The 72,089-nt window shown below is 35.8% G+C and overlaps 5 protein-coding genes and 1 pseudogene across 7 annotated transcripts; 4 read left to right on the top strand and 2 right to left on the bottom strand.

The window, feature by feature from the left end:
* Positions 1 to 39,186: 39,186 nt before the first annotated feature.
* Positions 39,187 to 41,768, bottom strand: LOC113293381 (mitochondrial intermembrane space import and assembly protein 40 homolog). Of its 2 annotated transcripts, XR_003332264.1 has the most exons (5): positions 41,537 to 41,768; positions 40,245 to 40,276; positions 40,010 to 40,135; positions 39,470 to 39,731; positions 39,187 to 39,438 (listed from the first exon to the last, which is right to left on the bottom strand). XR_003332264.1 is itself a non-coding variant. In XM_026542037.1 (4 exons), the coding sequence occupies exons 1-4, from the start codon at positions 41,637 to 41,639 to the stop codon at positions 39,555 to 39,557; spliced, it is 438 nt and encodes a 145-aa protein (XP_026397822.1). In that variant the 5' UTR covers positions 41,640 to 41,768; the 3' UTR covers positions 39,187 to 39,554. The 2 variants fall into 2 exon arrangements, 1 of the variants encoding a protein (XP_026397822.1); XM_026542037.1 differs by having other exon boundaries at positions 39,187 to 39,731.
* An 86-nt stretch (positions 41,769 to 41,854) lies between these two features.
* LOC113293380 (UPF0426 protein At1g28150, chloroplastic-like) lies at positions 41,855 to 44,074 on the top strand. Of its 2 annotated transcripts, none has more exons than XM_026542036.1 (3): positions 41,855 to 41,992; positions 42,097 to 42,238; positions 43,708 to 44,074. In XM_026542036.1, the coding sequence occupies exons 1-3, from the start codon at positions 41,948 to 41,950 to the stop codon at positions 43,887 to 43,889; spliced, it is 369 nt and encodes a 122-aa protein (XP_026397821.1). In that variant the 5' UTR covers positions 41,855 to 41,947; the 3' UTR covers positions 43,890 to 44,074. The 2 variants fall into 2 exon arrangements, with proteins under 2 accessions (XP_026397821.1, XP_026397820.1); XM_026542035.1 differs by having other exon boundaries at positions 42,097 to 42,243; positions 43,710 to 44,074.
* An 835-nt stretch (positions 44,075 to 44,909) lies between these two features.
* On the top strand, positions 44,910 to 49,442 carry LOC113299639 (phytochrome-associated serine/threonine-protein phosphatase-like). The gene is made up of 10 exons (XM_026548701.1): positions 44,910 to 45,203; positions 45,803 to 45,949; positions 46,036 to 46,103; positions 46,218 to 46,275; positions 47,223 to 47,333; positions 47,423 to 47,473; positions 47,646 to 47,789; positions 47,924 to 48,019; positions 48,150 to 48,221; positions 49,012 to 49,442. The coding sequence occupies exons 1-10, from the start codon at positions 45,123 to 45,125 to the stop codon at positions 49,093 to 49,095; spliced, it is 912 nt and encodes a 303-aa protein (XP_026404486.1). The 5' UTR covers positions 44,910 to 45,122; the 3' UTR covers positions 49,096 to 49,442.
* A 1,444-nt stretch (positions 49,443 to 50,886) lies between these two features.
* LOC113295994 (putative F-box protein At2g02030) lies at positions 50,887 to 52,112 on the bottom strand. Its single transcript, XM_026544317.1, has 2 exons — positions 51,461 to 52,112; positions 50,887 to 51,407 (listed from the first exon to the last, which is right to left on the bottom strand). Exons 1-2 carry the CDS (start codon positions 52,110 to 52,112, stop codon positions 50,887 to 50,889), a joined length of 1,173 nt encoding a protein of 390 aa, XP_026400102.1.
* Positions 52,113 to 53,062: 950 nt separating this feature from the next.
* LOC113293379 lies at positions 53,063 to 54,936 on the top strand (annotated as a pseudogene).
* Positions 54,889 to 55,493, top strand: LOC113299638 (subtilisin-like protease SBT4.3). The gene is made up of 2 exons (XM_026548700.1): positions 54,889 to 55,020; positions 55,094 to 55,493. Exons 1-2 carry the CDS (start codon positions 54,957 to 54,959, stop codon positions 55,393 to 55,395), a joined length of 366 nt encoding a protein of 121 aa, XP_026404485.1. The 5' UTR covers positions 54,889 to 54,956; the 3' UTR covers positions 55,396 to 55,493.
* Positions 55,494 to 72,089: the final 16,596 nt, after the last annotated feature.

The raw sequence follows: 72,089 nt of genomic DNA, 5'->3' as shown, positions 1-72,089 counted from the left end.
ATAAGACTTAAGAATATCTACAACTTATAGAAGGAACCAAAGGATAATTTAGACTATAAGAGTCCATAACATCAAACTAAGAATACATAATACTAAGCCCAAGTCCACTAGACTCGGCCCATTACACAAGTGCTGACCCAACTGGGTCAACTAACGGTCAATGATGGTCAAATGGTTCAACAAACAGTCAACGTCCATAGTCAAGTCAAGGTCCTGGTTAAATGGTCAAAGGAACCAACTCAGTCAAGGTTTACTGAGTCAGTACTGGGTCAAACCTATTCAGTAGAATAACTGGTCAACTCAGTCAAATTGACTAAGTCATCTAACAAAGTGAGTCAGATAAACTGACTGGGATGACTAATAAGCTTAATGCTAAAGAACTGAAGTTTATACAATTACTAAACACTTCATTCATTCAAATATAATTCACAATTTAATCACAAACACAACTAAATCCTACCTGCAGTTCAGCAGTTCCAAGGTTTTACTGAAGAGATTCAACTCAACATATTCATCTAACCTTCATTCTGAAACTCAATCATCTAAACCTTAACTACAACTTCTATTTTAGTTACACTTCTCTCCCAATTGTAATATAACCACACCCATTACTTATAATTACCACTCCATCATATATTCACCAGTACTAATGCTTCATCTCTAAACTCATCTGCATTTCAGCCACAACCACAACCACCAAATTGATTCATTCATACACAACTTCAACCGTCAACAGTTTATAACATCATAAACACAATGACCCCTACAGATGCAGCTGCATCTCACCATTATCTCCACTCTTAAGAACTGCATCATCAACATAACCACAGCTTCCAAACATCACATGTTTCCTCAGTTAACCACCAGATACAGTTGCAACTCCAATTTCATTTCAATCCTTTTACACTAGTTCAGGCATCTTATCTTAATCACTTCAAACTTAATCTATACAACCAACAACATCAGTTCACCTCCAAATCTACACCCACATCAACCTCAGTTCAAATCTTAGATACACCACTATAAAATGTAAACAATTCAACACAACTTTAAACTACAACCCATCTGTATTCAAATCATCGACTCAGACATCCACCAGCAACAACCATTCAACCCCACCACAAAACACATTCAAGCCTCCTGCAACTCAATCCAACATTTCACTGAAACCTAAATTGAACTTCATACAAATCTAACTAAACCCATCTTGGATTCATCATCTCTTATCCAATTTACATAAAACAGATTCAAAATAAAGAACCCTAAATTTAATTGTCAAATTACCTTTTCTGCAGGTTCTGTATCAGCCGCTTGAATCAACACCACCACTTCCAATTAAAACTAGCTTTACTCTTCTTCTGTCTTGATCTGAGTCTCATAATCATCAACCCTCAGAAACTCTAGTTCATAAATTGGGGAAGAACAAGGCCAGTCCTAATTCTCAATTTCACCTCCAAACAGCTTCAGAGCTTTAATTAAATCTCAACCCAATCGTTCTTCATCTAACAACAACTCAAATCATCTCTCAATTCTACACAAACCCTAACCAGAAATCCTAACTTCGATTTACAGTAGCAATTATATCATCATCTCGTGTTCAATCAACCGCAACATCATCACAAACAATCAGATCTTGACATTTTCCCCTAATTTCCGTTCTCAAAATCACTCAGTCTTCTCACAAATTGACGAGCATGAAGAACAGAGGAAAGAGAGGAAGAAAAGAAGAATGAAGAAGAAAGAAGAAGAAGAAGAAGAAAAATAAATAATAGAAACTGATTTCTCTTCGACACGGTGATAAGGCCAGCTACCAATGATAAAGGCACCTTCCCAAACTATAAGGGCAGCTAGGCGATTGAAAGCAAAAAGATTAATTTTACCCTTCATATTCAACCGATGATATCTTCTTCGTCCGTGTCCAAATGACACGTTCGAGTAGTCTATTTCGCATAACTTTTCGAGATCTATTCAACGGTACTAGTTTCGTATCTAAATCGTTATTAGATTAATTTCTATTAATTAACGTTCGTGTTAAACTAATCGAGTAATTAATGGATAAGACATCTCCTGACTAGTCTAATAGCGTTGACGAGCTTGAGGGTCTTTACATTCTCCCCACCTTATTCATTTTCGTCCTCGAAAATCAAACCATCCTTCTGGTCTTCAAAAACTCCCAACCTTATAGAATAGTCTCGTCTCTTGTCTACGCGCAAACAACATAAAACAAAGCACAAACATAAATGGCTCTACAACTAAAATCTAAAAATTTGTAGCTCTAGGTTCACTATGTTGATTTTAAGTTCTTTCTATCAAATTGGAAAATCTAAGTTTCTTACACTAATTTCTATTTTATAAAATACATGTCTCTAATTACAAGGGAGATTCCTACGAATCTTTCTAATTGAGTTTATAATTATCGGTTTTCTAAAAAATTAAAATCATACTAAACGTCTATGATCGGTCACCTCTGAATGCAGTTTCCCTGTCAAGGTTGGCCAAGCCCAACAATGCCTTCCTACGAATAGAGAAAACACGACCTTCACTATTCCCCAGTGCTGGATTAACAAAATCTTAACTTAGTAAGATCAACGAATCACTAAACTTCTATCATAACAGGTGTCACCTAAAAATTTTACTTCAAAAAATATACACAAACAAGCAAAAAAATTTAATACACCAAACAAATCTTTTAGTTATTGACGGTTTTTAGTGATTAAGATTTATCTCACAAACTCAACCCAGTTTTAAACTAATCTATCTCGCTAACTTGCACTGGCTAATTCTATTGTTTGCCATATAAGATCTAATAGTGAGCTCTGATACCAACATTGTCGCGCCCCCAAAGCTGACAGCTGACTAATCCAAGGGATTAACTAAACAAAGAGGCACTAAGAATCTAGATCATTTATTTAAAAAACCAATTAAGAAATCTGCTATAAAACTTATCCCAAAGCTAACCCCTCTCAGAAATATATATATACAAGAACTTCTCTCAAATGGTACATATACAATAGTTATTATGTTTGCGAATAGAATAAACAAACATAATAGACATAGCAGAAGTTAACAAATTAACGGAGTCAACTCCTCGAGTTTTCACTGGGCAACTCTGATCTGTCTCTGAAACTGAAAGTGAGAATGGGTGAGCACATCATCCCTTAAAGAGGTGCCCAGCAGGAATAACATTTAACTTTAAAGAAATCATGAGCAAGATTTGGAAAACAATTCATGTTTTCCCAAACATCAAAGTAACCAAGTCACTGGAAATGAACAAACAATGTATATGGACAAACTCCTTCTTCAAACAATATATATTAGTGATGCCGGGTTTTTTCCACATCTACATAGCAATATTGATACGGGGTTGTTCCACACCTAATAAGCATAAAAGCTGAATTCATGTAGATATAAATGAAGGAGCGTATCCTATATACCACACATGGAAATTCTCATTTCCCATAACAATTCATATTGACAACAAAACATTACAAGTCCTTTCCAATTAATGGAAAGATTCAAAGAATCAACAGAACAATCATAATACAAACTAAACAATGCATGAAATGCACAACTGACAATGCATGAGTTTGTTAAACATAAACTTTTGTAAAAGAAACAACAATGGTTTCAAAAGAGTTAAAAATATTCCCGCCTCTTTTGATGACAAGCCACGCCTACCTCGAGATCCACGATCCACTGGTTCGTCCTTTGAATCGATCGTTGTTAATAACTAACTGTTAATCATACAAGAAGTCTAAGAATCTAGACAAAAGGCTCACACAAGGCTCATAACATAATCTCATACAATTCTCTAGTTATAGGCTAAGTGAACTACTTTAATTGTTCTAAGCCCATTTAAGGTTATACACATCTTCATTACCCATCTCTTTCATATTTAATGGCTTACTAATTCAATTAGACTAGGTCTATAGTCTAGTAGATAAGACTTAAGAATATCTACAACTTATAGAAGGAACCAAAGGCTAATTTAGACTATAAGAGTCCATAACATCAAACTAAGAATACATAATACTAAGCCCAAGTCCACTAGACTCGGCCCATTACACAAGTGCTGACCCAACTGGGTCAACTAACGGTCAATGATGGTAAAATGGTTCAACTAACAGTCAACGTCCATAGTCAAGTCAAGGTCCTGGTTAAATGGTCAAAGGAACCAACTCAGTCAAGGTTTACTGAGTCAGTACTGGGTCAAACCTATTCAGTAGAATAACTGGTCAACTCAGTCAAATTGACTAAGTCAACTAAAAAGTGAGTCAGATAAACTGACTGGGATGACTAATAGGCTTAATGCTAAAGAACTGAAGTTTATACAATTACTAAACACTTCATTCATTCAAATATAATTCACAATTTAATCACAAACACAACTAAAGCCTACCTGCAGTTCAGCAGTTCCAAGCTTTTACTGAAGAGATTCAACTCAACATATTCATCTAACCTTCATTCTGTCGGATCGTTTAATTAAGATCCGGTTCTTTGTTTTTCATGTAAAATGGTATTCACCCAGTGATCTCGTTGTATTTAGGTCGACTTATCGCAGTTTTCTCCACTGGTTTTTTAACTATTGGTGTTCTGTCAGACTAATTTTCGTCTGGTTTCTTTGTTTATTACTCGTAGAATAGTTAGCTCCAGTGGTTACCTCTCTTATCTTGGCCAGCATCTCTTAACATTCGACCTTTACTTTATTTTCCTAAATTTTTCCTCTTTTGCATCTGGCTCATGGAGTGACCCCTAAGGTTCTGTTTTGTTTAGTAGTTCTCATTTTTAAATCTTTCCTTTCTTTGGTCCATTTCAGTTGACATTTCAAGCTTTCTCAACAACAATTTTAGGACCCTGTTTCATTTTTTTTGCCACTCTTTATTGCAGCCTTCGACATTCTTCGCTTAAATAATTAGGTGACTGTTCTCCCCTAAGGATCTTGGTTACAAAAATGTTGATGGTTTTGACCTTAAATCGATTGGTCTCTATTGGTTTTAGCATTTTGTAATAATTTTGTGCTCTCCCGAGATCCCATCAGCTGCTCCCTCCCTACACCTTTTAGCCAGTAATACTCTTTCCTATCGCCATCTCCTTAACAGATACTACACAGATTTAATGGTTTCCTTAATGTGGTGACTCGGTCGGTAAGTTATTCCTTTAATCTGTTATTTTAAGGATCATCTTTTTTCTTTCTTTTTATTATATCGTATTTTGTTCCTTTACCAGTTTCCCCTGGTAGTGTTATTAATACCTAGTCTTGTCTAGTGTGTTTTTGTAATCTATTTTAATACCTTCTTTGTTTTTCTGGTTTACTTCATCCGACTGTGTCCAACTACCAGGACACCCTGTAGATTTCCAGTGAATTCAATCTTGTTTTTGTGTTTTTCTCCAGCAAGTTTTATAGTCAGTTTTGTTGTATTTGTTTTGGTCCTTCTTTTCAACCTCTTTCAGTGACCTGGTTTTTCTTCTACTGTTTTCAGTTATGAAGCTTCTATCTTGGAATGTCCAAAGATTTGGGACTCCAATAACTCAGGACCATTTCAATCATCTTAATTCTTACTACAAGCCAGATATTGTTTTTCTAGCTGAAACTAAAACCCCATTGACTAGAATGGAGTCTTTTTTCTTAAAAATCTCATTTCTCTGATTGGTTTATTGTCCCATCCGTGGGAATTGAAAAAGGGTTAGCAGTAGCTTGGCATAATAATGTAGAGATGAATTTGATTTCATCAAACTTAAATGTATGTCATTTTGATACAAAAATTGAAGAGAAGGAGGTGATATTAACATGTGTTTATGGTGCATTAGAATCGGAAGACAAAATAGAACAATGGTCTTATATAGCTAACATTGCACGGTAGATCAACAAGCCTTGGTTATTTATTGGAGACTTAAATGTGATTCTGGACCCTGACGAAAAACAAGGCGGAAAAAAAACTAGTTCCAGCAGCAAGTCTTTCATAATTCAGACAATAGACTCGATGGGGCTTCAGGATGCAGGCTATGAGGGAGCTCCTTTTACATGGTCAAATAAAAGACAAGGCGATGCCAATATATGTGAAAGAATTGACAGAGCCCTAACATCGTTTCAATGGTCACAAAATTTCCCCAATACCAAGGTAAGTCATCTTCCTAGAGTTGGTTCAGATCATACTCCGCTCTTGCTAGACTCTCACCCAGAAAAACAAATATTACAAAAACCGTTTAGATGCATTAGATCCTGGCTCTCTCATCCATCTTTTTCTTCCATGATTGCTAATTCTTGGACTCTCCATTCTAGTAGTGCTCAGAATTATAACATCCATTCCAAACTTCAACTTCTTTCAACAGAGCTATCACAATGGAATTCTGAAGTTTCCGGAAATATTCACAAAAATATAAAATTCCTAAATATTAGAATTGATTCTCTTCATAAATCCAGCAATTTTTTCTGCCAATCTAGAAAAAATTAGAAAACTACAAGTAGAATTAGGAGAGTGGTACAAAATTAAAAATGATTATTACCACCAAATTTTTAGGGATAAATTCTTCAAGGAATACGACCAAAACACAGAATATTTCCACACCGCTACTTCTAATAGAAAAAGAATAAATGTCATCATTTCTCTTAGAGAACCTTCAGGCCTTTGGATTTCTGAAAGAGATCAAATCAATTCGCTTCTAATAAACCGTCTCTCAGATAAGCACCTCTCAGATCCCAAATTACTTGGAAAACCTATCTAATATAATAGATCCTTGTATCTCTGAAGAGGAAAATCTTTCTCTAACCATCATCCCTTCAAAACAAGAGATTTGGAACACTATTTCTAATATGAATCAGTGGGGAGCTCCACGTCCGGATGGTTTTCAGCCGGGTTTCTTTAAAGCCAATTGGGATATTTTGGGACCAGATTTAATTCATTCTGTTCAAGATTTCTTTAAAACCGGATCTTTAGACCCTAATTTAAACTACTCTTACATTACTCTTATCCCAAAAATTTCCACCCCTCAAACCCTAGCTGACTTTAGACCATTAGCCTGAGTAATACTATATACAAAATCATATCCAAAATTCTTTCCAACCTTCTTAAACCAATTCTTAATAAGATAATATCTCCGAACCAATCAGCCTTTCTACCCGGTAGACAAATCACGGATAACATTATCATTGCCCATGAGCTTATCCACACAATGAAAATTTCCAAAGCTGGAAAAGGCCATTTTGCTCTAAAATTGGATCTTTCCAAAGCTTTTGACAAAGTGGAATGGAATTTTATTAATTCTGCTCTTACAGCGCTAGGTTTTAGCAATTCCTGGGTTAGTCTCATAATGCAATGTATTTATACAACCTCTTTCTCCATCCTTCTAAACGGTTCTCCGGGTCCTTCTTTCAAAACTTCTAGAGGGATAAGACAAGGAGACCCACTATCTCCTTACCTCTTCCTAATATGCATGGAGATTCTTTCTAGGCTTCTAGAAAATGCGGTCTCGGAGGGAAAATTTTCTGGTCTAAAGATAAACAAAAATGCTCCCAACATATCCCACCTTTTCTTCGCAGATGATTGCTTTCTATTCACAAAAGCCGACTTAGGTGAAGCAAAAAACCTTCTAGACATTTTATCCAGGTTTGGAGAAATTACAGGTCAAATGATAAACCTTCAAAAATCCGGTATTTACTTCAGCCATAGAATTCATCCGAAACATGGGAAAATTATAGCTAAAATTCTAAAAGTCCCTTTGATGACAAAAATTGATAAATTCTTAGGAACGCCACTCTTTTTTGATAAAAAAAGAAAGGAAAATTTCGAACCCCTTCTACAAAAGTACTATGCTACTCTGCAAGGTTGGAAATCAAAATTACTCTCTCAAGATGGAAGAACGGTGCTGATAAAATCTGTTCTACAAGGTTACCATACTTACCAGATGCAGATCCTTGATCTTCCTAAGGAAACTCTAGACAAAATGGATAAAATCCAAAGAGACTTTTGGTGAAAGAAAGATAAGAACAAAAAAAGAGGAGGTTATTTTAAAGCTTGGGCCAGCATTTGCAAACCAATTTCACAAGGAGGTCTTGGAATTAAAAACCCACATCAATTCAACATTGCCCTCCTAACGAAGCTGGCTAGCAGACTTATCTCAGAAAGCGATCAACTTTGGGCTAGATTATTGAAAGCCAAATATTTTCCTAATAACCACCCTTTAGAAGATTCTAGAACATCAAACTTATCTTGGATTTGGACAAGCATACAAAAAGGGCTAAGCCTGATCAAAGGAAACTTCGTCTGGCAAGTCAAAAATGGAGCATCGGTTAAAATTTGGGAAGATAAATGGGTCCTACTGAAAATACTCTTCAAAAACCAGTGGATTCTACAAAGCCTATACCACAAAGGGTAAGTGAGCTGATTGCACAAGAAGAAAGTTGGGATCAAGATAAACTAGATAATCTCTTCACTCCTGATATAAAAGAAATTTTTTTAGCCATTTCACCAAATAGTCAAGAACAAGATAAGGTTAGATGGCAACACCACTCCTCAGGAATTTTCTCAGCGAAAAATGTCTACAATTTCCTTATAAACCAAGACCAAGAAAACAACAACTCAGGTGAAGTTCCTTGGCAAAAGATATGGAAAATTAAGGTGATTCCGAGGATCAAATTATTTATTTGGAAATTATCTCAGAAAGCTCTCCCAACAAATGCAAGACTAGGAGCACACAACAAAGAATTCAATACGGATTGCCCAATGTGTAATGCCCAGGTCCAAGAAACAGAGCAACACCTAATAAGATATTTCCCTTTTGCTAGAGATGTTTGGTTTGGACTCTCTTTAGAAGTAGTCAACTCAAGAATTATTACAGATTCAATCACAACATGGATTAAAGAGTGGATTACGGGACCAGATTTCTCTAACTTCTCAGATAAGATTGCAACAATCTCCTGGTTTATATGGAAGTAGAGATGTTCAGTAGTTTTTGATAAAGTCAAACCAAACCCAAATTCTCTTGTAGAGCAAATCGAAAAATTCATACAACAATATCCTCAAGAGAATATTCAGAAGAGCAAAAGGGTTCAGCAAGATACGATCTTTAAAGAAAAATGGTCAAGCTTAACATCGGACTGGATACTATTCATAGCTGCAGCTTTTAAAAAGGAGAATTCTACCATGTGATATGCTTTCATACTATACCCAGCAGATGTAGGATCCAAATATCGCACAACAGTAAGAGTTTGCGAAATTATAGAGAGAGTTTGCGAGAATGTAGCGGAGCCTGTGAAATTGTAATTAGAGCCTGAGAGAACGTAGCACGGGATCCGAAAATGGGGGAATATGAGCTGTACTCCACTACACATGAGATGTCATCCACTATGTAATATCCTATATAAAGAGAAATGCAAGAGAGAGAAAGAGGAATAATCAGAAAAGGATACACATTTTAGGATGAGAGAGGGAGACACAATTAGAGGGAGAGAAAACATAATTTTTATTATTATCTTCTTCTTCCTTATTCAACCAAGAGCTCCAAATACTCATTAATGGAGTCTCAATTGTAATTCATATGTAATTATAAACAATAATAGTGAAGATCCCTAACCCCGTGGATGTAGATCACATTGATCGAACCACGTAAACCTTGTGTCTCTTTACAATTTCAGCATTCTTATCATCATTTTTATGTTTAGATCTACAAATTATTACAAGGGGTGTGTTGCAGGATTTCCTGCAACTACAGCAGATAACGAAACTTTTATGCACATTGCAGCTGGATCAGATAGGGCTTCTTCGACATTCCATGCAGAATCAAAAGCTTTATTAAAAGCTTCCTCTTGGCTGAGTGAAAATATTTTATCTAGTGTTAACTTAGTTACAGATTACAAAATGCTAGTTGAAACCATCAAAAAGGAACGTAAGATCCCAAATTGGAGCGCAGAAAACACCATAAAGGAGACTCAAACTATTCTGCGAAAACTCCCTCAAGCTCAGGTGCAGTATATTAACAGAAGATACAACTCAGCTGTGGACAGCATAGCTAAGGAAGCTCGTGTAAAGCATCTTCGGAACTTCTCAACCCAAATTCAGCTAAGGATATCTCAATTTAGTGTGATGTCCAATATATTTGAAAAAGAAGATATTGTAAATCTTATGTACTTTATTGCTTGATTAATATATTACTTTTTCCATCAATTTTTTTTTTTGTAAAATCTAAGTTTCTTACACTAATTTCTATTTTATAAAATACATGTCTCTAATTACAAGGAAGATTCCTACGAATCTTTGTAATTGAGTTTATAATTATTGGTTTTCTAAAAAATTAAAATCATACTCAACGTCTATGATCGGTCACCTCTGAATGCAGTTGCCCTGTCAAGGTTGGCCAAGCCCAACAATGCCTTCCTACGAACAGAGAAAACACGACCTTCACTATTCCCCAGTGCTGGATTAGCAAAATCTTAACTTACTAAGATCAACGAATCACTAAACTTCTATCATAACTGGTGTCGCCTAAAGAATTTACTTCAAAAAAATATATACAAACAAGCAAACAAATTTAATACACCAAACAAATCTTTTAGTTATTGATGGTTTTTAGTGATTAAGATTTATCTCACAAACTCAACCCAGTTCTAAACTAATCTATTTCTCTAACTGGCACTGGCTAATTCTATTGTTTCCCATATAAGATCTAATAGAGAGCTATGATACCAACATTGTCGCGCCCCCAAAGCTGACAGCTGACTAATCCAAGAGATTAACTAAACAAAGAGGCACTAAGAATCTAGATCATTTATTTAAACAATCAATTAAGAAATCTGCTATAAAACTTATCCCAAAGCTAACCCCGCTCAGAAATATATATATACAAGAACTTCTCTCAAATGATAAACTGACTCAAAAAAAAGAGGAAATCTTGATCGTGGATCCAGGCCGCCACTAGTCGATCACACTGCGCATCCATTTGAGACATATACAATATTTATTTTGTTTGCGAATAGAATAAATAGACATATCAGAAGTTAACAAATTAACGGAGTCAACTCCTCGAGCTTTCGCTGCGCAACTCTGATCTGTCTCTGAAACTGAAAGTGGGAATGGGTGAGCACATCATCCCTAAAAGGGGCCCCCAGCAGGAATAACATTTAACTTTAAGGAAATCATGAGCAAGATTTGGAAAACAATTCATGTGTTCCCAAACATCAAAGTGACCAAGTCACTGGAAATGAACAAACAATGTATATGGACAAACTCCTTCTTCAAACAATATATATTAGTGATGCCGGGTTTTTTCCACACCTACATAGATATATTGATGTCGGGTTGTTCGACACCTAATAAGCATAAAAGCTAAATTCATGTAGATATAAATGAAGGAGCGTATCCTATATACCACACGTGGAAATTCTTATTTCCCATAAAAATTCATATTGACAACAAAACATTACAGGTCCTTTCCAATTCATGGAAAGATTCAAAGAATCAACAGAACAATCATAATACAAACTAAACAATGCATGAAATGCACAACTGAAAATGCATGAGTTTGTTAAACATAAACTTTTGTAAAAGAAACAACAATGGTTTCAAAAGAGTTAAAAGTATTCCCACCTCTTTTGATGACAAGCCACGCCTACCTCGAGATCCACGATCCACTGGTTCGTCCTTTGAATCGATCGTTGTTAATAACTAATTGTTAATCATAAAAGAAGTCTAAGAATCTAGCCAAAAGGCTCGCACAAGGCTCATAACATAATCTCATACAATTCTCTAGTTATAGGCTAAGTGAACTAGTTTAATTGTTCTAAGCCCATTTAAGGTTCTACACATCTTCATTACCCATCTTTTGCATATTTAATGGATTACTAATACTATTAGATTAGGTTTATAGTCTAGTAGATAAGAAGAATATCTACAACTTATAGAAGGAACCAAAGGCTAATTTAGACTATAAGAGTCCATAACATCAAACTAAAAATACATAATACTAAGCCCAAGTCCACTAGACACGGCCCATTACACAAGTGCTGACCTAACTGGGTCAACTAACGGTCAATGATGGTCAAATGGTTCAACTAACAGTCAATGTCCATAGTCAAGTCAAGGTCCTGGTCAAATGGTCAAAGGAACCAACTCAGTCAAGGTTTACTGAATCAGTACTGGGTCAAACCTATTCAGTAGAATAACTGGTCAACTCAGTCAGATTGACTAAGTCGGCTAACAAAGTGAGTCAGATAAACTGATTGGGATGACTAATAGGCTTAATGCTAAAGAACTGAAGTTTATACAATTACTAAACACTTCATTCATTCAAATATAATTCACAATTTTCACAACTAAAGCCTACCCGCAGTTCAGCAGTTCCAAGCTTTTACTGAAAAGATTCAACTCAACATATTCATCTAACCTTCATTCTGAAACTCAATTGAAAAAGCGGGGGTCTAACAACACCACCCAATATTTTGATTGGCAATCTGTATGGACTAACTCCGAAACACTTACTAGAGAATCAACTAGACAGTCAGACTCAATCTAGATAAAAGTATCTCAAGGAGTTAATATCTCTCTCTTGTATTGATTCACTCAAGCTATTAGAAATCAGCGAGTCTATAATCAAACACACGGAATAACTTGGACGGTACCAAAGACCAATGTCCAAGGATCAATCAATATCAATCAACAACCAAAGGTCGGATTTCCATTCGATTGATTCAAACGCACAACCTGTATTATTTCAATTATATAAACAAATATAATACGAAAATAGAAATGACACAGACACAAGAATTTTGTTAAAGAGGAAACCGCAAATGCAGAAAAACCTCGGAGCCTAGTCCAGATTGAATACACACTGTATTAAGCCGCTACAGACACTAGCCTACTCCAAGCTAACTTCGGACTGGACTATAGTTGAACCCCAATCAGTCTCCCACTGATCCAAGGTACAGTTATACTCCCTACACCTCTGATCCCAGCAGGATACTGCGCACTTGATTCCCTTAGCTGATCTCACCTACAACTAAGAGTTGTTACGACCCAAAATCGCTGGCTTTAACAATAAACAAATCTGTCTGACACTGACAAGTCTATCAAAGGATCAATCTGTCTCCCACAGAAAAACCCTAAAAGTTTTTGTTCCTTATTTTGATAATAATCAAGGAGAACAGGAACCAATTGATAATCTGTCCTTATATTCCCGAAGAACAGCCTTGATTAATCAATCACCTCACAACAATCTTAATCTGTATGGTAGGGAAACAAGATGTCGTGGAATCACAAACGATGAGACGAAGGTGTTTGTGATTACTTTTTATATCTTGCCTATCGGAGAACTCTCACGATCTCAAGCCAATCAATATGATTGTACTCGTATGATAGAAGATGCAAGATCAGATCACACAACTACGATAAAAGTAGTATCGGTCTGGCTTCACAATCCCAATGAAGTCTTTAAGTCGTTAACCTGGTTTTAGAAGAAGAAAACCAAAGGTTAAAGGAGAAACGACTCTAGCACGCAAACTAGTATCACACGTAAGGTGTGGGGATTAGTTTTGCACAATACTATATGTCTCCTTTATATAGCCTTTCAAATCAGAGTTTTGCCTTAGTTACAAAGCAATCAATAACCACCGTTAGATGAAAACCTGATTTAGATTCAAGATAATATTTCTCAACCGTTAGATCGAAAACTTAGCTTGTAATACACAAATGACTTTATGCTTCTAGGTTTGTTAACCGCACCCAAACATGTACATTTTTTGGTTCAACAATAGTCTACCCAAAGAGGTTAACCATATGAGCGTTTCATACCAACCATGTTCTTCTTCACCATAACTAGTTCAATTGACTCAAATGGACTAGTTAAGAGAGTTGTTCAATTGCAAGGAAATCTTATGTAACTACACAAGACACAATTGAAGCAAAGATGATTTGATTCACTCGAATCGGTTCATGAACTTTAATAGCCACGGTTTGCAAATGCATTCCTTAGTCTTTTAAGATTAAGTTCAGAAATCATCTTTAATAGCCATACTTCCGGTTCTCTTGATCAACAAAGTTCGAAAACTTCGGTTCAAGGAATCCATTGGTTATGTAATCTAAACTCTCATTCCAATCATTGAAAAATTCTTAGAGAATGTTATATAGTTGTTACACTATTTTTCGTCAAAGCAATTTTCAAAGTGATTGAAACATTCATGACTTTCGTCACTAGGTAAAGATAAACTTGGTCGAAGCGAAAAGCTTGCCAACACATATTTCGAGATATAGATAGGCGAGGTATACTCGGCTCGAAATACCAAATGTGTATGATCTAGTCTATATATATAGCATATGACTTTTGTCTCAAAGAGTAGGAGATAGAATAGATAAACTTTTGATTGATAGATGTTCAAGTCTTCACATAGATTTTTGTCGAGAAGTTCCACCGGTTCCTTGAGTAGATCTTCTACTTGTATGATGAATCGCCATGAAGTCCTTGAGCTCAACTGCACTTACTATCCTAGTCCGAGACTTTTCTATAAGAGACTAAAAATCAAGTCTTATAGGTTTGATCACTAACATTGACAAACATGCTTGAGATAGCAACGCATGCGAGTTTGACCGAGCAGTGCTCTAACAATCTCCCCCTTTGTCAATTTTAGTGACAAAACTATCAATATATATGGAATACAAAAAAGATAATGAAATTTTAGTACCTCTTATTCCACATATCTAATCTTCAACATTCCTCGAAATCTTCGTCACTTCCAAGTACTCGAATGATCCCAAAGGTTGTAAGTTTAGCATCACCGTTGTTGAAGATCCGTAGCTATAACAATGAGAAAGCATCAGTCTCGATCATTGTTATACAATGTCATAGTATTATTACATAGTGTCAAAGTCCAATTGTATCACAACTTCAACAATAATACTATGGTGATATGTATCACTCCCCCTTAGTTAATACTCCATCTCACATGAAAACCACTCCCCCTTACACAATGATCCGAAGACCATATGTATTTTTAGTGTGAACTACATATTAATTCTCCCCCTTTTTGTCAATAAAATTGGGAAAGGTACAAGAACGGGATCATAATGAAATTTCCGTAAGAGACATTTCATGACTGAGAGAAAGAAACACACATCATCTTATTTAGATGTAATCATATAGCCGAAGCTAACAACATTCATCAAGGAGTTCAAATACACAAGATAACCCCTCTAAAATTCCACAGCCACACACCCCTCAAGATATGACCATTAAGCACAAGTCCAAAAGAACTCTCCCCCATCAGATGTCATTCCCAAGGGAACAACAACGAGCGACCTTAATTTCAAGAGAAACGAAGGATTTTTATTGGACACCAAAACCATGAGAATGATTTTTATATCCAAAACCCAATTAAATTATTCATAAGTAAACCCATGAATAATCTAATCGGAATACATAATCAAATTAACCACAAAAGTGATCAATTTAATTCATTGTGCTCAACATAAGTAAACTTACAGAGCAACGACTAAGATAACCATACAAGAGAGTGATTGGCTTAATCGTTCATGTACTCAACACAAGAGAACTTGTGGAGTAATAATTAAATAACCAAGAAGATGATTAATTTAGTTCTAAATGCTCAACATAACGTACCTCACGGAACAACCAACAAAGCTAATCAAGAATAATCAACTTAGTTGTATCGTGCTCAACATAAGACACATCACGGAGCCTCACGGTAATACAAAAAGATGGATCAATGAAGATCTATATCGTGGAATACTCAAGGATTCATTCTTTTGCACAAGCATATACAATATCAATAATCCTTGGATATATCTTCCGTCAAGGGTTAACAATATATGCTTAACTTTTGTATATGTCAAAAGTCTAGTCATTTTTAAACCAATACGTGAATATCGATCATGAACGACTTTACTTTTGACAAAAATATGGGACAACAAAGTTCACGGACGTAAACACAAATATCCCATAACAAGTAGCAATATAAAAAAATCAAAAATATTGCAAAACATCATCCTCTAAATAGTTTTAGAATTTTAAACCAAAAAACCTAAAAACAAGAAGATGAAAATAATAGCTATGTGTAGTCACAATTATCGCTATTCAAAGCACTAGTTATTCTTCCAACTAAGCCAAAAAGAAGACTTCCTAGGCAAAAATGATAAACTCCTATGATGCATTTCACTTACTTTGAAGGTTCTTCTCGTATTCCGTATATTCGTCAAGCTCATCTTCGATTAGATCAATCCTAGATTCAAGATTATCCAACTTTGTTTCAAGTCTTTTGGAGGAAGCTTCGAGTTCACTTTTCAGGCCACGTACTTGCTCCAAAACGAGATTCATGGTTAAAGAGAGCTTATCAAATTGTGAGACAGAAGGAATTTCATCAGAGGATGAGATACTCTTGTCACAACACATTTCGTTATCAGAAGAATCAAACCGAATCTTCTTAGAAGGAAATAGAACAATCCATACCTCACTTTCTTTGCTAGAAAGGCTAGAGCAGGACATGATAGAGAAGATAAATGAAATGATCCTTCAGAAAGGAGAAACTTCATTTTAAAGGAGTGAAGATGGAAAAATTCCAAAAACGACCTTTAACCAAACCCTAACAGAATTTGGTTATCTTCAGAAAAGGTCTTTTAAAGAGTCAAAAACCGTACATAAACAATCACCGGTACTAGGGAAGAATAAACTAGAGAATAACAAACACATTACATTACAACCCTCTTGAAAATCATGATTCTTGCTTAAGAGGAACAGACGATAGAATCATGAGAAACAAGGTTACAGATCATTCCAATCCAATAGGACTGGGATATTTCTCATGAAGAAGGGAATTTTTTGTTAAATCAAGTTTATGCTTACTCTTTAAAGAAGATTTATGCAATCATTCTTTTCCCTTTTAATCAAAGTTTTGAAGAAATTGAATGTTGAATTGCGCAAGTCCTGCACTGTTCTAGATATCAATTTTTGAGAGAAACAGGATTTCATAGAAGGTTTCTTCTTCCCTTTTTGCACACAGCGTTTAGCAGAGGAGGACTGCATTTGACTATTTGTGCTAATATGATCCTAATATTTACACACGGAACCCGAAGAATTTGGTAGCAACTTGTGTCTTTCTGTATCACTCTTGTTGTCAAGATGACTGGAGAGTGATACAAAGCCAGGTGACATTTGCTGACACATCTTATGAGACATGGACGGAATAATTAGGCTTGTCGTATAAGGATCACGATTGTGATTTTTAGCAAAGAGATTAAAAGAACATTCATGGTTTCCATCCTCAGGATCATAATTAAGAGTATTCATCCATGCTTTAGTTATCTTATTCTCCTTAAAATCTGGATCATTGAGAGTATGAATACTTTTACAGCACAAGAGACTAGTTTCGCTAGTGCAGTTTTTCTGAACTCTCTTATCCCTCTTTTTGATTAATTGAACCTCTTTTTGAGACTTTCTTTTACTTCGTCTAAGAATTTTCTTAAGTTGTTGTATAAGCAGAGACAACGTAGAAATAAAGCAATTCTCATTTTTTTTTTATCAATCAGATGAGGGCGGTGAGATTTTCCATCAGTAGTAGTAATATGATTACTAGACCCGTGATGTTTATCTTCAAGTTCGCGATCGAAAATTTTAAGCTTCCCAACAAGCGTATTTCGCGAAAGAGTATCAAGGTTATTTCCCTCAACGATGGCATGTTTTTTAGATTCGTATTTAGATGGCAGCAATATGAGAATCTTCATCATAATTTCCCTTTCAGGAATAGTCCTACCCAATGCACAGGATGCATTAACAATTTCAGACATTTTGTGATAAAATTCATCAAATGAATCTTCTTCTGCCATACGAAGGTTCTCCCATTCAGAATTAAGGTTTTGAAGCCTAGCTTCCTTTTCGCTGGTGTTACCTTCAAATACAGTTTTTAAAGTATCCTGAGCATCTTTAGACGTGGAGCAAGAAGCCACATGGTGTCGAAGATCTGGGGTAATGGCATGCATGATGGTATTCAAACCGTCGGAGTTTTGCTTTGCAGCAAAAGACTCAGCAGCAGTATATATACCAATGTTTTTAGGCATGATAGCATCCTCAACTATAACGACGGGAACCTCATAGCCATTGACAACATAAACTCATGATTGGAAATCACGCGATTGAAAAAAAGTACGCATAGAAATTTTTCACCATAGGTAGTTTGAGCCATCGAAGACTGGTGGTACGTTAACTGAGATAACGCAGCTGTCCATAGAGTCAGATCGCTACAATCACAGACTTGTAAGGTATTAAACGTGTTTTCCTGCTCTGATACCAATTAAAAAGCGGGGGTCTAACAACACCACCCAATATTTTGATTGGCAGTCTGTATGGACTAACTCCGAAACACTTACTAGAGAATCAACTAGACAGTCAGACTCAATCTAGATAAAAGTATCTCAAGGAGTTAATCTCTCTCTCTTGTTTTGATTCACTCAAGCTAATAGAAATCAACGAGTCTATAGTCAAACAAAAGGAATAACTTGGACGGTACCAAAGACCAATGTCCAAGGATCAATCAATATCAATCAACAACCAAAGGTCGGATTTCCAATCGATTGATTCAAACGCACAACCTGTATTATTTCAATTATATAAACAAATATAATGCGGAAATAGAAATAACACAGACACCAGAATTTTGTTAACGAGGAAACCGCAAATGCAGAAAAACCTCGGGACCTAGTCCAGATTGAATACACACTGTATTAAGCCGCTACAAACACTAGCCTACTCCAAGCTAACTTCGGACTGGACTATAGTTGAACCCCAATCAGTCTCCAACTGATCCAAGGTACAGTTGTACTCCCTACGCCTATGATCCCAGCAGGATACTGCGTACTTGATTCCCTTAGCTGATCTCACCCACAACTAAGAGTTGCTACGACCCAAAATCGTTGGCTTTAACAATAAACAAATCTGTCTCACACATGCAAGTCTATCAAAGGATCAATCTGTCACCCACAGAAAAACCCTAAAAAGTTTTTGTTCCGTCTTTTGATAATAATCAAGGTGAACACGAACCAATTGATAATCTGGTCTTATATTCCCGAAGAACAGCCTAGATTAATCAATCACCTCACAACTATCTTAATCTGTATGGTAGCGAAACAAGATGTCGTGGAATCACAAACGATGAGACGAAGGTGTTTGTGATTACTTTTTATATCTTGCCTATCGAAGAACTCTCACGATCTCAAGCCAATCAATATGATTGTACTCGTATGATAGAAGATGCAAGATCAGATCACACAACTACGATAAAAGCAGTATCGGTCAGGCTTCACAATCCCAATGAAGTCTTTAAGTCGTTAACCTAGTTTTAGAAGAAGAAAACCAAAGGTTAAAGGAGAAACGACTCTAGCACGCAAACTAGTATCACACGTAAGGTGTGGGGATTAGTTTTGCACAATACTAGATGTCTCCTTTATATAGCCTTTCAAATCAGGGTTTTGCCTTAGTTACAAAGCAATCAATATCCACCGTTAGATGAAAACCTGATTTAGATTCAAGCTAATATTTCTCATCCGTTAGATCGAAAACTTAGCTTGTCATACACAAATGACTGTACGCTTCTAGGTTTGTTAACCGCACCCAAACGTGGACATTGTTGGTTCAACAATAGTCTACCCAAAGAGGTTAACCATATGAGCGTTTCATACCAACCATGTTCTTCTTCACCATAACTAGTTAAGAGAGTTGTTCAATTGCAAGGAAATCTTATGTAACTACACAAGACACAATTGAGGCAAAGATGATTTGATTCACTCGAATCGGTTCATGAACTTTAATAGCCACGGTTTGCAAATGCATTCCTTAGTCTTTTAAGATTAAGTTCAGAAATCATATTTTGATATATAACCTTCTCAAGTTCGCAGACTAGGTTCGCGGACTCAAGACACCAGTTAGAGTTTACAAACTCCAGCAGAAATTCTCGGGTTCGAGAACTACGCCGGTTCGCGGACTGGGTTCACGGACTTGGCTCACGCAAGTAGTTTGTCAACTCCAACAGAAATTCTCGGGTTTGAGAACTTCGGCAGTTCGCTGACTGAGTTCGCGGACTTGGCACTTGCCATACTTCCGGTTCTCTTGATCAACAAAGTTCGAAAACTTCGGTTCAAAAAATCCATTGGTTATGTAATGTAAACTCTCATTCCAATCATTGAAACATTCTTAGAGAACGTTATATAGTTGTTACACTATTTTTCGTCAAAGCAATTTCCAAGTGATTGAAACATTCATGAATTTCGTCACTAGGTAAAGATAAACTTGGTCGAAGCGAAAAGCTTACCAACACATATTTCGATATATAGATAGGCGAGGTATACTCGGATCGAAATACCAAATGTGTATGATCTAGTCTACATATATAGCATACAACTTTTGTCTCAAAGAGTAGGAAATAGAATAGATAGACTTTTGAGTGACAGATAAGTTCAAGTCTCCACATACCTTTTGGTCGAGAAGTTCCACCGGTTCCTTGAGTAAATCTTCTACTTGTATGATGAATCTCCATGAAGTCCTTGAGCTCAACTGCACTTACTATCCTAGTCCGAGACTTGGCTATAAGATACTAGAAATCAAGACTTATAGTTTTGATCACTAACATTGACAAACATGCTTGAGATACCAACGCATGCGAGTTTGACCGAGCAGTGCTCTAACAATTCATCTAAACCTTAACTACGACTTCTATTTTAGTTACACTTCTCTCCCAATTGTAATTCAACCACACCCATTACTTATAATTACCACTCCATCATATATTCACCAGTACTAATGCTTCATCTCTAAACTCATCTGCATTTCAGCCACAACCACAACCACCAAATCTATTCACTCATACACAACTTCAACCATCAACAGTTTATAACATCATAAACACAATGACCCCTACAGCTGCATCTCAACCATTATCTCCACTCTTAAGAACTGCATCATCAACATAACCACATCTTCCACACATCACAGATACAGTTGCAACTCCAATTCCATTTCAATCCTTTTACACTAGTTCAGGCATCTTAGCTTAATCACTTCAAACTTAATCTATACAACCAACAACATCAGTTCACCTCCAAATCCACATCCACATCAACCTCAGTTCAAATCTTAGATACACCACTATAAAATGTAAACAATTCAACAAAAATTTAAAGTACAACCCATCTGTATTCAAATCATAAACTCAGACATCCAACAGCAACAACCATTCAACCCCAACAGAAAACACATTCAAGCCTCCTGCAACTCAATCCAACATTTCACTGAAATCTATTGAACTTCATACAATCAATTTTAGCTTAAATCTAACTAAACCCATCTTAGATTCATCATCTCTTATCCAATTTACATAAAACAGATTCAAAATAAAGAACCCTAATTTTAATTCTCAAATTACCTTTTCTGCAGGTTCTGTATCAGCCGCTTGAATCAACACCACCACTTCAAACTAAAACTAGCTTTACTCTTCTTCTGTCTCGATCTGAGTCTCATAATCATCAACCCTCAAAAACTCTAATTCATAAATTGGGGAAGAACATGACCAACCCTAATTCTCAATTTCACCTCCAAACAGCTTCAGAGCTTTAATTAAATCTCAACCCAATCGTTCTTCATCTAACAACAACCCAAATCATCTCTCAATTCTACACAAACCCTAACCAGAAATCCTAACTTCGATTTACAGTAGCAATTCTATTATCATCTCGTGTTCAATCAACCGCAACATCATCACAAATAATCATCTCTTGATATTTTCCCCTAATTTCCGTTATCAAAATCACTTAGTCTTCTCACAAGTTGACGAGCATGAAGAACAGAGGAAAGAGAGGAAGAAAAGTAGAATGAAGAAGAAAGAAGAAGAAGAAGATAAAGAAAAAAAAAAAAAAAAAAAAACTGATTTCTCTTCGACATGTATCTGGTTAATTTATTCGAGTTTACTGGATACAAATTCATGTTTCATGTGATTTGTTAATGTCCAAAGAAACCATTCTTTTCTCGTTAAAGTAAGGTCGCTCTTTTTATTCTTTCAGGAATGACATTTAATAGGGGAGAGTTCTTAATTAAACTTGTGCTTATTTGCCAAATCTTTGTGGGGAGTGCGGCTGTCGAATAATGTAGGAGTTATCTTGTATATTTATAAACTCCTTGATGAATACACTAAGTTTCGACTATGTGAAATCATCGAAACAAAGTTGACATATTCTCTTTTAGTCATGAATAATCTCTTTGAGAATTTCATTTGTGATCCCGCTAGTTTTCGTACCTTTTCCAATTTATATTGACAAAAAGGAGGAGAATTATTTTATAGTTCACACTACACACATATAGTTTACGGATCATTATGTAAGGGGGAGTGGTTTTCATTGTGAGATGAAGTATCGACTAAGGGGGAGTGATACATACCACCGTAGTATTATTGTCAAAGTTGTGATACAATTGAACTTTGATGTTGTGTGATAATACTATGACACTGTATAACAATAATTGAGAATAATTGTTTTCTTATTGTTATGGATACGGATCTTCAACAACAATGATGCTGAGTTGAACACTTTCAGAATCACCGGAGTACTTGGAGTGGCGAAGAATTCAATGAATGTTGAAGAACCAAGGAAATCAAGCATGTTGGATGTGAAGCTACAAAGTTTATTTTTTTGTAATCCATATGTATTGGTAGGTTTATCACTATAATTGACAAAGGAGGAGATTGTTAGACCACTGCTCGGTCGAACTCGCAAGCGTTATTATCTCAAGCTTGTTTGTCAAGTTTAGGTGATCAAAACTATAAGTCTTGATTTCTAGTCTACTTATAGCTATGTCTCAGATTAGGATAAAATATGTAGTTGAGCTTTAGACTTCACGACGTTCATCGATTGAAGACGAAGACCTACTGAGGAGAGCTTGGAGGAACTTCATCAACAAAAGGTATGTGGATACGAAAACTTATCTATCACTTAGAAGTCCATTCTATTATATCACCTATTGAGAAAAAGTCGTATAGATATATAGACTTTTACATTATACACATTTGATATTTCGAGCTGAGATTAACTCGCTTATATCTTTCTCGAAATATGTGCTGGAAAGCTTTTTACTTTATCTACGTTCATCATTATTCTTGACGAGTTTTGTTGGAAACAATTATTTGTTGGAAACTAAATAATAAGTCAAAAGATGATCATATGAAAATTTCTTTGAAACATCTTACATGATTTGTGTGAGACAGTCATTTGATGTAGACTCAGAATGTTTCGTATTGATCATTCGATCACTTGAAAATTACTTATAACCTAATAGTTTGTGTGAGACAGCTATTGTCATCTTCTAAGGCTGTTCCAATGATTGAAATGGGAGTTCAGAACAAATAACCATTGTCTGGATATAACACAGTACGCATACCAGTATGCAAACTGTTGTAGTATGATTCAGGTCCGGGAACCAAGTTCGCATACAAGTATGCGAACGGTTTTAACTGAAAAAGTTCGGGAACCCAGTTCGCGTACCAGTATGCGAACGGTTTTAACTGTAAAAGTTCGGGAACCCAGTTTGCATACCAGTGTGCGAACGGTTTCACCTGAGTTAGGTCTGGAACGACAGTATGCATACCGGTTTGCGAACTGTCGGACATGACCAAAGTCCGGAACTTAAGTTTGCGTACCCGTTTGCAAACGGAGTTGGTTTAAGTTCTAAAATCGGTTAAGTATGATTTCATACTCATGAACAAATACATAAATTTATATATTAAGGAATGCAATTTTTCCAAACCATGGCTAAATGTTCATGAATTGATTCTCTTAAATCAAATCCGATTTTATTTCAATTGTGTCTTGTATACTTCTATGAAAATATAAACAATTGAACAGCTCTATGAGTAACACAATTAGGTTTATTTGATTATAATTTGATCTAGAAGTGTTAGATGAATGTGGTTAATACAAAAGTGTTCATATGGCTAATTTCGGTTGACTGTTATTGAGCCAACTTAATATACACGTTTGGGTACGGTTACCCATATCTAAATGAAGGTATATTTCATTTGTGTGTAACAAGATAAGACCGTCTAACGGTGGAGAGATATTGCTTTGGTTTTAAGAAAACCTAGCTTGAATCTTAAATCAGGTTTTTCATCTAACGGTGAATATTGATTGCTTTGTTTCAAAGCTATCAAACCCTAATTTGAAGACTATATAAGGGAGAACTCTAACAACTGGAAAACCTAATCCCCACACCTCCTGTGTGATACTAGTTGCGACTAGAGTCGATTCTCCTTTAACCTAGGTTTTTCCTAAAACCATTATATGCTAACGACTTAAAGACTTCATTGGTATTCTGAAGCCAAACCCAACTATTTTCTCTGTAGTTGTGTGTTCTGATCTTACTTGTTTTATCGTACTGAGTACTATCTTCTCTAAGATTTGCTCAAGATTTATCTCCGATATGTAACATATAAAAAGTAATTACAAACCTATTCGTCTCATTCTTTGTGATTCTACAATAACTTGTTCTACTACCATATAGTTAAGTTATTGTGAGGTGATTGATATTTCTAAGTTGTTCTTCGGGTATACAAGACCGGATTATCAATTGGTTCATGTTCACCTTGAATTTATCAAAATACGGAACAAAAACTTCGTAGGTATTTCTGTGGGAGAAAGATTTATCTATCAGAACAAACTTTTTTGTGGGAGATAGATTTGTTTATAAAGTCTTCGACTTTGGGCGTGGAAACTCTTAGTTGTGGGTGAGATCATCTAAGGGAATCAAGTGCGTCAAGTCCTGTTGGGATTCAGAGGCGTAAGGAACGCGACTGTACCTTAATCGGTGTCAGACTTGGTTAGGGCTCAACTATATTCCAGTCCGAAGTTAACTTGTAGTACACTAGCGTTTGTAGCGGCTTACTACAGTGTGGTGTTCAAATATGGACTAGATCCCGGGTTTTTTTTGCATTTGCGGTTTCCTCGTTAACAAAACTTCTGGTGTCTGTGTAATTTCTTTTCCGCATTATATTTGTTTATGTAATTGAAATATCACAGGTTGTGCATAATTTAATCAATTGGTAAATTCATCCTTTGGTTGTTGATTGACGCTTGAACATTGGTCTTTGGTGTCGTTCAAGTTATTTCTCATATCAAGCAAGCTCACAGATCTCTATCTGTTCGATTGCACATTGTATTGAGAAATTGAGACATAACTCTTGGATATATTTTCTTGATTGAGTCTGAATGCCTGGTTTATTCTCTTGGAATTATATTGGAGTTAGTCCATACAGATTGCCGAACGAAATATTGAGTGTGGTTGTTAGACCCCCGCTTTTTCAAAACCAAAGTAATATCTCTCCACCGTTAGATGGTCTTAGCTTTTACACACCAATGAAATATACCTTCATTTTGATATGGGTAACCGTACCTAAACCTGCATATTGAGTTGGCTCAACAATAGTTAACTGAAGTTAGCCATATGAACACTTTTATATTAACCACATTCATCTAACACTTCTAGATCAAATATGATGATCAATCAAACATGAAAGATAATCAAATGACTATAATTTGTGTTACTCATAGAGTTGTTCAATTGTTTATATTCTCATAGAGGTATACAAGACACGACTGAAGCAAAATCAGATTTGATTTATGATTGTACAAAATACTTATTCAAGAATCAATTCATGAACATTAAGCCACCGTTTGCAAAGATTGCTTTCCTTAATTTATAGATGTATTTGTTCATGAGTATGAAATCATACTAAACCGATTTTAGTACTTTAACCACTTAGTTTGCGAACGGGTACACAAACTTAAGTTCCGGACTTTGGTCTTTCCGACAGTTCGCAAACCGGTATTCATACCATCGTCCCAAACCTAACTCAGGTAGAACCGTTCGCATACTGGTATGCATACTTGGTTCCCGGACTTTAACAGTTAAATTCGTTCGCATACTGGTATGCAAACTTGGTTTCCGGACCTGAATCATACTACAACAGTTTGCATACTGGTATGCATACTGTGCTATATCTAGACAAAGGTTATTTGTTCTAAACTCTCATTTCAATCATTGAAACATCCTTAGAAGACGACAATAGCTGTCTTACACTAACTATTAGCTTATAAGGAATTTTCAAGTGATCGAATGATCAATACGAAAAATTATGAGTCAACATCAAATGATTGTCTCACACAAATCATGTAAGATGTTTCAAGGCAATTTTCACATGATCGTCTTTTGACTCATTATTGAGTTTCCAACAAAAAAATATCAACCATCACATGATAACAAAAAAAGATTAACCATCTAATAGTAATTTAATTTTGGAAAATGTAACGAATTGTGTAAAAGGAAACAAACAAAAGTGTGATATTTTATTGAAATATGTGAAAAGGTTCTAAGAGCCAGGAAAACTTCATTTCTTGTTGTTTCTGGTGGAGCCGTCTAATCATAGAGGAATGTATCCTAATTAGGTAAAATCTCTTACGACCGCTCTTTTAAAGACTTCTGTGGAATCAAGAAGCTCTACGAGTACCGTTGGTGGGAAACAAGAACAGGGCCAATTATGTTTGGTACCACAATAAAAGTTAATGAAACACAAAAATACCACAACTTAACATAATAGGATTCCATTTTTTAGTTGACTAATTCGCCCCCAACAAAACATAGACTTTAGGTCGCACGTACATAACGATATGGGATCTAGTTTTCAGGCACGATTGATTTGGGTTATTGGAGAACAAAGTTTTCCAATTTTCAGGCATCACTTCATTCAGCTCAATCAATAGCTAGGACATGGATGGTTGATCTTTTTTTGATCGATAAAATAGATGGTTGTTGTAATGAAAGAGTATTGATTTGGTCGGTAAGTTTGTGAGAAATGGTTTCCAGTAAAAGAGTTTTAATTAGGCTCGTGATGTAAAACTCCTGATGGTCCTTTAAGGTTCTGATCAGAATTTACATCGTTTCTGTGGGGCTCGTTTGTTGAATGACTACTTAGGATTTCCATTCACGTTGGTTAAGCAAAAGTAAGTTTGTGTTGCAGCCGATTAATTGTATGGTATAAGAAAGTTTAAAATTAATTAGTTATGATGATTCATGTCAATCTAAAAAACAGTATCTTGTGTAACTGATTTGAAATCTCAATTCGTGAGACTTCAATAGGATGTTGTTTCAATTAGTTTTACTTCTTCTTTAAACAGTAGAATCTCTAATGCAAACCAGAAACAGTATCCATTAGTTATTAATTTTCCTTAATCTAGCCATTAAAAATAGTCGCAGATATGCCATACACCTATCACTCGGGTAGCGCAAATATGTTGTTATTAAGTTAAGAGCCTGCCGGCTTTTACTCAGCTTAAACGGCTTTGGGCCCCACGTAGTTCATGTGTCGCAAATCCATCAAATAAGAAACGCAAAAATTGTGCTATTAAGTTAAGAGACGTTAGGCTCGGGGTCGCACATTATTTTGAGTGTCGTTAATCAATCTCACTGGAGTCGCGCATTCAGTGCTACTTTTTGCTAGGAATATTATTGACATTTCGCAAATGAGTCTCACATGTGACGCGTATTCAGTGGTAATTTGTAAGATAAAAGAATAAATATGTGGGTGGACAAAACCCTCGATTTTGGTTGGTTGGCCCATCCAAACGCGACATCAGTGCGATAATTTTTGGGATACATTCGGAATTTGCTAATTAGATAGTATCTGGCTCGGGTATATTGGAAAGCTCGTGGTATGTCTGTGTAACTATTTGCAAGCCATGGTATTGAACATAAATATACCTCCGGATGTGCCTTCCAAACATAATTTAACCAACAATATAATTGCAGTGTTATTAGTTTTCGATTGATTTGATTGACTAAGGGTTGTTGAAATTTTCATTGCACCTTGTTTGTTTATTCTTGAGAATCTTCTCTTCTGATATAAGATTCACTCAAACTAGATCGAAGAATCGACGAGATCTTTAGAACTGTTGTTAGATCTAAATACATATTGTGATAATCCATTGTTAACAGACTCCGTTCTGTGTGTGATTGATCACAAGAGATTCAGGTGGTGTTGTGCAGGTTATTATTGAAGATTAAAGAAGATTTGAAGACGAAGAATATTTCTTATTAGTTCTCATATCTTTGTGCGTACACAAACTTTGATCGTCTGGAATCCAACTAGAATCGATTTATCTTTGATATATTTGATTGATTAGTTGTGTGAGATCGGCATTCTCTTCTTTGAAATCTATATTGATTGAGTGTGAATTTAGACTTGACTATTTCGGAAGTTATTGTATAGATTGACCTAACTAGACAAAGGAGTTTATTAGATTAAATATAAGAGCCTTTGTTAACAACTCATCATAGTCCTATAGCAAGATTCATTAGAGTGGTTACCAAACAAATTCTTTCTTTGTTGTTTGGAATACGATCCAAAGGACTTGCTATTCACGTGTGTGACTCTAGAAGTCGAAGGCGCAAGGGAACTAAGTATCTAGGGGTAGTCTGCTTGGTCTCAAATATACGAAGTTGGTATTAAATTTTGTATAGCAGCTAAATTCTGAGAGTATTTAAAACTGGACTAGGTACCGGGGTTTTTCCGCATTTGCGGTTTCCTCGTTAACAAAATCTTGTTGTGTCTTTTACTTTACTTCCACGTTAGAATTGTTTTATATTATAATAAAGTAAATATACTTGTGCGTTAATAATCACTTGATATTGATCATATAGTAAATCGGTTTCGGACCGTAACTATTATCAAGTGAATATCAAGTTGTCTTATTGTCTCGACGTTGTCCATAAACGATCGCACTTGGTATCAGACTTATAGGTTGAAATAAAAAGATTGTGGTGTATTTGGGTACCCTCGTCTTTTCACTTTATTTAGTCAATAATAGCAAACATAAGGAATATTATTACCTGGATTTGTGTGTGCTGGCTTTGGAGGTTGATATACTTTGCTCTTCCGAACTTTAACTGTCGGAGTAGGTATTTCACTTTTGCCATCAGTGGAAACCTTTGGTTGAGAAGAATTGCTAGCCTTGACAAATTTACCTCGTTGCTCATACTTGGAGCATTTATTCCCTTATAACCCAATCCTCGTGTATCACGCTGATTTTTACTTGCTCTAGCATAGTGGTTAATTTGTTTGAACTAGTATTGAAATTTTTCAAGTCCTCTTCCAACATCTTGATTTTATGAAGAGCAGCAGCTGAATTATCCTCAAGACATTTTTCTTTGTCTTCAAAACTAATTTGTTGAGAGTTAATCCTTGCTTCATATTCTGCAAGTTTCTCTTGCAACAAGAAGTATTTTTGATAAAGATTATCACATTCAAGTGATTTATTACATAGGTCATCCTCAGAATCTTTGAGGATCAATTCGTTAGAGCGATTCAAAACAAAAGACATGCATAAGTTCTTCTCAATTTCTTGTTTGCTCGACAGAGATGGGTCAGAAAAGGAGTCACACAAGGAGTCGTCAACTTTTCAACCGATTCCAACAACTTAACATACTCTGAGTTTTCCTTATCAACGTCTCTATCAATATCTGAGCCACCTTCATCTGAAAGTTCATCCAACTGTTCTTGTATGCGTGTTTCCCAGCTATCCAACTGTTCTTGTGCCAGTTTCCTCAGGTGTTGGATCCAAACTTTGATCAATATCAACTGGTTGATTCTGAACTGGTGATACGTTTTTCGAGATTTCATTCATGTTCATATAGTCAGACCGCTTCAAACAAAGACTTGTTAGGTCATAACGTGTTTGCCTTCTCTGATACCAATTGAAAACACCGGGGTTACCAAAATACACCACCAACTTTTTCGTAGGAAATCTGTATGGACAAATTCAACACAACTCCGAGAGTAAAAACTCAGTCAAGGAAAGTGTCTAGAGTTATATCTCTATCTCTCTTGTGATTAGAACGTTTACAAAATTGAATCCCTGAACCTAATCTCAAAGAGAGTTCTTGGACGGTACCAAAGCCCAATATCCAAGGATCAATCAAGTATTATCCAATAGATAAGGTCAGACCTATATACTGTGATTGATCAATGCACAACCTGTATTTCAATTATAAAGATAAACAGTATAATGCGGAAAAACAAATAACACAGACACCGGAAATTTTGTTAACGAGGAAACCACAAATGCAGAAAAAACCAGGGACCTAGTCTAGATTGAACACCAAACTGCATTAAGATGCTACATACACTAGCCTACTACCAATTAACTTCGGTCTGGAATGTAGTTGAGCCCGAACTCAGTCTCCAAATGATTTAGGTACAATCGTGCTCCTTATGCCTCTTGAATCCCAGCAGGACTCCACACAATTGATTCCCTTAGATGACGTCACACCAACTAATAGTTGCTTCAACTCAATTGAAGACTTTAAACCAAATCTGCCTCCCACAGATTAAGCCTATATAATTGATTTCGTGATTTACGATCGAAACAGATGATCAGATCAAATGTAAGATCCAAGATATGGAAATTAATAACAACTAGACAAAATTATGGCTATCCTCAAAATTCGGACTTATGCAACCCGAAATGCAGCCTAGATTATTATTCACCTCACAAGTATAAAACTTGTGGAATCACAAAGTTGAGACGAAGAGAACTTTGTGATTTCTATCTATCTTGTTCATGTGATAAATCAACAATCGAACAAGATCAGGATACTCAAGTTATCAAGATAAAAGATAAATGGACCCTGGCTTCACGAATCCCAATGAAGTCTTTGATAGTCGCTAAACCCTAAAAGGGTTTCTGGAGAGGAAGATTCTAGATAGAACTAGGACACACCAAAAAGTAGTATTAGGATTCAAATATCCCAGTTGCCAATAGTTCCCCTTATATAGACTTCAAAGCATATGTTGTTTTAGGTTTAAGCTAAGATAACCTTGGAACAAAGCAAACAATATCCACCTTTAGATGAAAGATTTGAATCTTATTCACATAAACAAGATATACACTCTGGTTAGGTAAACGTAACCGAACTGTGTATAAAGACTATGTCCAACATGGTTAGCTGAAACTAGCCGGTTTGAACTTAAAACCTTAACACTCATTTCCATGAACACAAAGACATTGATCTTGAGTCACAATCATGTGATCAAATAAGTCTATTGTATTATAGAGAATTTATCAAATGAAAATTATCTTGGAGAAATAATTTAATCGTAATTGAATCATAAATCGACGTAGTTTTTAAATGCACAAAGTACAAATACTTGAGTAGTTCGTGAATCGGCGGAGTCAAGGTACGCATACCGATTTACAAACTTATAAGCAAAACCAAGTTCCAGAGTTAACAAAACTTTTTCAGTTCACGTACCGGTTGCAAACTTAGGTGCAACCAAGGTAGTCAGTATCGGTCGTATAGGCCGATATTACAGGTTTTTATCAGATATCGGAAAATACTTGTACGATATCGAAAATATCGGCGATACAAAGACGGAATGATATTATCGGTTGTACAGGGCGGTACAGACCGATATATATGTTTTACTTGTACACCGATATTATCGGTTTCGTGAATAATTTTTTCATCGACGTGCATCTAGTCCTTACATACAAGTACACTGTCAATTGGAGAAGGTAAAAAGCCCTAATATATTTATAATATAAAGTCAATGACTATATGGTGGTATATAAAATGGAAACCATATTTCGATTGCAAGGCAGAGAAATATAAAAGATAAGTATGAAGGATAATAAAAAATATTTACCGGCATAATGGGACAACAATCACAACGTTGGCTAATAAACCACCTTGTATTTGGAAATTTGAGATATGTGTATGATTCTTATTATTTTTTATTATGGTTTTCTAATTATTTGACATTCTATATTAAATGGTGTATCATCGATAAAAACCGATATTATCTTTTGTATAGGTGTATCGGACTCGACCGATACGATACCGATATGCGATATTAACTACCTTGGGTGCAACACTAAGTTCCGGAGTTGACAGAACTATTTCAGTTCACGTACCGGTTTGCAAACTTAAGACCTTCACCGGTTCCGGAGTTCACATAACCTTTTCAGTGTACGTACCGGTTTGAGTACTAAACTGGTTCTAGAACATAGAATTGTATTGGTTCGCATACCGGTTTGAGTACTTTAACCCGGTTCCCTTACCACATTTCCAAAATGGTTTGTATACGAAAATACATACCTATCCGGATCATGAAACAAACATATTTTCCCATGATGTGCATACGAATATGCGTATCACACAAGTCTAAAAGTTGATATGTTGCTACTCCGCTACGTGTACGAGTACATGTAATACGACTTCAGAAATATAACATTTTTCTCAGTTTATAAGACTGATAACACTGTCTTGTATTCCGAATATAATAGTTTTATATTTCTGTAAATGAATTTGAAACATTCCCGAATAACATCAATGACGCATATCACTGTTCCAGGATATTTTCGAATGATAAACTTGAATCGTGATTTGGTTCCGAACAATAATTTGTTCTCCGCCGAAATTGATCAAGTATGATCAAATGTTCAATAAGCTTAGTCAATATATTTCGAGAAATTCGTAAACTAAATAATTAGTTCTCGACTCGAAATTCTTTTCTATGCAAGCTAGTCTAATTAGTTATGCGACAATTGTCTTAAGGATAGAAAGGTAAATATAACTTGAGAAATAGGTGGTTAAGTCTTCACTTACCTTTTGTTGATGAAGTTCTCTAAAATCTTCGGCTGATCTTCGTCTTCAAATGGTAGAACGGAAATGATGACTTGTTCGTTTCTCAACTACCTTTATCCTAGACCGAGACTTAACTAATTGTAGAGTAGAAATCAAGATATAGTTTTGACAACTAAATTTGACAACAAGCTTGATATAGCAACAGTTGTAAGTTCAACCGAGCAATGCTCTAACAATTCCACTTATGATCGATCACGCACATAACAGAGTATGGTAACAATGGATGATTACACATTCTCTTCAGATCTAAAAATAGTTCTGAAGATCCCGTCGGTACTTTGATCTAGTTTGAGTGACCTTATGTCAGAAGAGAAGGATCTCAAGAATAATCAAACTAGGTGCAATCAAAGTTTCAACAACGTTAGTCAATCAAATCTATAATCGAAAATTATAATAACAATGTAATTATCTAGTTTCCCAACAATGATACTTTCTAGAGCTTCTTGATCCCACAGAAGCCTTCAAACAAGCGGATGTAAGAGATTTCACCTAATTAGGGTACTTTCCTCTCTGGTATAGTATTACAAGTAATACTAGTAGGCGGCTCCACCAGAAACAACAAAAAGATAAAGTTTGCCTGGCTAAGGATAGTTTGCAAGAATAAAAAACTTCACTATTTATAGACCAAGGTTGTTTGGACAATAAGGAAATTCCAAAACCGAAGGATTCTTAAGATATGTAATAAAGTACCTAATTTCGGTTTTCATATTTTCAACTAATATCCAACCTGTAAATCTGAAATATCTATTTAGAAAATATATAATACTAGTGTAGCAGTTAACTAATATAGTTTTTCTAGAGATATGTTTTGATTGCTGGAAAATCAAAAACATATAATTCAAAAATCTTAATTAAAAGATTATCTGATATTTCTGTTTGGGATCACCTTGAGTATCAAGGGATATCTTGAACAATCAATGATAAGAATTATGTCGACGTCTAGAACTTTCCTATCTAGCAAACCCTAATTCCAAACTCACACAAAACCCTAAAGTAATATGTGAATATTGAAAATCGGTTTTGGTCTTGGGACCAGTTCTACCGTGACTCCCAATATAGGTAGGGATCGATTTTACCATGACTCCCAATATAGGTAGGGATCGATTCTACCATGACTCCCAATAAAAGTTAAGAACGATCTACCAAGTATCCCAAGATAAGTAGGGATCGATTCTACCTTGACTCTCAACATAGGTTAAGGTCGGTTCTACCTGAATTCCCTCTTTATGTTCGAATTGGTCATTCAATAGATCTTCATAGAAAAACGGACCAAAACACCTATTGATTTCCTTTCGATTATGAAACAAGTTCGTATATATACTTTCTTAAACCAATATAATAAAACATAATTTCCTAGGATGAAATCACACCTATATCCAATATACAATAAATTAACAAGTTACATAGATTATGTCGATGACGCGTTTACGAAGCTGAAAAGATAAAAGCTATACTTCGTAATTCAATATACTTCCTTGACACTTTGATCATACTAATATGACCAAGTCTAACACTAGAGCATCATATATATAACCTCGCATGTTATGTTTTCAATCTTAAACGACTTGAAAGAAACGATAGCAATGGAAATAAGTCAAGTTTGTATTACTAAGCTCAAGTGGAAGGATGATGTCTTTGTTGTAGTCGTTATGTATTCTCGTTCTTCGGGTCTTCGGAGTAATACTTGTATATCTCAACATTCCTATACTTTCTAGTCTAACCTAAATGAAGTTTTCTTTAGTAAGCTTAATCAAGCGACTCTAATTAAGTTTTGATATTAAAATATGACAACAAGACTTGACATACCAACGGTTGGTGGATTCAACCGAGCAATGATCTAACATAATAAATATTTATTTCCGAAAATAGCAAATACCAATTATATTCAAACTATTAAACCGATGTATCTCATAGATGACAACTAATATTAGCTAGCACACGTCAATGTACTTACTAATATGGTAACCAGAGATATGCGAACCTCTGGAATATGGTAAACATATATTTCACAGAGACCCTTCTTCCTTAAAATAAGAAGGAATAAATAAAGGGAAATCTTTATATAATACCTTTGTGAATACGATGATTGGATCATCACAAGTAATGGTTAGGAGAAGTACTGCTGAATCCATGTTGCCAAATGACACAACGATTAAAGTCATAATAGCTCTGTATGTACAAGAGGAGTTTTAAGGAAATTTTTGCAAATGGTTATTACTTGGAATCTCATTGTGGAGAGTACATATACATGACCTCTAGTGAATGCGGAAGGAACAAAATCCCAGAGAATCTAATGAGTCACTCTAGTGAATTGTACATAACTTATTGAATCTCATGTTGAAGTTGTTACCAACAATGAACTGTTGGCGAGTGACTTATACAATCTTTGGCACGATCGACTAGGTACCCATTTTGTGATATGATGATCAATATTATAAAAAACTCTATCGGGCATCCCTTAGTGTGAAGAAAAAAGAAAATGGGACAAAAGATTATTACAGTACAAAGTAACAATGTGATTTCTAAAGTAACCGATGCACAATTTTTCCTTCTAAAATAAGAGAAGTGCAACCTTCCTCTTCCAAAGAAATTGAAGCGCACCCTTTGTCCCATTCTTGTTTGTTGTCCTTGTCGAAGGCACACCAATAATTTTGTAAAGCTAGTTCTTTAGCAAAGACATGATCGAGACCATCCTATGCAAAAAATATCAAACAAAATATTCCAAATTTACAAAAAAATACAAGGTGATATATATTTGTGGACTTATACATCCATAATACAAACTATTCAAGTATTTTATGGTTCTGTTTGATTCTCCTACCCATTGGTTACATATTGCGTTGTTGTCCACAAGAAATATTGCATTCACAAAGCTCTTGGAAAAAATTATACGATTACGGGATCACCACCCTAATCATCCAATCAAATCAATCCGTTGCATCGTCGTCCACAAGAAATATTGCATTTCCAAAGATCTTAGCATAAATTATATGATTAAGGGCTCACCACCCTGATCATCCAATCAAGTCTATCAAGCTTGATAATGATAGAGAGTTTACATCAAAAAGATTTGATGATTACTATATATACAGTGGAATTGATGTAGAGCATCCCGTACCCCATATACACACTCAAAATGATCTCGCAGAAGTTATCATCAAAAGGTTATTGATTATAGCTAGGGAATTGGCTATGTGTTCCAACCTGCCTATTACTACCTAGGGGTACGCCATATTACAGGCAACATTGCTTATTCATTTTAGACCCAACTGTTATCCAACCATTTTCTGCGTACCATTTGGTAGCTCTTTATGAGCTTGACATTTCATATCTATACATACTTGGTTGTGTCGTATGCGTGCCTATTACGTCCACACGACGTACTAAGATGGGTCCTCAAAGACGAATATGTATTTATGTTAGATATGAATTAACCGCTACTTAGAACCTTAGACAGGTGATCAATTTACCGCTAGATTTTCGCATTGTCACTTTAATGAGACAACCTTCTCGTTATTAGGGGGAGGTACGGAAAAGGATTTCCTAAGAAAACGACATGAATTATCTTGATGTATTCCCATGTTATCTTATCTTGATCCCCGCATTCCACAATGTGAAAATGAAGTGAAAAGCATTATCGATCTTCAAAATGTGTTTATAACTTGAACTAGAACGTGGAGATTACATAATACTAATGCACGAGTTTGTATATGTCCAAAAGATAGTCATACAATTCAATATGGGCAAAGTGCACCCTGCTAGCACTCCCATAGTTGGTCGAACTTTAGATGGACATAAAGATTCATTTCGTTTAAAGGAAGATGGTGAAGATGTATTGAGAGATGAATATCCCTATCTAAGTGCAATAGGAGGTTTATTGTACTTAATACACTGTACTTGAACAGATATCTGGTTCTCATTAAACTTATTAGCTAGATATAACTCAGCGCCGAAGCAACGTCATTGGAACGGTGTAAGGAATATCTTTATATACCTAAAAGGAACCTTTGACATGGGTTTATTTTATCCCTATAAAGACAAAAGTAAAACTTTTAACGTAATTGCAACTCCTTACACTAAAACCCAAAATATTGTTCTGGTTGGTTTTGGTGATGCTGGGGAAACTCTGAGACTCACATAAAACTCAAACTGGTCATGTGTTCACTATTGGGAATACATCAATATCCTTGAGATCGACCAGCCAAACCCTTGTGGCTACTTCCAGGAACTACTCTCCTATGTGAGGCAGTTCGTGAATGCATATGGTTAAGGTCTATCATTACTAAGGTAGTTAATATCGCGTATCAGTCTCGTATCGTCCGGGTATGATACACCTATACAAAAGATAATATCGGTTTTTATCGGTGATACACCATTTAATATAGAATGTCAAATAATTATAAAACGATAATGAAAAATAATAAGAATCATACACATATCTCAAATTTCCAAAATACAAGGTGGTTTATTAGCCAATGTTGTGATTTTTTTCCCATTATGACGGTAAATCTTTTTTATTATCCTTCATATTTATCTTTTATATTTCTCTGCCTTGCGATCGAAATATGGTTTCCATCTTATATCCCACCATATAGTCATTGATTTTATATTATAAATATATTAGGGATTTTTACCTTCTCTAATTGACATTGTACTTGTCTGTAAGGACTAGATGCATGTTGATGAAAAATTTATTCACGAAACCGATATTATCGGTGTACAAGTAGAACCAATATATCGGTCTATACCGCCCTGTACAGCCGATAATATCATTCTGTCTTTGTATCGCCGATATTTTCGATATCGTACAGGTATTTTCCGATATCCGATAAAAACCTGTAATATCGGCCTGTACAACCGATACTGACTACCTTGATCATTACACATATTTGAGGGACATGCGGTTTGAGTTCTACCACTGAAAAACCAACTTGTATTTACGAATATATCGCAACTTACATCGAACAGATGAAGCAAGGATATAACAAGGGTGATAATCCAAAACATATATCACTGAAGTTCTTTTACGATCAACAACAACAAAGTCCTCTAAACATTCAAGTCAATAAAGTAAAGTCTGATGAAAATGTGGCGGACTAGCTTATTTACTAAGTCATTACTTAAGTCCACATTTGAAAAACTTGTGCGAAGTATGGGACTAAAGAGATTGTACGAACTGTCGTGCTTGCATGTAAAGATATATATGACTAAAAGAATTGTTTGAAGCTTGTGATTCTATCAGTAAGACTAAAGGATTTGTCTAAACTCCCATGACTGCTTTGGACTAAAGAAACTGTCCTACATCAAAGGGTGCATTATGTTGAACGTTTTTTTTCCTCCATCGAGGTTATTTTACGACAGGGTTTTGTCAATCGACAAGGTTTTTAACGAGACAATATACCATAAATGCAAATAACAGGGAGATGTCGGCATGAAGGAAAGCATCAAATGATAAGATGATTGACATCAAGGATGTTGAACTCTTTTCCAAGGTTACTTTTTCACGTAGGGTTTTGTTACTCGGTAAGGTTTCATGAAGGAGAGCACCATAACTTATTGGTTGAGGTTATTCTTCACCTTTTAAATGTTCGGGCCTTTCTGCCAAACATTTATCCTGACACAATTCTATAAAGGAGAAAAGTCTTAACAATCGACGCCATTCCAGAAGCTCAAATATCGTATTTTTTCTTTCGGCCTCGGCCAATTTTTACCTCCACAAACTTTTCTGCCAAGATTTTGACAAAGCTATAACTTTGTAATTGTGATCATCCAAAAAAAAAAAATGTGTTGTAGTGAACTGGCACATGGTCGAAGTGGTCCATGGTATGAATGACCACTCCATGTGTTCAAGTATATGTGCACTACATTCTCTACTAGACATGTGTCTTATAAGAACCACCACTCGTAATTGCATGCTTATTCTTCTTGTCAAATACCCCCTCCGTCCCACTATTAAGTGACCTAGTTTAAGTTTGCACAATTTTTAAGGCAAGCAAGGAAAAGAGTATTTTTAAGTATTTTTTACAATTATACCCTTATGAATAATAACTAGTGAAATTTAAAAATGATTTATCTCTCAAACTATTCTACGGATGTTCGCAAACTTCATACCATTGAAAAGCATTTTAAAACACCTACATAACGAATATAAACATGCCTATCAAATTATGCATATTTCTTATATTTTTTATAATTAACAAAAAGGATAATTTTAGAAATATCTTCTTGTTTAGTGATATAGATCACTTATTAGTGGGACAAAATCTAAAATCAAATACTACCTCCGCCTCTAAAAGATAGGCAGGTTTGTGTGTAAATTACAAACATGTCGATCTTTTAGAGACGGAGGGAATAGGTCACTTAATAGCGGGACGGAGGGAGTAACTAGGAGGAAACAAGAGCCGGTGAATGGAAGTGAGATTCCTTCTTCTCTTTACATACTGTCTCTACGACAATATCTCCTCTTTCCAAATAACCAAATCACAATTTAACTTCTACGAAGGTATAACAATCCTAATTGTACTTTATCATTTCATTACAAAACATAAAACCTCTCCAACGATCCCCAAATCAGGAAGAGTTTTATTCTTATCAGTCTTTGCAAAATACCCTAAACCATGCCCAAGAACAGCAACAATGAAAATACTAAACAACTTCAAGTGGAGGTTGTTTCAGTAAAAAGGGTGTCCACGACTCCATGGTCCATAGACGGACCTTTTCGTTACTCCATGGTCCATAGACGGACCTTTTCGTTATAATAGCACGACGGAATTGACATAAAATGTGCCGTACAAAAGTCCATAGCTCAACAAATAAGCATAGACTAGCTTTCAGAGCCTGCTTTGTTGTTCTTTAGCCCATGTAGGCGGGATGATTCTGTGATCTTCACTGTGTTCTTCCTCTTCCTTACTGCTATCATCTTCGTTTAAAACGTCCTTCGCAAATGCATTAGGATTTGCTTTGATACAGTCTTGTAAAGCAATAAATGGGTTGACACAATCCGAGCCCTGCAAAAGAACAGCAGATACTAATTACTACACAATTTAGATTAACATCGTTTCAGTACAACACCAACCAATCCAAAAGTCATCACACTCATGCCGATCCTTTTCTAAAAACAATTAAGGAACACAACATGTTTGGAACTTGAAAATGCTAACACATTCGCAAATGTTTTTACTACCAACTCCAATGATATCAAATATGGAACATGAATAAATTTAGGCGCTCATCCAGATATACAACATGCATCAGGAGTATACACAGAGAGTTTACCAATATTTACCTTTTCTTCAGCGGTACTTTTCAAGAAACAGAGAAAGGCCTCCGAGAATGAGGTCCCACAAGGACCACTCCGCAGTTCAGCTACACAAGGGCATTCCAGTGCTTTCTGTGCCTTTGCCTCTAGAGACTGAGAAAACAAGTCAACATACTGTCAAGAGATGAAATAGAAATGCGCACTTTTACTGCAAAGCAAAATTAAATCAAAATGGGACATCGACTCTAAAGTGCTTACAGACCTCATTCTCATCGTCGCCAAAAGCCGTTGCTTCTGTAACAAGACAGTGATGAGAAGGTTAAACTTTATAAACAACATCAATTTCAAACAAAAAAGAGTAATGAAGAATCCATTGTGTTTTACTTAGAAGAAACTATCTGATTGGACAATAAAGAAAGCAGTTCAGATTAACAACTATTTAATTGATTGGTAAAGAAAGCATCTTTTCCTCATTCAAATACACGAGCCCACTTGAGTGGAATACCATACATCGTTTTACACACTGCCCTTGATATTTCATTTGTTAAGAAAGCAGAACCAGGGTCCAGGAATTTGGAAAAACTTTTCCTGAACAATTGAACAGATATAGGGCCAGATAAGACCTGCACATTTCATCATAAACATATATGCGGTTAACTTTAAACGCAGTTAAAACTTGTGCCTCATAGAGGTATACCCAAAGTAGGTTCTAAATTTTAGAAACCCAACTAATTGCTAATGTTGTTTCCCAACTTTCTCTTACTCCGCAACTTCGAAAAAGTTGTCATATCAAACCCATGTTACTTCTTTTTCGATGTACATAATCTACAGACTTCTGCTACTGTTAAATGCTGGACATACCTATGCATTCATGTGCAATGCTATCGCAAAATTCTAAAGTCATTTCAATATCGACCATTCGAGATTGCTAGGAGTTGTAGAGTACTTTGTCTATCCCTCATTTATTGCACAATTGATCTTTGAGTGCAGGCATAGGCCATTCTAAAGTAAAAGAAAGATATTTCCACACCCTTTGTTCCACATACCATCTACTGTAATACCTAGACTACTTTGGTATCAACGTCAGGCTGATGTTTAGAATGAAGGAAAAGAAAGATATTCTCCCACCCTTTGTTCCATATACCATCTACTGTAACACCAATTTCTTCTCTATGGCCTTTTATCTTCGATAACTCACACTAAATCACTAGTCTTCTCTAAGAGAACTATGGTGTGCCGCATTGCACCTATCATGCTGATAAAATGAGGTTTGGTTATCTACATCATCCTCTACATAAAATCAGCTATTAGTTCCGAAATCCTTATAATGGTGCGCAACAGAACAACTTAAACAGCTTATCATAAGAAGTTTTACAACAAAAGATTAGCAAAAAGGTATTCCAGTATCTAGGTTTGACTAAGGGCATACTCATCCCTATTACTTCCTCTCAAAATCCATTACTACACATAGAATTCAGGTTACTTTCAGATTTTTTCCAGACAAAAGACAAAATCAATAAATAAGAGAATTTACAGAGAAAAATCATCACTAACCTGCAATTAAATCTTCAAGACTTGATGAACCATTGCTGCTCTCAGTATTTTCTTCTGGTTTGCTCTGATTCACATCAGATTCATTACTCTGAACTTGACCCATTATAACTAACAAAGATCAGTACATAACCAATTTAAGAATTTTCAGTAAGAATTTCAAAAATCTAGGGCAAAATAATTATTCAACTGTGCAGTATGGAGCAAACTCCGCGGTGGTGCTTTTTAACTGAAAGAAAATTGAAAAGTCTGTATAAAGCGGATGGATGGGGGTGCCCTTATCAAAAGATCAAAACACTCGCGTATTATTTACAGACGAATTTTACACATTCCCGTATTTTTGTTATTGCGGAAGTATAAACGTTATCTTTACCTACCCAAAATCCAGAGGAAGAAGGAAACCAGTGACTTAAAATGGCAGCCTCACTCTGCAATTTATCCCTCTCCTCGCCAGTAATGGTAAGGATAAAATGAAATTTTCATATTTTACACTTTATATTTGTTTGATTTAATTGTATTTATTTTGGGTTGAATTAATGTATGAAAATTTTATGAAATTGTAGCTGAAGAAATCGAACCCAGTGAGAGTAAAAGTATCATCATTTTCGAATTCGTCATTGTTGAGAAGGAGAGATTATAGAGGTTTTCAGGTGAAAGCTTTCTTTTTAAATCCAATGGATGAACCCCTTATTAAAGAAGCTCTTATTAAGGTAAAGTAAACTCTATCTTCTTTTACTAGTTTTTTTAGGTAATTAGTGGATTATTTGACTTCATATGAAATGATAGAGCTATGATTAAAGTAGAATCCTTTGATAAATTATCTTAATGTAGAAGTCATTTCTGAGAAACAAAATGGAGTGCTTGAGAATCTGAGGAAGTGGTAGGAGGTATTGAACTCCATTTATGTACATAATGAACTTAGATTACCCTATTCAGTGGAAACAGGCCACGTAAACTAGTAAACTTTTAAGAAATCCATCACACCATAGGGAATGAGAAAGTTGACAGGTTCTGTATTTTGTGGCACTTGAATCAAAGATAGGTCTCTCACACTGGTTTTCCGGAACTGCAGTAGAACTTGTTGTCCCATGTTTTTATGTTTGGTTAGAGATAAGACACAAAGATAATTGGGAGGAGAGGAAGGAAGGATCGATAAAGTGAAGGGCAAAGAGAACGAAGAAGCTTGGATGATGATGTGACAAGTATTTAAAAGAGAAGTAAAAGCTATTTTGGCCGCTGATTGACTTTTGTCTATCAACTTAGTTTCCCTCATTCAACTGACGTAGCATTTAGCTCCTCCCCCCCTGCGTTACTACCCTACCAAGTACCAACCATTATCCTTGGTCAATTACAACTCACAGACATTACGTTTGTCCAGTGAGTTTCCTACTTAACTGCAGAATCTGGCTATTAGTTCAGTTGTAGTCTCCTGAGTTGTGCATTATTTCGTATTGTACTGTCTTTGAACCGAAATTTTTACAGGGGGTTAGTCCTCGAGTGATTTTGGGGGAGTTGGGTGCCTTTTGAATCGTGGGGATTTTGAAAGAGTTTGAGAGAGTTGGGGGAATTTGAGAGAGTTTGGTGTTTTTGAGTTCAGGGAGTTTGGGGGAGTGTAGGGAGTTTGAGAGATTAGTGAAATTATCTTGAGGATAAAATCTCTAATCTTGTATTAAGCATTTTCTTTTATATTTCCTGTGTGTGCGAGTTGGTATTGTTCCTACGTAGGATGAACCGATCTGATATTTCTTTTTATAGGATTGGCTCTTCAAAGGTTTTCAAAAATGCCATAATGTTTTATAAGCTTTCATCTTCATACATTACTCAGACTAGACATATCTGCTAATGCAATTAATACACACTTGAATGACCTCAATCATTTGTTTAACCATTTTCCTATTGAATTATGTATGAACCAGTTTGTTCTGCGCCTAGAAAATAATAGGAAAAATGGATAAGTGTCTGCAGCCACCATGAAATATAAGTGACAAAATTTTCTTTTCCACTGCTCTTATTGTTCTATACTTTCACGAGACTAGAGCTCTAACTGTGAAGTGCTCTTATTCTCAGAAGAAACATGAGCCAAGTGTTTAGTTAAGTGAAACATTAACATGTTTGTTCTTTTCTGTTATTCTTTTTTTAACTCGAAAATTAATCTTTATACTTCTAATTCCTATAGGAACCTGTTGCGTTCATGGGAGGGATGTTTGCGGGTCTATTAAGGCTCGATTTGAACGAAGATCCACTAAAAGAGTGGGTTACAAGGACCGTGGAAGCAACAGGGATGACCGAGGAAGAAATTGATTCAGAAGGGTCAAAATCAGACGAAGAAGCTCCTCAAGAAATTGTTATTGAGTGATGGGTGGTATCTCATATATCCACTATACAGGTTAAGTATTTAGACTGTTGTGAGTTATTCACTTGAAATGTGATGTAAATACAATATATATGTAATCCTAGTAAAACCCATTTGGATAGGAAGAATATTTGTTTTTTGCCATCAAGATATGTATAAGCTAGTTTTGTTGGGGTTCGGTGCATCAACGTTCGTTCTTAGTACTCTTTTTTCCCTTCATCTCCTTGATCAACATCAACAAGATGCTTCACGGGTAAAGGAAGTGATGTAAGAAGTTTTTAGCACTACCCTTGTGCTTATTGAGTGATGCTCTTCAGCTCGTGGTTGAATGCAGCACACCATCTCTCATTTATTCTTTTGGGAGATTGTTTCTTCCTAATCCAGGTTTGCACTTGTAATATTGGCCAATACAATTTTTAACTTCAATGAAGTTATCACCAGCAGCAAGTCTGATCATAACTATGCATGATTCGTGCAAAATCTAAAAATACACGCCATTTTGGTGTCCATGTTTTTGTGTAGCCTTCAAATATTAACGAGTCAGTTTGGAATCACATCCAGAAATTACTTTTTAATTTCTAGAAGTCATAAATTAAGAAGTTTGTTTCGCTGTAAAAGTTGAAAGATTTTTAAAAACAGAAAAATATAATTTTATGTGAAACAAAATACTTTTGTTTATGACTTCTGCTCCCGGAGCCTGTTTGGAAGTGAATTTTATAAGCTATTTATTAACTTCTATAAGCTAATAAGTCGAAAGCTAGGGTGTGAGACATATTATGCGCTATCCAATTCGGGTATAAAATTCAAACCGACTTCTAAAAACAAACAAGTTAAATTTTTGCGGAATAAAATCATTTTACTTCTGACTTTTGTTTCTGACTTCTGGTATCCAAACGCGCTAAAAATTTAAGAAGTCAACAAGGTCAAAACAAAGTCAACCATTATTTTCCTCTTGTAGATTAGGTTTTACAAAAACGGACTTGTATTAATGAAGCAATCTTTGTGATTAGTTCCCATCTTTGGATTTTGGGGTATAAAACTAAACACTGCATTGAACTCCGTTTAAAAAGTACCGTTATTTATTTTATACTAAAAAAGAAGAAGCAGTAGAAGAAGATTCAATCTGTTGAATCTATTCTACCCCCCTCCTCTTCTCTCTTTTAACTTTTCGCTTAATTTCTTTTTGAAATCTTTTCTATAAACTTTTTTCTGTCTACTCTTGGAGATATCGTCGCCATGGATCTAGATCTCTGGATTACTAAAGTTAAAGAAGGCCAACATTTAATGGAAGATGAGCTTCAACTTCTATGTGAATTCGTAAGCCCTCTCCCCCTTTTTTCTTTTCTTCTCTGGGTTTTAATGTGTTAGGGTTTATTGATATTGTCCTGACTTTTCTTTAGGGTTTCTTAGTTTGCAAGATTTCGTGATTGGGTATTCTCATCATTGGGTTTTTCTGTAAGCTTTTTACGTGTGAAGAAATGGATGGTTTTTTATTTGGATTCTTTGGGTTTATATTAAACCCTAAAAATTCAATTACTTTTGGGTTCTTTCAATGAGGTTGAACCACAAAAAGTTGTTTCTTGTTATGTTACCAGATACAAATTTGGGTACTTTCAATGAAGCGTTTCTTGATGTTAAGTATTTCACATTGTTACGTTGCGTACAATTATACCCGGGTTCTCAAACGAATCCAATTTTGCTACTCAACTTCTTTTAGAGTCGAATTAAGTGTAATTTATCCATCTTGTGGTCTTGTTTAGCAAAGCTTTGGTGGAAAATGTAGTCTAGTGCAAGGCAGTGATGTTAATGAACACATTGGTTTATTTCTTTAACAGCATGTTAGGATTTTAGTAGCTGTATGCTTGTATGTGCTCGTTTTTTTCGTTCTCTTATATTGGTTTGTGTGTATTGAACAGGTCAAAGAGATACTTATTGAGGAATCAAATGTTCAGCCAGTACATAGTCCAGTCACTGTTTGTGGTGATATCCATGGCCAGTTTCATGATCTAATGAAACTGTTCCAAACAGGAGGTCATGTGCCCGAAACAAATTATATATTTATGGTAAAATTTATACTTGTTCTTTGAATACTTTGAATATAGCATATGCTCGTTATTGCAAATATGAAGTCTTCTTAAGTCCCTGTCAGGGTGACTTTGTTGATCGTGGGTACAACAGTCTTGAAGTTTTTACAATTCTTCTACTTCTTAAAGCAAGGTATACTCGTCACACACACTTTTACCTTCAGAGTGAAGCACTGAAGCTCATATATATATTTTTATAATGTTAACAAATTGATCTTCTTGTGGTGGTGTTTCTTTCATTTACCAGATACCCTGCTCATATAACTTTATTGCGTGGAAACCATGAAAGCAGACAGCTTACTCAGGTATGCTTCTATTAGGCATTAAGGTGATCTAGAGACAATTGGACTTATCAGTTAGGAATATGCATAATTTTTTCGATATGTTCTCTTAGGATCTTCTATTGAGGGTTGGCTCAAGTCGCATGTTTTTATTTTCTACTTCTAGATATCCAGAACAATAGTTTTTTTATAAAAGGGTTTCTAAGAATAATCAACTAATTATTGGGAATTTTGGTGATCTGAAACCTAGTTTTGATATTGACTATCCATTCAGGTGGCCTGTTCTGCTTGTAATATGCCATTTGAGTGTATATTACTATATTACTTACTGAAGTACCAAATAATAAGTACATATGTTCCTAGTTTGAACATCCTCACCGCATCTTACCTTCATGAAAACACTATAAGATGCTTTTCTGTTGACTGTGAACCCACGGGGTTTTGTCTTAGCCTATTCTTTTCATGCTCAAACTTATAAGTATCCGTGTTACTAACTTTTGCAACTGCCAATCAACGTACTAGGCCATGCGTGAGGATCTCACGGTCAAATTAAAAAGCCTGCATGTATCTCCACCGCATGATTCTGTGTGCATTACTTGAAATATGTTTTAGGTGTTAATTAGAAAAAAGTAAATGATCTATACTTATTGGTTAGGAGAATCTTACCTTATTGCAACTATTCTTCCCCAAAAGTGTGTACCTCAATATAATTGGTAATATAGGATCTGGGAGATTTGTATTATCTTATATAGCATACACATCTAAGAAACCAAAACTCTCGACTATCTAGGACATTAGATTGAGGCCTTTGTGTATCTAAATTGCGTTGTTTAATAGAGATGTTTCTGTCGAATCATTCAAATAAGGAACACCATGGGTATGAGAATATTTCATGGTCGGCAGACATGTATTATCTGATTGCGCTACAAGCCTACAACTTCTAACATAATACCTTTTCTGAACTTTGTCAGGTTTATGGTTTTTATGATGAGTGCCAGAGGAAGTATGGAAATGCCAATGCGTGGCGGTACTGCACAGATGTTTTTGACTACCTTACACTTTCAGCAATTATAGATGGAACGGTATTGCCTTCTTCTCTCTATCTATACATGACTCCATGTTGAACTGTGTCTATATTAACTTGTTTGTGTTTGCCTTTTGTATGTATTAGGTGCTATGCGTCCATGGTGGTCTTTCTCCTGATGTTCGAACAGTTGATCAGGTTTATCCTTTGTTGGCTTTGGTTATGTTGTTTTCTATTTGATTAAGATATCAGTTCCTTCCGAGTTTTCTTTCTGTTCTATTCCTCTGTGTATACATCTCTAATTTATATTTTATTCTTACTGCTCTAAAAATCAATGGTTTTTCCTATTCAATCTGTTTATGAGAAATAGATGAGAGTGATAGAGCGAAATTGTGAAATCCCTCATGAAGGGCCATTCTGTGATCTAATGTGGAGTGACCCTGAAGAGATTGAAACATGGGCAGTTAGTCCGAGAGGTGCAGGTTGGCTTTTTGGATCTCGAGTGACAACTGAGGTAAATAACAACATCTTCTCTCTACCTATACATATAAAACAACTTTTTCAATTTCTAATTAAAGTTTAATTGTGACAATAAATATTTGCGTAGAATTATCTGCTGAAATAGCAAACTATTCCATTTTTATGCAGTTCAATCACTTAAACAATCTAGATCTGGTTTGCCGGGCACACCAGCTTGTACAAGAAGGTCTCAAGTATATGTTTCAAGATAAAGGCCTTGTAACCGTAAGTTGCAAAGTTTTTTATTTATAAATTAGTTGATGGTTGCTGATTGGTTCTTGCAGAGTTAGACTCAAACTTCTTGTTTCTAATTATAATAGGGGCTCAACTGAGAGTTCTTTTATGGCCATTGCAGGTGTGGTCGGCGCCAAATTATTGTTATCGATGTGGAAATGTGGCTTCTATATTGAGCTTCAATGAGAATATGGTACAACCTGGAACCTTTTTCCTAAATGATCTATAATTAACATTAGGAAATCAAATCACTGAACTTTCGCATGCTCAGACAACCCCTTTTCTATAATACATGTTGCTCATGCAAAATTAGATATGAACTGTGAGCCACAACGTCTAGAACATGAATTGTAAGCCACTGCGTCTAGAAGAAACTTGTGCCTAAAGACTTGTTGAGTTGATGAATATGAAAGTTCAGATAAGATGGCTCTGTAAGGTGGTTTGTTGTAGGGTTCACATGATGGAATGCGTCATTGCTTTTGTTTAAGTAAATAAGTTGGCAAATACGCTTAATGTACAGTTGACCAGTACTTGGAATTGACTGTTTTTCATTTGGGCATATATGTGATTGGTATGACTAGTTTTAGAGCTTATTTGGGCTGTCTTGTTGAGTTTCATGCTCATACAACCCCTTTTCTATAATACATGTTGCTCATGCAAAATTAGACATGAATTGTAAGCCACAACGTCTAGAACATGAATTGTAAGCAACTACGTCTAGAAGAAAATTGTGCCTAAAGACTTGTGGAGTTGATGAATATATGAAAGTTCAGATAAGATGGTTCTGTAAGGTGGTTTGTTGTACGGTTCACATGATGGAATTCGCCATAGCTTTTGATCAAGTAAATAAGTCGGCAAATACGCTGAACTAGTTTTAAAGCTTATTATTTGGGCTGTCTTCTATGCGCAATAATGCATGCAAAAAAGGAATCATCTGTATCCTTTAATGAGATCTTTTTTTCCTTCTTTCTTGATGATTGCAGGAGAGAGAAGTCAAATTCTTTACAGAGACTGAAGAGAACAACCAAATGAGAGGTCCCAGGTCAACTGTTCCTTATTTTTTATGAGTGATGCTACTTTGTCCCTTGTAAAATTGTTTCAGGAGTTAGGTGATTCGATATTGTCATTGAAAAGAAAGGAAATAGCAAAACGTTGATAACGAGGAAGCCTTGAATAGACACAACATTTGCAGAAATATATCTCTCCTGTTTTGCTAGCAAGATTCTTTGGAGTTTATCTGGTCTTTGCAGCAGCTTTTGATATTTGTGCAATGTATATTATAGACGAATTAACCTGTTTTCATCACCTTAGCTAACATTATTTCTTCCATCACCTATCTGACGTATTCAGACAAGTTTCAGAAAAATTCGAGAATCTGTGATAATTTTAAGCAAATAGGACCCATAGCTATCTGCACAATTGATGCTTCAAATTTATATCCATGTCTTGACTTATCAAACTTGATATTGCTAATGCTTAGCCATGGAACGCAATTTATAACTGTAGTGTGCAAGTCCGGTGGATTGCTCCAATTTTGGGTGCTTGTTTTAATACTAATTCATGGCTTTTGTGCCTGCAAATGTAATTGAGAAGTGTCATGGATGCCATTTCTGTGTTATTTGATCTCTTAAAATCAATATATATATAAGCAGTAAAAAACAGCATCGCCTCTTGTGACATCAGAAAGCATGTGTGCATGCAAATTGCAATTTAGAGTTCTTTACATTCTTACCAGACAATTTGCAATATATATTGGGTGTTCCTTTATGTACCCCATAAAAACAAATTACTAATATTGCACATAGGTTATTCAATCTATGTGCATGTCTTAGTCACTTTGTATTATTTTTTCCATGAAAAAATTAGCGTGAGAGATGACCTTATTTATTTCTGTTTTGTTCGTACATTTTTATCATAACCAACAATTAGAATATATAGACGGTTGTAATTTAGACAAAAGTTTAGAGCCTGTTTGGTACAGTTTTGAAAAACAGTTTTCAAAAATAGTTTTCCACTGTTTTAAAAACATACCCTTTTTTCCTTGTTTTCATTTTCTAAAAATTGTTTGGTAAATTGTTTTTGAAAACAAGGAAAACCAAATAAATCGGATCAAATGTAAAGATTCGTCTAAGAGATAGTGATATTAGCCATGACTCACTTGCAGTCATTCCCCATCTCTTACTTTGTTCTGAAAAGAAAAAAAGAATAAAGAAAAGAAAAAAAGAGAAAACACAGAAAACAATAATTTGTTGTTTTCATTTTTTTGTTTTTAAAAACAGAAAATAGATAGAAAACATTTTCTGAAAATGTCCTTACCAAACGCGTTTTCTCCTGTTTTCTGTTTTCTCTGTTTTTAAAAACAGAAAACTGTTTTTGAAAACTATACCAAACATGACCTAATTTTTTTAATTATTTTTGCAAATATCATCATATATATATCAAGTTTGGCAGCAACCACATTTCTAACAGTAGCTAATTCTTTTCATAATGAGCTTTTGACAGCTGATGCGAACTAGCAGGCATAAAATGGCAAAAGCAAGTCCATAACAAAAGAAGCATTTTGAGAAGGATGCTATTAACAAACAAACATGTAAAAACAAGTTTGGACTTGCAGGAAGATGAAAACATCCATTTTGAGCAAAGTAGTAACTAATACGCGCGTTAAGTTGTTTTTGCGAAATTAGCTGGATCCAATTGTGTTTATTAGTTTCAAAGAATTTTCAAAAGCAAAACGCTCAAACCCACTCAATTTTGTTAAAGCAACAAGTACCAAAAATAGAAGAGAGGGAATCTACATTTTTCGAGCAGCATATTGTAACAAGGGATATATCTAAGTAGCAGTAAATTTTTCTATCTTCTCAGGAGCACGAAACGAGGCTATTAACGTGAGGAGTTGCTTGAGTGGTGGTAAATACCACTTTATAAAAATCATCCTTGAGTTTCTTCAAAATCTCATCTGCCTTTCTCAAAGTATTAGTTTCAGAGTCATAACAAGAGACAATCACATTGTACCACAACAAACCTTTTTCGCTATTTGATAATGCAAATGGCTCAAACATGCAGCCGTAGTCTTCCCATGCTATACTAAACTTCTTAAGCCAATCCGAATCGTCGACCCTGTGCTGTTTTTGTGTACATTTGACAGTCTTCCTATACGTGGACTCCCAAATAACGACATGTTTACTTGGAACTACTTCTAGGAGACACAAATTCCCTCTCAATTCCATGATCCTGACACAGCTACTGTCACATAAAAGAAAAGGTATTGATGGGTGCAATTCAAACCTCTCCTGTTCCAAATCAAAAGCAAGAATCCTTTTTGGTTGCAGTCCATTGGATTGATCCATCCAGTAAAGAGCTCCACCCGCAAAAACACCCACTGATGGTAAAAAAAACCCAAGCAAGGCATATCGCCTTGTTTAACCATAATACTTTTGTTTCTCCACCCAGTACCACCACCCCCGAGGGTATACACCTGGACATTTGCAGGCTGCGAAGAATCCACGCAGATACTAACAACCTTGTAACTAGAACGAATGTAACCGAATCCAATCGTGTTTTTCCTCCTCCCATAAGTACTGATGTCCCATTTAATAGTAATCGGAAGCTGAATGTGCTGCTCTCCGGTGACAGGATTGCAAACATAGACTTTTGTTTCATCGTAGTCGAAGTGGAAGATCTGGTTGTAAGCATAACAAGCCAAACCGTTGCAAGAACCAACCATGAAACTTTTGAAAGCAGATGGTGGGATGATTAAGCCGTGGTCTAGCTTTGTAAGTGTTTCGAAGTAGTCATCATCATCGACATGTTTAGCACTAACCTTATCACTACTGTGTTTTGAAAAGTAGAATCGTGCTTCAAATTCACCGGCCTTATTACGGGCTGAAACCTTGTAAAGTAAACCCATCTTAGGTTTAGGCATCAAAGTACGCCATGTTCCGCATACTTCTCTGCATTGCAATCGCAAGGCTATTGGTAACCTAGAAAGTATGTTTTCTGTGATTTCTAAAGGTAATTTCTCCATTGAATTGATATGAATGAATTTCTTGAAATTTCGTTTTCCCTTAATTCTAGCTAGTGCCATATATACTTTGTGATTATATTTATGACCGGCGGGCGCCTTGGACCTAAACCCATATTTATGCATGTTTGTGTTATTTTTTTCATGAAAGAATTAGCGTGAGAGTCTGCTTGTATGATCTAGTAGTATAACAACAATTAGAATATATATATATGCACACACGGTTGTAAGGAACCAACAAATTTAGACAAAGTTTTAATCTTTTGAGTGCATATGCCACATTGCTGGTTGTGACGCTGATAGATAAAAAATGCTCTAACCAGCACAAGATAAGAACATTTTTGTTTGGAGATTCAAATTCCCATGGATTTGCTTGAACATATAACAATTTGGATTATTGATTTGAAATTAAACTTGAAAAATTGGACATAAACACTACTATGTAGTTAGTGTTTTAGGTTAACATTGAGATAACTAGAACAATATCAATAAGGATTAAAGTTACCCCATGATTCTTTTTTTTTTTTTACCAAAACACATCTTTGAGCAAAAGTTTTTGTTACAAAGTGCATTACACGAAAAAAAGGAAAAGAAAAGAAAAAAAAGCAATCTCAAATGGGGGCCGGCTTATTCAATACACTAGTCCAGGGACGTTCCTGGATGCTTCCTTGGCTCCAATGTTACCAAGTTTGGCCGTGAGCCACATTTTGCTACTTCTTTTCATAGTGATGTAAACTAAAGCAAGTCCGTTGTGAGAAGGATGCTATCAACAAACAACCCTAAAAGCAAGTTTGGGACTTGAAGGAAGGTTAAATTGTGCTTGGGAAATTAGCTGGATCCAACCTTGAATTTTCAAAAAGCAAAACGCCAACACCCACTCAATTTGGTTAAAGCAACATGTAACAGAAAAGAAGAGAGGAAATTTACATTTTATTCGGGCAGCATTGTAGCAAAGGATATATATATATATATCAAGAACATTTGTGATTGGTGGTCAGCCTGTCCTTCTTGTTTTGCTGCACTTGTTAGCTTCTTTTCGTCTCTTACATATCTAAAACCTTGAATTCAGAAATTAACCAGCAACCATGGCTGGTTTCTTCATTTCTCCTCCTTCATTTGTATTTTTTTTTTTGTTTTAGCCTCCATAACCCACACTTGCTTTGCTCTTCATGATGACAGAAAGGTATAGAAAATATTTCTCTAATCTGTATTACAAATATTTTTCTTACAGTTTTGATTATGGATGCAGGTTTACATGGGTAGTCTTCCAAGTGAAACTCAATACCATAGCATTTTACAAGAGATTCTTGAAGAGAACAGGTTGGTATCATAACAAGTTGTGCACAATGGATTTGCTTGCAGAAAAGAAAAAGTGTATTCTATTGATTTCTAATAAGCCTTGAATGTTTTTGATTGTTGCACATATACGTAGCTTGGCGACGGATGTAATCGCTCATAGTTATAAGAGAAGTTTCAATGGATTTGCAGCGAAACTCACTGAACAGGAAGTTCAAAAGCTTTCAGGTAACTCATTAACTAGTATCTCCACTGGTATTATAACTCACTTTTGGATAACAAATTAAAGAAACATGACCGTGTCTGTGTGTGTGTGCAGAAATGGAGGGTATAGCGTCTGTATTTCCAAGCGAGAGACATCAACTTCAAACCACGAGATCATGGAGACAGCGAAGCGAGTTCATACAGTAGAGAGTGATACTATCGTTGGAGTGATTGATAGTGGAATTTGGCCAGAGTCCGCGAGTTTCTCAGATGAAGGATTTGGTCCTCCTCCTAAGAAGTGGAAAGGTGTCTGTGCAGGAGGCCAAAACTTCACCTGCAACAAGTAAATAATTCCCCCATACTTTTTTGGCACTGAACCTTCTTTAACTCTCTAAATATTTCTAATTTCTTGCATTTTTGTGTATGCATCAAGTTAATTGGGGCTAGAGTTTATGCTAAAGAAGTTGGGGACTCGTTTCCTAGTGCTAGGGATATTAAAGGTCACGGGACTCATACCGCATCAATCGCCGCTGGAAACATGATCAAAGATGCTAGCTTCTATGATGTATCCAAGGGAACTGCAAGAGGAGCAGTTCCCTCTGCAAGAATTGCTGTATACAAAGTCTGCCGGTCAAGGCTAGAAGACGAATGCTATTCCCATGACATTTTGGCAGGATTTGATGATGCAATAGCAGATGGAGTTGATATACTCTCCTTATCCATGCGTTCTTGGCCTCCTACTGTATTTTACGAGGATCCATATGCTATTGGTGCGTTTCACGCAATTGAGAAAGATATCTTAACTTCACAGGGAGCTGGCAACACTGGCTCTTCGCAAACTGTACTTAGCACCGCACCGTGGATGTTTACCGTGGGTGCGACCATCACTGACCGCCACCTTGTTACCAAAGTTGTCCTGGGAAATGGAAAGACCCTTGTGGTATGCCCTTAACTCTAATTCATTAAATGTCAAATGCAAATAAGTCTATGAACACATACTGTGAGAAAAAGTCTCTAAGCCTCTGCACCTTTTTAATTTTTTTTTTATCTGACAGGGAAATGGAGTTAATGCTTTCAACTTGAATGGAACTAAATTCCCTCTGTATATGGTGACAATGTTTCAAACGGTAAATGTTCAAACGCATCAGTTCGGTAAGTTAATACTGAATCCTACGTACCTAGCTAATTACTAGTAGAAATCGAGCTCCTCCAGTTCCAGATTCTTAACGACATGCTCCATAACATTTTCAGACGCTGTGGTCAACAATGTTTAGACAGGAAGTTGGTGAAGGGGAAAATACTTATATGTGATCTGGTTTACGGGGGGCAGAAGATCTGAATTCTGGTGCTATCGGAACAGTCTTTATAGACAACGAATTATCTGACGATGGTTCTGCGGTTTATCCTATGAGTGCTACTCAATTAAGCGGCAAAGCTGGTGAAATGTCAAATCTTATTTCAACAGCACCAGGTAAGTAATTACTTACATACAAGGAAGATTGTGACGGAATCGTTAATTACATCGATGTCATGTCCTCACGCAGCAGGAGCAGCGGCTTATGTTAAATCATTCCATCCAGATTGGCCTGCTTCCTTCATCAAATCTGCCTTAATGACCACTGCGTTTGACATGATTCATACTGGGGATCCTGGACGCGAAGTTTCCTACGGGTCTGGCCAGATCGATCCATTGAAGGCCATAAATCCTGGTCTTGTGTACCACACATATACAGAAGACTACATCAGTATGCTTTGCAATGTAGGTTTAGATGCAAAGAACATTCGACTTATCACCAACCGCAGTTGTCCCAGTAAAATTACCCTTCACTGGGTGCACATATTGTAGCTCACAAGCCTTTCAAGTTGACATTTAGAAGGACAGTGACAAATGTTGGGAATCCAAATTCCACATATCATGCGACAATCAGGGCAGACAGTGATAGGATCAATGTAACTGTAAACCCCGACGTCTTATCTTTTAAGTCACTAACTCAAAGAAAGTCATTCATCGTCCGTTGCAGGAGATGCATTCGACTATGTTGAAATCGCTCTGGTCAGATGGAAACCACACTGTGAGAAGTCCTCTTGTTGTGTACACATATAATTTTGAACACCATCATAATGAGCAAGCTGTGAAACATCACTAATGCTTATGTACTGTTCCGCATCTGTTTGAGATCTATTGGAATGTAATTTTGCTCTTTCCTGTAATAAAACAGGGCTTTTTATTGAAAATGCATCTACTTTTCAATTTCTGTAAGGAGCTGCCAACTCTGGCCCATCTCAGCAAACTGTACTAAGTATGCACCGTGGTTTTGTACTGTTGGTACCCGCAGCACTGACGGACATCTTGTTTCCAAAATTGTCCTGGGCAATGGGCATGATCCTAATTCATTACATACCAAATGCAAATAAGTATGCCGTATGCGCATACCGTAATTCATTACATACCAAATGTATATAAGTATCCCCTCCTCGCGTTTTTCATCTCCTCCTCCGGTAATTATTAGGTTTTCCCTTCTTCTTCAAGAAAGATTTTATTTGTGCAGATCGGTCTTACGAAGAAACCCATTTACAAGATGGTCATCAGAAGCCATATCTTCTTCTTCTTTACAAGATGGTTATCTGCAAGATGAGATTTGTGAAGTTCATGAAGCATACTCAAAGCTCGGGTCGACATAGATTTATGTACTCTTGCCTCCTTTTGATCGCGATTCCGATGGAAAAACTTGATGCCATAATGGATAGATTGGGTCTTGACCATGAAAACCTGGGGATTATCCGCATCAGCATCACCTGCAGAGAGATTTGGTGAACAGATTGAATCTTTAGAAGAACGCGTTGATGAAATCATGGCTTTTGGGGAAGTACTAATTTCTGAAAATTTTATTTATTTTTTATATTACGCCTAAGAGTTACTAGATCAGTACGTTGATGCAGGTGGCGAAATTAGTGATGAGTTCGAGGATTAGCATAGAGGTGTTGGTAGGTTCGAGGGAAAGAGTTCTGAACCAGAAGATGAAATGCTGCGGACCAGATTGCTATGCCTGTAGATAATGCTTCTGCAATTGTTGCTGAAAACCTGGATGATGATACCAATCAAGTGAGTTCTTTTGCTATATTAATCACTGCTGTTTTTTTCACTTCCGGTGCATCTTAGGCTGTGCTTTTTTATAGAAGCGTTTGTTCCTGTGTTGTGTGAAAAAAAAAAAACAATTGAACATTTGGTAAAGTATAAACTAAAAGCTAAAACTGATTAAATTGTGTTTCGTAAAATGTTAGATTCGCTAAATTGTTGTAGCAAATAATAAAAATAGACATATCCATTGAAATAGTTTTATTCTAATTTTTTCGGATTAGAATAAATTTTCTTTTTTGTCATTAAATAACCAGAATATTGGATGGATTAATAATTTCAGTAGAACCTCCCTAAATTGATACTCTATGTGTTAGTAACTTCTAGTATATATTAATAAAAAGTTACGGTTCTAATTCAGACTAGTTATAAATAGTAATAACCTCTACATTTCAATATTAATAGTTTTTTTCATTGTTGCCTTAAGGAATTTATCACCATATATTAATAATTGACAATATTAAATAAATTTAGATCTTGTTATGCGAAGTTTACGAGTCCGACGTTGTGCACCTTGGCATATGGAATTTATATCAGCCGTAAGTAGTGCGGTTATGGTTCAGGAATGGTGTATTAAAAAATTTAATCACTTTAACGAATAAAATATTGATGTGTATATATATATATATATATATATATATATATATATATATATATATAAATTTAAGGGTAATTTTTGTAATTTATAAAATGAAATAAGGATAGAAAAAGAAAATAAGATACAAAATTAGTGTGAGACCATAACTTTTGCTTTTGAAGCTTTTAAAAGCTCCTCCTCCTCCCCGGCTTTTAAAAGTGAGGAATTTTGGAATTGCTTTACATAAAAAACACTTTGTAAAAACTTTACCAAACAATAAGAGGAAAAATACGATGAACGAGCTTTTGAAAAGAAAAATATAAATTTTGGATCTGAATCACTTTACCTCTTAATGCGAGTCTAATGTCATTTCTCTTCATTTTTCTAATTTGAGTGTCAATTTTGGCTGCATTCAAACATAAAAATAAAGATCATGATTAAGTAATACGGCATAATTTTTCATTATTTCGTATAAAGTGCATAAAAGAAAATTTACTTAAATTCAATCATTATCGAGTTGAGTAACCCATTACAATATTTTCAGGAAAATTGTTATTATATGTTTAACATCCAAAATTTATTGCATCATCTAAAGAAATTAAGGTTTTGTTTTTGGATACATTCTCAAATATTTGTGAAAATGACATTCATTGCCTATTCTAAACATCTTTCATTTTTATCCATACTATAACCCTTATTTAACATGATCATTAAGCTTGTATCAGATTTAAATTAGCAATGCATCTTGGTTAGATGTGTTTCTAAACATTGAAAATCCATAATCAAACAAAGACAGATGCTTAATCAAATTGCATGAAGCACATCGATGTAAAGGTATTATTTTATTTCCAATCTTTCGTACATGGCCGTAATTATCATTCTCTAGGCGCAAAACCTCAATTTCATTTTCCTGGACGAGTAGAGATCATGAATATTTTATTCTTCCGAGAGGATTTAGGGTTTGATGACCATGAAAGGGGATCATCACATTCAGAAAACACTGATGTTGCTTTATGTCGCAGTGTGTATGCATGATTTTGAATGTCAGATGCAATTTATTTCAATCCATAAATGGGTTCGTTAGTTTTGTAATTGTGATAAGTTTAGTTCTTTTTTCATGTATAATCCTTGCGCTAAAAAGAAAATCGCCAATCGAAAAAAGTACTAGTGAAGAATTTGTTAGCAACTTTAGCTAACAAGAAGAAGTTGATTCTGCTGAAAATTTGAGGCTCGGCTACAAACTCGGCTACAAACTTGTGTTTGAATTTGGATATAACCCAACTACTAAGCAACACATAGTGTTGTGTCTATATTCAATGACTATATGCAATAGTGTAATTCCGTGGGTTCGAAAACCTCTGTTGTCATGAGGCATAAACTTATGTGTACGATTTTCATAATAGGTGCGAATAAATAGAAAAATATTGGTGATCGCAACTCCGTTCAGAATTCTAAATGATGACAAAATTGTTTATGTGAATGGTTTTGTATGTTGGATCTATTAATGAATACTCGGAAGGGGGACTAAAATCACTGTGTATGATGTTGGAAGAGAAATATTTAGGGTTATCATTATCCCTGATTTATCCCTATAAACATTTGGCGTGACAGTAGAGAGCTAATCTATGAATTAGTAGTGATAGATGGGAATTTAATTGTTTAGTCCACGAAAGAGATGACTGGATCAACTTGAGGGTTTGGAATGATAATGATCGTAATGTTGGTGGTCATTGGATCGAAGAAATAATCCAAATTCCTTGTCCATGTCGTGAATTAAACAATTTAAATTTTAAAGTCGTTACCGACACAGTCCTAGTAGTCATAAAATTCATAACATGAGGACAGAAATACCGGGAATATCTCATGTATTATAATTAAAAAGTGAAAATATATTATATAGGACGAAAAATAAGATCCGACTCACATCGATTTTTGTTATACTTTCTAACTTTTTTATTATAATACTGGAAACACTCTCGATGTTTCTGTCAAAATCTTATGACTATTAGAACCCTGTCGAAAATGACTTTAAAATATAAATTGTTTAATTCACGCCTTAGAAAAAGTATTTGGATTGTTTCTTTAATCCAATGACTACCACCAGCATTATCATCGTCATTATTATTATAAATCCATAACTTGAGCCAGTCATTTCCTTTTTGGACTAAAACAACTAAATGTCCATCGACTTCTACAAATTCACTGATTAGTTTTCTAGTATAACGCCGAATGTCATTAGGGATGCAATCAGGGATAGTGATCACGCTAAATGTCTCTCTTCCGACATCAAACACAGTGATTTTAGTTTCTTTTTGGAATATTTGGTAATGGATCCAACATATAGAACCATTCATATAAACAATTTTTTCATCACTTAAAATTCTGAGTGGAGCTTGATGATCATCAATCTTTCTCCATTTATTCTCACCTATTGTGAAGACCTCGCATATAAGTTTACGCCTAACAACGACAGAGGTTTTGCGACTCCACGAAATTACACTCTTATATAAAGTCATCAAATATACGCACAACACATGTCTGTAGCTGAGCCTCAACTTTTCAACAGAATCAACTGCTTTTTGCTGGCCAAAGTTGTTAACAAATACTTCACTTGTACTTGTTTTGATCCACGATATTTTCTCTCCAGTGCGGGGATTGTAATAAATGAGAAAAGAACCAGGCTCATCACAATTTACAAAACAAACCAACCCATTTATAGGTCAAAGTATATTACATCCAGCGTTCAGAATCACACTATGATACACATTGCGACATAAAACAACATGTGTTTTCTGTAGCGCGATAGCTAGCAGGCCATAATTCCCCGATGCGCCACTCTGATGCTAAAAATCGGGCCTTAAAACTCGGCAAATGCAGCCCTTGCAAGCATGCTCGTTGAGCATGATGCAGCCAACTTAGCTTCCACACTATTCCAACTTACCCTTGTTCTGCGAATGGTTTAAAGCTTTGAAAGACATGCCGGATACACCTTACATACATCACTGAATATCGAGTCTTATTCAGGCATAATGAAAGTACTCTCTAAATAAAAATATATGCCCCAAACGACGACCCAAACAGGCTCCTAACTAAGAATTTATTAAGGAAACAAAAAAATTCCTAAAATGGCAAAAACGGCCTTTTGAGGCCCTAAACGATAGAGTTTGGCTAAAATTCCAAGACCGTGATCGTTGGTCCGTTTCCAATCAATTTTGACCCGTCTTGAGCTAAATTACGACACTCGAGTTTTAAACCTCTAGATAAGCTATAGCTTGCTCATCTGCATCAACTTGTCTTTCTCGTGCCAAGGGTGCATCAATCAGGCTCATGCAGTACTTTCCTTAGGCTTATGCAAGTTCCGCTACTTGCATACCGTTGTAGCTTACCTTCCTGGTCATGACCAATGTGCTAATGGTGCATGCCAATGTCGAATGCCTTGATAGGAAGTATGAGCATTCATGGAATGAAATGCAACATGCCTCATCAAGTGTGGCCACAATAATCTCGTGCATTACATTACCGAGCCATATGATATGAGAGGTCATAATGCCATAATCATCTCCCAATTAGATGATATGAGCGGCAAAGTGCTGGACCGGAAATGTTGCAACTCATTGTTGTTGCATAGTACCCTTATTTACTCTATAGTGATCAATCACACCGTTTTTCATCCTCGACGGCATATCAACTTAAGCCAAACTCGTTTGCAAGGACGTGGCCAAGCAATAATGGTAATGGCCTAGTCCGTATGGGTCGTTCCGTCAAAATGCACAAAGGTTGCGCACTATCGAGTCCGCGACATGGAATGGTGATTCCTAAGCATCAAATTCCCTACTTGCAAGGCTACACAACTATAAATGAGGCATAAACATCATTTATACTCTTCCGGCTAAGCTATATGAAGCTTACTTGGTGCATGGTCCGCATATGCATCTTCAACCAACTACCCCTCCCTATATATGTTTTGAAGACATTTATACAACTTAGATTAGGGGAGGAAAAATCATTCATCAAGTCCCAAGGACGTGATGGCTTCACATTACTACCCTGGCCAACCGCAATGTACGTCCATGATGGCTGTACATTCAGCACTTCCAGTGTCCGGCCATGATGGCTGAAAATTCCTGAGCCAGGTCTAGTGAAGGGTCGTGATGACTGTATTTACGACTTTGGCCCATAGGCAACTCCAGTGTCCAGTCGGGATGGATGCACATAGGCAAGGCCATCTTGCTCTGGCCTGATGCAACATAGTGATGCGATATTGGCCCTATGCCAATGACATGGTAGTGTGCTATGTTAGCACTAACTTTTATGAAGGCCATATACCCAACTGGGCTAATTCATCATGATGATGCAACATTTTCACTTGGCCAAATGCCAAACCTAACGCGTCATTTTGGCGCGATATTGGCTTTAAGCCAATCTACCTATTACCAAGCAACGAAAGCTTTGAGAGAAGCTTCACCCCAAAAACACGGGGTGTTACATTATTCACCCCTTTAAAGAATTTCTTTCCCGAAATTCTAAAAAAAAAACTATTGTGGACAATCTCTTCGGTTTGGATTCTTGAGTAAAAGTCTCATACCAGATGCTTAGAAATAATGCAACGTTTATTCAGTTCGTTATGGAACATAAATTAAGACCTTCTGAGCAAACGATCCATACCGCATACTCAGGAATTCAAAAAGAGTCCACAACTTTACCAAGAATCTTATTGGCATGTTGCGAAAAGATATCTGAACCAGGTATCCTAACGGGTTTCCCATACCACCACTCAGGAATCCCTAAAGTTCACAAGTTGAAAGATGTCATCGAAATGACATGCAAAATCTTAACATAGTACTGTGTGGAACAGAATCCAGTTTCCCACCATCCCTGACGACCATCCAGGTTGCCACTCGTAAGTGGGATGCTAGCCGGCCTGACAAGGCACACCGTTGGCCAGTTTCCGACGTGTGGGAATGTTCAGTATCATTGTGTGCCTATTGTTCCAAATGGTCTTCCGGATATCCACTCGTAAGTGGGGTGCCACTTAGGCCAGGAAAACTCACGGTACTTAAATAAGATCAACTCGATTCACAAAGTACTACCGTAGCAGTTACAAACTCTTCCCGCGCAAAAGTTGCGCATTATCGAGTCCGCGACATAGCATAGTAATTCCTAAGCATCAAATTCCCTATTGCAAGGCTATACAGCTACAAATGAGGCCTAAGCATTATATATACTCTTTCGCCTAAGTTATGAAGCTCTTGGTGCATGGTCCGCATATCACCTTCAACCAACTACCCCTCCCTATATATGTTTTAAATACATTTTTACAACTTAGATTTGGGGAGGAAAAATCATTCATCAAGTCTCAAGTCTGTGATGGCTGCACATTACCATCCTGGCCAACTGCAATGTACAACCGTGATGGTTGTACATTCAGTTCTGGCCTACAGGCCAGTTCCAATGTCCGCCCATGATGGCTGAACATTCCTGAGCCAGGTCCAGTGAAGGGACGTTTTGGATGTATTTCCGTCTTTGTCCCATAGGCCACTCCAATGTCTAGTCGTGATGGCTGCACATGGGTAAGGCCACCCTGCTCTGGCTTGATGCAACATAGTGATACGATATTGGCGCTAGTCCAATGACATGGTAGTGTGCTATGTTAACACTAACTTTTCTCAAGGCCATCTACCCAACTGGCCTAATGCATCATGATGAAGCAACATTGGCCCTTGGCGCGATATTGGCCTTAAGTGAATCTACCTCTTACCAAGCAACGAAAGCATTGGATGAAGCTTCATCTCAGGCCATGGCGCATCTTTTAGCATGCGCCATGCTAAAAACACGGGATATTACAGTCATCAATCTATGAATCCTCCCGGGAGAACAATATACTCATGATATCTACTCTTCTTGAAAAAGGAAATTGTGGTTTTACACTTAGAGTACGATAAGGCCATGTTCGAAAGATAAGAAACGTAATAATGCCATTACATCAATATTCTTCGTACTAATTATTAGGTTTTCTATTCTTTATCTTCCAACACATCGTCGCTAGGGTTCTTGGAGGCTCGGAGCATATCCAAGAGATTCATGACCACATAAAATCTAACTTCACTAAATACCCGTCAAAATCTTGAATCCCTATTTCCTTTAACAAAAATAACTCATGATCATAAAAACCCATTTTATATTTTTCTTTTTTTGATCGATTAAAACTGCCCCTTAAACAAAAACACAGATTTTCAAATTTATGATCTATCGGGAAAAAAAAACTTATTATTCTTCTTTAGGTGGTGTGTATACTGATTTGTGGTTTTAGGTGGAGACTGCTGGAGACCTTGATTAACTACATTATATTCGGGGCAACCATTGTTTCTTTTAGTGACAATCGTTTTTTTCTTCAAACTCTGAAGTGTTTGAATTCAATGACCATTAATCAGAAACAGTAACAAAACTTGAAAAGGACCATTAATTCCTTTTAGTGATTGTTCCCTTTTAATGAAATTTGGTTATTATATAATTTGTTTATGGATCATTAATGCATTTTCAAGTTCTTTACCACCACCAAAATCACAATTTTATGAAGCAAATCGACCAATATATCAGTCAATTGCCATCAACTACGCCAAAGAAGAAAATGGTGTTGTACTTTTCTCCTCTAGTCAATATTTATACTGACTGGTATTCTTTTCATACTTGTTATTGGTGGTGCTGTAATTATTCAATTTACCAACCAAAAAAATCTTCTTTCTCATTCACATCGTTACAACTCTCTTAGTTTTAATGAATCAAATTCTAAATCAGATGATTCATCTCATCTGAATTCTCAACATGACTAGTTATTTCAATCCTATTAGTGTTTCAGTTTTTCGAAGAATCAACCTGATGTTGAAATTGGTTCTAGTTCTATAAATACTTTACTCTCGGTGCACATAGTTCAACATTGTTTAGCTTTGGTTTGAGTGATTTTATTTTCAGAAACAAACTTTGTAGGATTTTCTTTCGAGGAGGTATCAATATAAAAAATTTCAAAATATTTAAGAATTTTCGTAGTAACCGATTAATAACTAACTTAACTAACTAATTAATTGGATATCGTTAGTGTTTTCTGGGGGTATATAAAGGAACACCCTATATATTACCCAAAATTTACAAGTGTAAAACGAGCATTTGCAGTTGTTGTTAACTAACATATCAACAGTCCACCTCCCAGGATACCAAAAGACTGGGATTGCTGATATAAACAAGAGAAAACCGAGAAGTCATCCACATTCCCCACAAACAACAGTTAAAGGCTGCATTTGAATTCCTTGAAGTTGGACCTAAGTAAGTGATCCAGAGAGGGTGAGAAAAAGGTTAATCCTAGAAGAAAGTTTTTGTATCTTCTCTTCTTTTTTATGACAGATCCTCATGATACATATGAAGCCCTAGACAAAGGCGTGCACAAGTACGGCGAAACACCATTGATTCTACCTTCTGAACTAGATCTCCAAAAATCTTGTCATCCACCTATACAGTTCTGGTCGATTCCCAATAAATCCGTTTCAAGTATTCAAGTCATCAGCAACCAACAAGATACTCAAAGAGAAGCATGATTGCTAAACAAAATGAAAAACAAAAGAATCTGATGGAAATTATGTAAAATATGGTAAATTACAAGAATGAAGAACCTCATAGATCAACGACAACACATCAACACCAGAGAGGAAAGTTCGCTGCAAGTTTAAATTTATCATGGTGTAGATATTGGTGATCCTAATACTTGACCAAACCTATACATACCATTAGTTCAGTTCAATCATTGATGCAATTATAGAAACTAGTACGAAGCAACTTGACTGATGATAGACAAGATAGCAAAAGACATCATAAGCTACCAATTTAGAAGAGAAAGTGAACATGAACGTAATGTGAGATATTTTCATTGTATGTTTTATCAGTTACATCATTAACTATCTTTGCTTCTCAAAATCTTAATTTGTCTTATAATGTTCTGGGATTTCCTGGCAGAGTAGCAATCTCCATTCCAAGGGATTATTATTTTTCGATAAGCATTCCATTTCAAACTATGAATGCATGATTACACGCAAGTGCAACATATGTATATCGAAATATAATATGAGAATGATACATTGGCATCAGTTCCATATAGTGTAACCCGATATATGACATATATGTATTTCCCATCAACAGAATATTTGATGTCTCTGACCTCACCTGACCATTCTACAAACAATGAAGACATAAAACACTTAGAAACTTGCAAAGCTTGATACACAACATATTCTTGTGACCACCAAAGTGAGGCAAAAATTAATTGAACTATACCTGGAGCGTGTAGATCCAGAATACTCGTTCACGTAAAATACATGAACTTCACCCTTGGATAGTCTTATACATGAGATAACATCCCCTTATTCACCTTAATCCAATGGTGCAGCTGAACATATTAACCGTATTACCCTTAAGGATACGATGAATGCCATGTTGATTAGTTCATGATTATCTTAGAATTTATGTGTGTCTGTAGGGGGTGGGGGTATCTGTCAGCCATTTACATCCTGAACAGAGTACCATTTAAAGGATAAGATAAAACTCCATACGAGTTATCAAAAGGTATACAACCATCTTATGCTTATTTCAAAGTGTGGGTTGATAGGTCAGAAAACCGACTTTGTTTTACCGCAAGTGCACGGTGTCCAAATTGTAGAAAATTGCAAACGAGGTTCGTTCCCACGAGGAGTGTGAAAATACCTCTAACTGATACTAATCAAATAAAGTAGATATGTAGGATAATCTAAGCTAAACGAATCAAATTATTGTAGATAAAAGATATAACAAAGGTGGCGAACATGTTAGGGATTCGGGAATTCCATTGTAGAGTTGAATTCATATGTGTCGTATCACAAAAAGTATCATATTACTCATACAGGGTAGCAACACATAGCATCCTATATGGAGGATTTATCAATAAAAGGCTCAACTATAATTCTCATAAGATATGTTTGGTCTCACCCTAAAAGTAGATATCCGAAGAACTAAATATACCTGGCATAGATAGTCAAAGAATTATCATAGCGAATGATTAATCGGGTTTGTAGAATGGATTTTTTTAGTATCCAACTATGAATTATACATGGCATAAATCATGAAAGAGTTGTAAATCAAAACCATCGACTGAGACACTCAAACATTATATGCACTAAAAATTGACTTTGTTTTAGAACACAAAATGAAATAACATCTACAAGTTCGTCCGTCGCCCTAACATGGAAAACTATCAAGACATGACAAGAAGAAAAATAATGAAATGCAAACCCTCATCTTCTTTGTATTCGTATCTCCAGCCGTGCCCGTCTCCTCCAGAGAAATCTCTCCTCGTATCTTTTATCAATGTTGGGAAGAAGTTCGACCAAGACCTAGCGGGTATCTGTCAAGGCCCAGTCCACATGTAACAACGAGATCCAGACTCCGTCCTAAATTCTTCGAACCACAACAGTGCACTTCTTCATCTGTCTATCTATGAATCACCTTCCATTCACCGGTTTTTCATATTTATATAACATTGGATTTCATCTCTTAGTATTTGTAGTTTCATGAGAAGTTTTGGAATGATTTTATTGTGTTGTTATTCTTATTGTTTTAGTTTTTAACATCAAAACATATACATTTACACAAGTAATACATTTCTTTTTGAGATTTAAATTTAAATATTGTATATTTCGATATATTAATAACTTATTAATTTATCGATAAATACTTCGTTAAATTGATAAAAGTTAGCAGTCCCAAAACTGCTAATTTATCAAAGTTTTACTGTAATTCTCTTAATAAACTTTCTTTTAATTACTAGTGGGCATACAAACTTGATTGTGGAATACAAGTAATCATATTTGATAATCTTACACATTACATTAAAGTCCTTCAATGACACTAATATAGGTACTTATTTCCTTTATTTCTTTCTCAAGAGGTTTCCTGTTTCTCGGGGTTCTGATTTTGATCATTGTTCACATGCAATATGTTTCGCATTTAATAATATATTTTTGATTTGCTCCCATTTTCTCTTAAAACATATTTGAAGCTTTTACCTTATTTTCTTATGGTCACTTTATAGATTGGTCGATCCAATGGGTGGATGAGGATCTACTAGTTCGTGGAATCGAATGGGTCTGTTGGGGGTACAAGAACTGGTGTTACACCAGTTCCATCTTCCTATGTAAGTTTTTCATCTTTATTTGTCATACAAAGTTTGACATTGTAATTTCTTAGAATCCCCAGTGATAGACACATTTTTGTGTCCGAATTGTCCTCAGTGTCTCTATTGTTAGTGCTTGATTTTGTACTTATTATGGTGTTTTTATGTTTGTGTAGGTGTTTTTGGAGAAATACACTTGTATAGAAAAGTTGCTCAAAAGTGCTATTTGGACCCCGGAAGAATTACTAAGGGGCACCTCAATTACTAAGGGGCATCCCATTCCCAGGGCAGTACTAATGGCACCCCATCAGAGGATAAGGGGAGGTCATATTCAAGAATTCAAATATTGTGCTTTGGCGGGAAAACTGGTTCTCTTCTGGCAGAATTAGGGTTTGCTTTTTGGATCGGTTTTAATGAGACTTAAACCCTGAAATTGATTTGGGTTGTTCCAATGGGCTCAACAGGGATGCTAATGGAGTTCATTTCAAACAGAATTGGCTGGAATCACTGATTTGAGTGATACAGGCAAGTATTGGGTGTTCTTATCGGAATTGCTGGAAGTGATTTGGGAAGGCTTTGGTCGGAGTTTTTCATTGGATTGGGGTGTGATTATCCTGTTACGACTTAACAGGGATGGCATGTGTGTTGGAATCGATTGTGTTTGGTTAGAACGTTGAGTTTGAAGAAACAGAGAGTCTCGGGTTTTCCTTCTTCTTTCCCGAGTTCAACTGAGGATGGCACGAGTTTTTAGGTGTTCCACTTGAATTGGAAACGTGTTTAGAGCGTATAAGATTTAAATAAGGAGAGTTCTATGGCCAGGAAACAGCGTGATAATATCAAAAAGGGAAATTATCCCGTGGAAGATATTTCCATTCAATGGAGAAGATACGGGAATTATATGGAGTAATGGTCGAGTATTTGAGCTTCTGAAGTCTATATACAGTGTGAGGGGGACACATAGCGCAGGATGGAGAGTTTGGGAGAGGAATAGAGCACCACAGAGTCGAAAAATCAAGCTGCAGAAACTCCATTTCTGCTGCTGCAAAGCTGAAGAACACGAAGAACAGACTTACCAGGACAGTCGTTTTCCAACAGTGACAACGACACTTAGCCGTGGGTCGTATAGCTACAGTGGTTGCGACACATACTGACAGTCGTAGAAGCTACATCGTCAGTAACAGTTTATTGTTGTATCTGTAACAATTATAACTGTTGCAAAGGCCCTGTTTTATACCTTTTCTCCTTGTAAACACCTTTTTGAGCAATGAAAAATTCTTTTGAGTGTGTTTTCACCATGCGAAGCTAGACCCCATCACTGGGACAACGGAGGAAGCAACTTTTCATGATTGTGGTAAATGAATTAATTCTTTTATTGACTTTTTGCATAGATTTAATTTCTTTATGATTTCTATTAATTATTTGTTATTTTGTTAGATGCCGCATGCTTAGTTCTAAATACTTTAGATGCGTCATGCTTTTAACTTACAAATAATATTTTACGAAATCTATTTTTGGCAAAGAACTAGAGTCACAACTTCTTTTGTTTGAGCTATATTGTCTAGAGTTAATGACTGAACCATAACAATATGAAAAGTAGTGGAATCCCGCGTCTTAGCGTCTCTTCATCTTGTGACAAATTGTGTATATATATTTTTCCTTATTTTGTTTATTAAGTCTTAAAACAAATTCTCAACAAATCTGAGTGAATTAATCATCTTACTACAACAAAATTGAAAATACGATCACCCAGTGATTGACCTTTGTAATTTCTGAAAGTTTTATTTTCCCTTGCATTTTTTTAGTGTGGCCCCATGGGTCCCTCAAATGGTTCTCTTGGATCATATGCACCTTTACTGTCTTCAATCCCTCGACAGGTGTGTTTCCTTTACAGTACCTTGTTTTATCTTTTTTTATCGATATCATTTTTTTACTTACAGTACTTTGGGGTGAGATGACAGCTCAGTAAAATTCATTCCCAATCTCAAAACATGCATAACAATATCAATGAGTCAAATAACATAAAACATGAGTATACGACATAATTTCGAGTAATCAATAATATATATTTTCAACCAACACAAGTTTGATTTCAGCAAATCATCTTTTGTCCAATTATGAATTCACAATACCAATATATGGTTTCTAATAAATTATATAATTAAGATTTGAAAACAAGACTTCACAATATTAATAATATCTCAACAAATCATCAAATTTGTTTGTTCAATCATGAGTTCACAGTACCAATATTATTTTCAATAATTTCCAAATTATATTTGAACACATGAGTTCAAGGTACGAATATCCTTGATTCGTACACCCATATATCGTTTATCCGACACGGATAGCCGCCATTGATGGGTCACGAACCTAAGTTCCTACATATGGATCATTACCCATTGATCTAGGGGATCATTATCCATTTTACTATCGGAGATCATTAGCCTCCATTAGCATGGAACCATGTTCCATCTAACGGTAAAACATGAACTTATTTCCTATTTGTAAATCATTTTTACAAATAGTACAAGAAAATCATGTCTTAAAACATATGACAAACAACAAATATTTCTTTTAAGCATTTAAGCAAACAAAATTGGACTAGGTCCCGAGGGTTTTCTGCATTTATGGTTTCCTCGTGAATAAAATATTGTTTTATCTTTATTTTTACCTTCTGAAATTATAATTATTGTTTATTTATAATTAAAAGTAAATACATTGTACATTAACCTCAAACACTTGGGTTGATCTCTATAGTTTAAGGTTCGGTTTCGAACTAGAAACTGTATACCAAGTGTATACCTTGTGGTTTCTATCTTCTTGACAGTTTCTGTCTATATTAGACCACGCAAGGTACCAGAATTATAGGTTGATATCGAAAAGATTATGGTGTACTTGGTACCCTCGTCATTTCAATAAGAGAATTTGAGTTTTGGTTAACAATGCCATTGAAGTTCAAAGTAACTTTTTGCTACACTTCACGAGACAAAGCCAAAGTAGGATGCACTAAATCATGTTTTACCAAGTAATTCAATGTGAGAACCCCAAATGTTTAATATATATTTTTTTGCTTCATAACATGGGTATGCAAGTTGTTTCCAATCCAAAAAGGTGTTAATCGATGTTTGCCTTCATCATTCATCGTTGTATGGATAACATCCTTAACCTTCACGTCAGCGTCTTCTCCAAATTTAATGTAATTGCCAATTTGTGTTAGGAAATGTATAATACTGCAAATGGAAGAAAAAAAATCAATAATTGCATCAGACTTAGATCCCGTATCCAGTTCATTCAACTCAGCTAGAGAGAGTGATAGAGAGAGACAGAGAATACCTGCTCTCCTTTCTCAAGTCAAGAGGCACAAATATCACTTTCCTATACTCGTCAACCTAGTTTTCCACCCCAAAACTCAGTATTCCGTTAAAAAAAAGAATTAGAGCATGTCAAAACGATAAGAAATTCAGGAGCATAGAATGAAAATACAACACCAGTTCAGGGGTGGTTACATACTATTTCAACCAAAGCTTTATTTAACTTTTGAAAATGAGGCGTCCTATGTTGATTTTAAGCTGTAAATCAGTGCATAAATTGGCTAACGTAGGCTGCATAATCCATTCATACCTAGTTGATATGATATCAGTTTAAACTAAAGGTGGTAAGAAATGATTTGTTACTTTTATAGATGATTGTATGAGTTACTGTCATGTTTATTTACTTAGGGGAAGTACGATGTCTTAGAATCCTTTAAGATATATAAACTTGAAGTTAAAAACCAAATGAATGCTACCATTAAGACTGTTAGGCTTGACCGTGGTGGTGAGCATGAAATTCTTGTAGGAGATTTCTGCAAAAAGCATGGTATAATACATGAGGCAACGACCCTTTATTCACCTCAATCCAATTGTGTAGATCAAAGTAAGAATCGTACCCTTAAGGATATGATGAATTCCATTTTGATTAGTCCATGATTACCTTCGAACTTGGGGGAGGGGGGAGGATATCCTCTCAGCTACTTACATCTTGAACAGAGTGCCCTTTAAAGGATCACATAAAACTCCATACGAGTTATGGATAGGTAGACAACCATCTTATGCTTACTTCAAAGTGTGGGGTGTTTGGCAAAGGTGGCCACCCCCTCCTCTTAAAAGAACTAAGATAAGACCTAAAACTGTTGATTATGTTTTCATAGGGTATCCTGAGCATACTAGTGCTTATAGGTGTGAATTCTGAAATTTCTGACATACGGTTGAATACTATTATGGAATCTAGGGATGCTGAGTTTTTTGAGAATGTTTTCCCTATGAAACGTGATTCTCGAAAGAGATATTTAGATGATCCCACATATTTTTCGTGAACCAGTCAGTCATTACCTTTAGAAGAAGATGAGCCTGAAATAAAATTAAGAAGAGGTAAAAGGGTTAGAACTGAGAAAACATATCATGATTCCTGATTGCATTACTTACCTAGCCGAGTATGAGCCACATGCTTATAGAGAAGCCATGACTTCTTCTGAATCTCCATGGTGGAAAGAATCATCCATTAGTGAAATGGATTTCATCCAACAATACGGTACATGGGAGATTATAGATTTACCTCTAGAGTACAAGGTCATAGGTTGTAAATGGATCTCCAAGATAA

This window comes from Papaver somniferum, chromosome 7, assembly GCF_003573695.1.
Source record: "Papaver somniferum cultivar HN1 chromosome 7, ASM357369v1, whole genome shotgun sequence".
NCBI classification, from domain to species: Eukaryota; Viridiplantae; Streptophyta; class Magnoliopsida; order Ranunculales; family Papaveraceae; genus Papaver; species Papaver somniferum.
This window is presented reverse-complemented; position numbering and strand designations above follow the sequence as displayed.

Excerpts from the sequence above, each read along its gene's own strand:
- LOC113293381 (XM_026542037.1), bottom strand. The coding sequence starts at position 41,639 with ATGGGTCAAGTTCAGAGTAATGAATCTGATGTGAATCAGAGCAAACCA. Across the intron at positions 40,277-41,536 it reads TCTTGAAGATTTAATTGCAG|AAGCAACGGCTTTTGGCGAC; the intron begins GTTAGTGATGAT and ends GTCTTGTTACAG. Across the intron at positions 39,732-40,009 it reads AAAGTACCGCTGAAGAAAAG|GGCTCGGATTGTGTCAACCC; the intron begins GTAAATATTGGT and ends GTTCTTTTGCAG.
- LOC113293380 (XM_026542035.1), top strand. The coding sequence starts at position 41,948 with ATGGCAGCCTCACTCTGCAATTTATCCCTCTCCTCGCCAGTAATG. Across the intron at positions 41,993-42,096 it reads CCCTCTCCTCGCCAGTAATG|CTGAAGAAATCGAACCCAGT; the intron begins GTAAGGATAAAA and ends ATGAAATTGTAG. Across the intron at positions 42,244-43,709 it reads TTAAAGAAGCTCTTATTAAG|GAACCTGTTGCGTTCATGGG; the intron begins GTAAAGTAAACT and ends TAATTCCTATAG.
- LOC113299639 (XM_026548701.1), top strand. The coding sequence starts at position 45,123 with ATGGATCTAGATCTCTGGATTACTAAAGTTAAAGAAGGCCAACATTTA. Across the intron at positions 47,474-47,645 it reads ATGTTCGAACAGTTGATCAG|ATGAGAGTGATAGAGCGAAA; the intron begins GTTTATCCTTTG and ends TATGAGAAATAG. Across the intron at positions 48,020-48,149 it reads AAGATAAAGGCCTTGTAACC|GTGTGGTCGGCGCCAAATTA; the intron begins GTAAGTTGCAAA and ends TGGCCATTGCAG.
- LOC113295994 (XM_026544317.1), bottom strand. The coding sequence starts at position 52,112 with ATGGCACTAGCTAGAATTAAGGGAAAACGAAATTTCAAGAAATTCATT. Across the intron at positions 51,408-51,460 it reads TACTGGGTGGAGAAACAAAA|TGGGTGTTTTTGCGGGTGGA; the intron begins GTATTATGGTTA and ends TTTTACCATCAG.
- LOC113299638 (XM_026548700.1), top strand. The coding sequence starts at position 54,957 with ATGAGTGCTACTCAATTAAGCGGCAAAGCTGGTGAAATGTCAAATCTT. Across the intron at positions 55,021-55,093 it reads TCTTATTTCAACAGCACCAG|CAGGAGCAGCGGCTTATGTT; the intron begins GTAAGTAATTAC and ends GTCCTCACGCAG.